Here is a 72,089-nt window from a genome sequence, read left to right on the forward strand (position 1 = left end):
CAGCGCTGCCGCGGCCCGGCCGCCGCGCTGAGACGCTGGGGTTTGGCGGGTCCTTGCCCCAGACCTCCGCTCTAGGCACGCGATGCCTCCGGCTGCAAGCTGCTCTCCCCACTCGCACTGAAGCCGTTGCAGGAGAACGTGAACAGCCACAGACATGATTGAGGCTGGAAATCCTACTGCAAGGCGGGGGGAGATAGCTTAATGATTATGCAAAGAGAATCCCATGCCTGAGAATCTCTCAAGTCCCAGGTTCAATCCTCCCGGCACCACCATAAACCAGAGCTGAGCAGGGCCCTGGTAAAAAGGGGAAAAAATTCAAGTGCAGCCATCTTTTGCAACATAATGCAACTACTATGTCAGAACTCTGGAGGAATGATACATGATTCCAATAAATAAATAAATAAATGCAATGCATGCCCCTTCACTTAGGTCTTTCATTTGAATAAATAACCCCCTAATTGTGTTTGCAGGATGTAGAAGGTGATTAACACTGAATTGCAAGCCCAGGTCCCTTGAAGGGAGTGGTTGACATTAGAGAGAAGAGCTACTTCATGCAAGTGTTTCATATTTTTGAGATAACACTTATTTACATTTTGGGGAAGTAGGTGTATGAGAGCATCATACGTGGGAAGCATGCATTCTTCCTGAGTTACATTACCAGCTCCTCTGACTTAACTTTTTTAAATGAAAGAATTATTCATTAACATAAGAGAGAACCAGAGAATCACTCTGGCACATGTATGTGCCTAACTCAGGACTCAGGACCTCATACTTTTCAGTATAGTGCTCTAGCCACTGCACTACCTAATGGGGTGCATCTCTAAATTACTTTTAAAAGCCATATCCTGAAATTCAGAAGAGGCATTGCACACTCATGCTATAAATTTACTTATAAACAAATCTATGTGAATTCAACAACTGGATCTTTTTTCAAAGAAATTGTCCACTCCTCCTGGGATTTTAAAAATAAATAAATAAATAAAATGTGGTTACACATACTTAAACAAGACACAATACAACCCATATTTAGATTGGAAAACTATAATGGTTACCTAGGAGAAAGGGAAAGGGCACAGACGAGGTGGTGGGAAAGGTGTGAAATTTTGATTTTTTGATTTATATTCTCAGAACTCACTATTAATATGACATGTCGGAGGAGAAATAGATTTAATATTTCAAGCTCTCTAACTGCCTAAACCATAACCCTAATCACAAATATTTGCTTTAGCCTCAACAATTAGTATATTAAATCTGCAAGATGGTCAAACTCTTATAATAGGATTAAATAGTTCAAGGAACTCTAAAAATGTATCTGCAAGTATAGCTCTTTCTTTTCTTTTTTTATTTATTCCCTTTTGTTGCCCTTATTATTTTATTGTTATAGTTATTGTTGTTGTTATTGATATCATTGTTGGATAGCACAGAGAGAAGTGGTGAGAGGCGGGGAAGACAGGGGCGGGGGGGGGGGGGGGGGGGAGGGAGGGACACCTCCAGACCTGCTTCACTGCTTGTGAAGCGACTCCCCTGCAGGTGGGGAGCCGGGGGCTCGAACCCGGGTCATTGCGCTTTGTGCCACGAGCGCTTAATCCGTTGCGCTACCACCAGATTCCCGCAAGTATAGCTCTTTAAACATCTAAGTCAACTACAACTTTAGGCCAGACAGATGAAGACCATTTGCCATGTAAGTACCTAAAATACAAAGAGGTTCAGATAACACGAAAAGGGTTCGAAACAGGGAGGTGGGTGATAGCACAGAGGGTTAAGCATATGTGGTTTAAAGCAAGGACCCGCATAAGGATCCTGGTTTGAGCCCCCGGCTCCCCACCTGCAAGGGAGTCTCTTCACAAGCGGTGAAGCAGGTCTGCAGATGTCTTTCTCTCCCCCTGTCTGTTTTCCCCCATCTCTCTCCATTTCTCTCTGTCCTATCCAACAATGATGACAACAACAATAATAATAACTACAACAATAAAAAACAACAAGGGCAACAAAAGGGAATAAATAAATAAATAAAATTTTTAAAAAGGGGTTTCTTGTAGTCTTAGAAAGAGTTTAGTGGGACCAGGTGGTGGCATACCTGGTTAGGTGCACACATTACAGTGCACAAGGACCTGAATTCAAGCCCCTGGTCCCCACCTGTAGAGGGTAAGCTTCACAAGTGGTGAAGCAGGGCTGCAGGTGTCTGTCTCTCTGTCTCTTTCCTTTTCTATATCTCCCTCCCCTCTCAATTTCTCTCTGTCTCTGTCCAATAATAATGTAAAAAATAAAGAGTTTTGTGGTCCAGGAGGTGGCACAGTGGATAAGGCATAGGACTCTCAAGCATAAGGCCCTGAGTTCAATCCCCGGCAGCACATATACCAGAGTGATGTCTGGCTCTTTCTCTCTCCTCCTATGTTTCTCATTAATAAATAAATAAATAAATAAATAAACAAACAAATAAATAAAATCTCTAAAAAACTTTTAAAAACCCAAAAATAAATAAATAAATGAGTTTAGAATATCAAAAGGGGGCCAGGAGGTAGTGCATCAGGTTAAGCACACATGGCACAAAGCTCAAGGACCGGCAGAAGGATCCCAGTTGGAGCCTGTGGCTCCCCTCTTGCAGGGGGTGGCTTCACAAGGGGTGAAGTGGGTCAGCAGGGGTCTTTCTCTTCTAGGTCCTGAAATGAGTGTAGCCTGCAGTGTTCCCAGCTGTGACCATGAGCTGCGAGCTCAGACCAGTAGGGACTCGGAGATTACACGGGCTCTGGTGTAAATATATATGTGCCCTCGGTCAGGTGGATGGCAGTAAAATAGTTCATTGTATCCACATAATTTTTTTCAAGAATGGGAGCTACTCACTGCCCTAATCCAACTTTTCCCTCCTCTCTCAATTGCTATCTGTCCTGTCCAACAATGATACAGCAGTAATAAGAACAAGGGCAATAAAAGTGGGAAAAGATGGCCTCCAGGAGCAGTGGATTTGTAGTGCAGGCACCAAGCACCATCGATAATCCTAAAGGCAAAATAATAATAATAATAATAAATTATTATTATAACCAGGTTAGTTGGGGGGGTTGTTTTCTATGCTAATCCAATGGTTAATATCTATATTAATATACTTAATGTCACTATGTTTTGTACCTTTTTTCTTAATATTTATTTATTCCCTTTTGTTGCTCTTGTTTTATTGTTGTAGTTATTGTTGTTATTGATGTCATCGTTGTTGGATAGGACAGAGAGAAATGGAGAGAGGAGGGGAAGACAGAGAGGGGGAGAGAAAGACAGTCATCTGCAGACCTACTTCACCGCCTGTGAATCAACTCCCCTGCAGGTGGGGAGCCGGGGGCTCGAACTGGGATCCTTACACTGGTCCTTGCACTTAGCGCCACGTGCTGTTAACCCCCTGCACTACCACCCGACTCCCTGCTATTGAATTCTTACTGTGGACGGTAACCAGAGATACCAGCCTGAGAAGTCAACCTTGCAATTCTTCAAATTTGGTGAGACCCTTCCTAACACATGGGACAATCTACATCCATGTCAGATGGCACGCCATTTAACTAAGGAACAGACACCAGATATAGGCTAGGATTTATTTTAGGGTACTGGGTACAGATGTAAATGTATCAATAAGGGGCAGTTGTATAACTCAAAATTAAAATGCTTACTAATAGTTAAAATGCCTAAAGAGTGCATCATAAATTCTCTAATTGATTAAACTTAGATCAAATTAGCTGGGCAGCCTAGCAGAAAGGTCCAAAGTGCTGGGAAATTATGCAGATGCATGTTGTGCCCTCAGGGCATTGTCTATTTCCCCGCGATATTTGGAGTGCTTTGGTCACTCCTCCCCCCTCCCATTCTCACAGAGTTATCATCCTATCCTGGAGTGCTATGGTTACTCCTCCCCCTCCCATTCTCGTGAAAGCTAGTCCTATAAAAGCCCTTCTTCATCTGCACCTCGCTCTCTTGCCAGCGCTCCACTTAGGTGCTCAGACGCAGGAAAGGTTACTGTGTGAGGTGGCCTTTTTCGCTACCTCCACATGGCCCAACCTGCTGCTCTAGCACCCAACTCTGAGGTGCCAGCGCAAATAAAGAGTTGTGTTCCCTCTTCGCTCAGGACCTCCTCTCTCTCTTCCCTGCGGCGCAAAACAACACAAAGAAGACAGACCCCAAAAATTCAATTCTGGTTGGGTTCAACAAATGACGCTCAATGCTTAAACAATTGGGAGAAAGTCTAATGTCGTCAGATAAAGAGAGGACTACAGAAGTTGGATAAGGGCAAGAGACTGGCCCACTCAATAACGGCCCTTTCGGTGAAGAACACACCACCTCATCATCTGGGGCCCTTCCTTGTTAGGGAATCCTTGGACTCCCACGTGAATATGATAGGCCTAGACCTCTAATGGACCCCTCTCTACACTGCCACTGGTCACTTCCATCAGGAACGTCATCATAAGCCCTCTTGGAGGCTCTCCAGGACCTTGCCCTCACCATAAAGCAGTGACAGTAGAGATAGCCGTAGTCTCTGAAGGGAGATTGGGGTATCCTGTCCTGCCACTTGAGGACGACTGGTCCTAAAATGAGTGTAGCCTGCAGGGTTCCCAGCTGTGACCATGAGCTGTGAGCTCAGACCAGTAGGGACTCGGAGATTACACGGGCTCTGGTGTAAATATATATAAATATATACATCTAAAAATATTATATAGATATATAAAAATATACTATAAATAAATATATATTATATAATGACATTATATAATATATGATATATAAATATATATGTGCCCTAGGTCAGGGGGATGGCAGTAAATTGTATCCACATAATTTTTTTCAAGAATGGGAGCTACTCACTGCCCTAATCCAACTTTCTAGCCCTCTTCTCTCCTGACATCATTTTCTCAGACTGTATATTCTTTTCTTTCAAGATGTTTTATTTATTTAGTAGTTTAATATTAAATTACAAAACTGTAAGGTAATAGGGGTATAATTCCATACCTTTCCTACCACCAGAGTTCCGTGTTCCCATCTCCTTCATTGGAAACTGCAATAGTTCACCTAAGGTCATGGGATGATTCTATAATTATCTCTATCATCTATCTATCTATCTATCTATCTATCTATCTATCATCTGTCTCTCTAATCTATGTATTTATATATTCACCCTCCCCATTTTTCTTTTCTTTTTTTATTTAATTTTTTATTAATTATATTTTTGAGAGAGATGCAGAGAGAGAGACACACACACAGAGAGAAACACCAGAACACTGCTCAGCTCTGGCTTATGGTGTGCAGGGGACTGAACCTGGGACTTAGGAGCCTCAGGCATGAGAGTCTGTTTGCATAACCATTATGCTGTCTCCCCTGCCCTCCCATTTTTTTCAACAGTCCTGCCTTCACTTCCTTGCGAGTTCACCCCTACATCTATTACTACTTCTGTTATGCCCAGAAGTTCGAGTCCCAATCTCACGCAGAGAAGACCACAATCACATGCAATAGCAAGAGCCTTTATTATCAAGCTTAAGCTTGGGCCACCGACACCCTTCCAAGCAAGGGGAGAGTCTATGACCCTGATCACTTCTCGTCCCACCTTTTTATAGTTAGCAGGGTGGGCACAGGTGGAAACATCCACACGAAACAAGAACAATTGGCTTTGGGCCAAAAGCTGCTCTCAATATTTGGGGCACCTCTCCAACCCCACACTTCCAGGTGCTAGACAATATTTTTATCCAACTTCAAACTTGCTATCAAATTCAAGCAAAACTATCATAATTGTGTGCCCCCAGGAACATGCCTAAGATGGACTTTCTTTTTTGTTTTTTAATTTTATTATCTTTATTGGGTAGAGAGTCAGAGATTAAGAGCGTAGGGGGAGATAGAGAGGGAGAGAGAAAGAGAGACACCTGCAGTCCTGTTTCACCACTTGCAAAGCTTTCCCCCTGCAGGTGGGGACCAGGGACTTGAACCTGGGTCATTGTGCACTGTAGCATGCGCATTCAACTAGGTGCGACACCACCTGGCTCCCTAAGATGGACTTTCTATCTTTCTTCCATCCTTCTTCTAGCGTTTGCCCTTCTTCTGTAGCCAGTCAACAGGTCAGGTTGAAAGCTGTCAGGAGCTGCTCGTTGCTGGCTTTGAAAGTGACTGGGATCCATGTGGATTCAGTCGGCTAGGAAGGATCGTCAGTTTCCCCAATGAATGGGTACTCAGGAGATGCACCACGAGAAGGTTGATCCAATGCATCCCTCTTCCACCCTAAGGTCCCTAATCTCATCTACTCTGTTCCTACTTTTTTGGTTCCTGTTCATTAACCATTTAGTCTCACTTTATGTCCTGCCACCTTCCAGACACCACGTTGCAGGTGCTGCCATGACTCCACCCTGACTTCTCTGGGCAGACACCCTCACCCATGTGTCCTGGAACCTCCCCTCTCCAGAGCTCTGGCCCACTGGGGAAAGATGGAAACAGGCTGGGGGTGTGGATCCACCTGCCAACGCCCACATCCAGTGGAGAAGCCATGACAGGAACCAGAACTCATACTCTCTGCACCCGCAAAACACCCTTGATCCATACTCCCAGCGGGGGAGAAGAGACAGGATCAAGATAAGAGGGCTCTGAGCCCCAGCTTCATCAGCACCTAGAGAGGAGGAAAAGGAGAGGGACAGATAGAGGTAGTAATGTTGTCATGAGTGGCTTGGAGGGGAAGAGAGGCTTAGGATTGGATCAGGAAGAAAAACGGGACAATTATGTATAAATGTGGACAGGTAGTTATAGAGATGATGGCTTGCTCGTGTGCTGGCTTGCAGCAGGGAGACTGAAGATTCAGAACCCTGGTGGTGGGAATGGAGTGGATTTATACTCCTTGTTAACATGTAATTTTATAAATTAATATTAAATCACTAATAAAATTTAAAAATAAATAAATAAAACGTTGGGGCCAGGCAGCAGCACACCTGGTTAAGTGCACACATGATAGTGTACAGGGACCTGGTCCCCACTATCAGGGAGAAAATTTCACAAGAGGTGAAGCAGGGCTGCAGGTGTCTTTCTGTCTTTCTCTACCTCCCCCTACCCCAGTTTCTCTGTCTCTATCCAATAATAAATAAATAAATATTTTTAAAGATCAAAATAAAAAATAAACAAACAAAAATGTTCTATTTCTTAGGCATTTGGTTTTTTACTATGAGTCTGGACTCAAAACACAGTAATGGGGCTCGGTGTTGGCACATCTTTTAAAAATTTTTTTTCAACATATATATATTTATTTTTTTCCCCTTTGTTGCCCTTGTTTTTCATTGTTGTTGTAGTTGTTATTGATGATGTTGTTGTTGTTAGGACAGAGAGAAATAGAGAGGGGGGGGACAGAGAGGAGGAGAGAAAGACAGACACTTGCAGACCTGCTTCACTGCTTGTGAAGTGACTCCCCTGCAGGTGGGGAGCTGGGGGCTCCAACTGCTGCGATACACCCCGACTCCCAGTCGGCACACCTTTTAAAGTGCACATATTGATATTGAAGCCCTCAGTCCCCACCAGTAGGGGAAAGCTTCAAGAGTGGTGAAGCAGTGCTTTTTTTTGTTTTTCCATCTTATTCCTCCCTCTCAATTTCCTTTTGTCTGTATAAAAAATAAGTAAATAATAATAATAAAGTGAGAATAACAGGTGGGATAGACGGCATAATGGTTATGCAGAGACTCTCATGCCTGAGGCTCCAAGGTCCCAGGTTCAATTCCTCCGCATCACCACGCGCCAGAGAAAAAAAAAAAAAAGTCCAGTCGGGAGTCGGTCATAGCGCAGCTGTTTGAGCGCAGGTGGCGGCGCAACGACCGACCGGCTTAAGGATCCTGGTTCGAGCCCCCGGCTCCCCACCTGCAGGGGCGTCGCTTCACAGGTGGTGAAGCAGGTCTGCAGGTGTCTGTCTTTCTCCCCCCCTTCCTTCCAGTTCTCTCTGTCCTATCTAACAACAACAATAAGAAGTACAACAGGGAGTCGGGCGGTAGCGCAGCAGGTTAAGCGCACATGGCGCAAAGCGCAAGGACCAGCTTAAGGATCCCAGTTCGAGCCCCCGGCTCTCCACCTGCCAGGTAGTCACTTCACATGCCGTGAAGCAGGTCTGCAGGTGTCTTTCTCTCTCCCTGTCTTGCCTCCTCTCTTCATTTCTCTCTGTCCTATCCAACAACGACAACAACAATAAAACAAGGGCAACAAGAGAGAATAAATATTTTTTAAAAATCTAAAAAAAAATTTCTAAAAAAAAAAAAGTTAAGGGGCTGGGTGCTGGCACACCTGGTTAAGAGCTCACATTTAAGTGCACAAGGACCCAGGTTCCTTGGTGCCCACCTGCAGGGGAAGCTTCAGGTGTAGTGAAGCAGGGCTGCAGGTGTCTCTCTCTCTCTCTCTCTTTTTATTTTTTTAAAATATTTATTTTATTTATTTATTCATTCCCTTTTGTTGCCCTTGTTGTTTTATTGTTGTAGTTATTATTGTTGTTGTCGTTGTTGGATAGGACAGAGAGAAATGGAGAGAGGAGGGGAAGACAGAGAGGAGAGAAAGACAGACACCTGCAGACCTGCTTCACCGCCTGTGAAGCGACTCCCCTGCAGGTGGGGAGCCGGGGTTCGAACCGGGATCCTTATGCTGGTCCTTGTGCTTTGCGCCACCTGTGCTTAACCCGCTGCGCTACAGCCCGACTCCCTCTCTCTCTCTTTTAATCTCCCCTATCCTCTCAGTTTCTGTCTCTATTCAATAATAAATAAGTTTTTAAAGAAGTTGTGGGGCTTCATAAAATATTACTTTAAAAGTTAAAAGTTAAAAAAAAAAAAGCTGCCATCGATCAGACGGGCGAATGATTGGAGCCACAGATGTGCAGTCCTGCTGTACAGCAGCTCTTTAAAACCCTTTTCCCTTTGCACAGACAAGTAGACTCTTGGGCATTGCTTCACCTACAGCATCCGGCAGGTAAGCCAGCTTATTTACATAGCAACTTTGGCTCCTGCCTTCACCAGGGACCAGAGCAGGAATTGGAGTAAAGCCCAGGTAATTAGTCTGCACTGGGAGTCCTTTTCTTCTGTTGAGTGTCAGAGCCGTCTTCTTTGTCTTCTTACTGTCACCAGCGTGGACACACAAGCCAACGACCAGTGCACCTTTTTTGAGATGTTTGGCACTTCGATATAAGTACTGTTCTCATTTTAAGGAGGCTTCAGACTCTGCATGTTCCACTTAAAGAATGGCTCTGAACCTATGTGAGCAAAGATTCTCTCCTCGGCATTACTGGTTTAAGCTTACCTTGATCAGCTTAATGTCCATGGACTGTAATCCCTAGGTCAACTGAAGGGAAAGGCTTGAGGGACTGCTTTGGAGTCAGATCCCTCCATAGGCTCAAAGACCTCTTTACCATTCATCCATCTGCCTAGCAAGTGGAAGAACCTTCCACTGTCCAGTTACTGCCAGTACTTGGAGACCTCAGTCATGCAGACAGAAATCTCACTCATTTTAGATACAGAGATGCTAACACCAGCTTCACCAGGATGAAAAGAGGTGGTAAGAAAGGTCTTGCACTGGGAGTCGGGCGGTAGCGCAGCGGGTTAAGCGCAGGTGGCACTAAGCACAAGGACCAGCGGAAGGATCCCGGTTTGAGCCCCCGGCTCCCCACCTGCAGAGGAGTCGCTTCACAGGCGGTGAAGCAGGTCTGCAGGTGTCTGTCTTTCTCTCCCCCCCTCTGTCTTCCCCTCCTCTCTCCATTTCTCTCGGTCCTATCCAACAATGACATCAATAATAACTACAACAATAAAACAAGGGCAACAAAAGGAATAAATAAAATAAAATAAATTAAAAAAAAAGAAAGGTCTTGCACTGTGCTTGGCACACACTGGGCAAGCAATAAGGGTTTTTAGTCTTTTATATGAGTCAGATATGTATTTATATCTGAAAAGTAATAAAATACCAATCACTAAGCTTGTGGAGAAGAGAAGTATGGTGTTTCTCTAACAGTACCTGATATTTCCCGTTTGAAAATGTAACAAGCCCTAGTGGTACACCTGGTTGAGTGAACACAACGCAGTGTCCAAAGTCCTGGGTTCAAGCTCTCAGTCCCACCTACAGGGGGTTAGCTTCATGGGCCATGTAACAGTGCTGCAGGTCTCTCTCTCTCCATCTCACCATTCTTCCTCAATTTCTCTCTATCCAAAATAAAATAACTTATTAAAAAAGAGGGAGGCCAGGCAGTGGTAAGACTACCTGGTAAGTGCACACATTACAATGTGCAAGAACTTGAGTTCAACCCCCTGCTCCCCACCTGCAGTGGGAGAACCATGTGCTGCAGGTGTCTTTCTCTCTTCCTCTCAATCTCCCTCTCCTCTCTTTCTCTTTGTCCTATAAAATAAAACAAAGGGAGAAAAATGGCTGCCAGGAGTGGATGTATTGTGCAGGCACTGAGCCCCAGTGAGGAACCCTAGTGGTCATGAGAAAAGAGAGAGAAAGAGGGAAAGGAAGGAAATCAAATACTATTTTTGGCAAATGGTTCTTTCCCTACAGTGTGAGCTTACGTTCTCTTCATTTCAGAGTCCTGAGGCAGGAGAAACCAGCAGAGAACTAAATTATATAAGGCCAACATAAAATTCATGAACTCAGGAATGTGGAAGTGAAAATCATTTCCAAAGAACTTTCATATCCAGTGAGTGAAGAGTAAGCCACCTAATTTTTCACCTTCACATTAGATAAAGTCTCAGGGAGACATTCAGGCTTTAATATGAACAGTAAAAGAGGAGACAGTCGCTTAGTACCACTATCACAGTTAAAACAAACTTCTGGAATAAGAAATCACTTTACTGTCATGCATTTTAGAAGCGGTGAAGCTTGACTAAATCATTTAATTTCTACATAGTTGATGATCACTGAAGCAAATTGCACAGAGGAGCTCAGGAACACCAACTAGCCTCCTTGATAACTAAAGGGGAAACAAAATTAGACTCAATTTACATGTGATTTGAAAAGATCTCATCCTTACCAGAATACTGCAGCTGAAACTACCCTATGCTGTTAGAATCAAATTTCTCTAGAATTTCAAATTGAAGAACACTGATATATTTTATCTACAAAGTTCAAGAGTTAGTGAAAGACTGATCTTTCTTGCCTTCTTTTTAAATTTCCTATAAAAATTAGCAGGGTTACTAGGGAAGCAACCCTGGAGTAGATTGTAGGTCTTTCACTCAGGAGGCTGAAGTTCAGTCTCCAATATCACACATGCTAGAGTGGTGTTCTAGATTCTATCATTTATGAAATAAATGTATTTTTAAAAGTTAAAAAGAATTAGTTGGAGGGGCAGGTGGTGGCACATCTGGTTGAGTGCTCACATTACAGTATTCAAGGACTCAGGTTCAAGCCCCTGGTCCCCACCTGCAGGAGAAAAACTTCACAAATGGTGAAGCAGGGTTGCAGGTGTCTGTTTCTATTCTCAACTTCTGTCTCTATGCAATAACAGATAAAAATATCGTTTAAAAATTAGTGGGCATAGAATATTCTGGTAACCTCTTATTTCTGGCTTTCTTCTTTTTAACTTTGCTATCGGGGATTTAAACAGCACTACCTCTTGTCAGAATGTAAGTGATGCCCCATGGGACAGGGAATCAATCCTGTGTTCTGTCCCTTTGTAATAGTAGAGAGCCAACAGCAGGGTGAGTGATGTAAGAAGGAAAGTGTGCTCACCAGTCCACATTCACTGTCAACCTGGGAGGTCATGAGTTGCATGCTGAGACACTTACCTCCTGGAAGCAGCCCCAGGAACAAGGCAATTGGTAAACACTTCTTTGAAATTATTGCCTTTGGGGGGTGTCGGGCGGTAGCCCAGCGGGTTAAGCAGGCGTAGCTCAAAGCACCCTGCCTGGCGTAAGGATCCTGGTTCGAGCCCCTGGATCCCCACCTGCAGGGGAATCGCTTCACAGGCGATGAAGCAAGTCCGCAGGTGTCTGTCTTTCTCTCCCCATCTTCCCCCCCCCCCTCTCTCCATTTCTCTGTTGTATCCAACAACGAACGGCATCAACAAGGCTACAAACAAGGGCAACAAAAGGGAGAAAAAAATGGCCTCTAGGAGCAGTGGATTCATGGTGCAGGCACTGAGCCCCAGCAATAACCCTGGAGGCAATATATATATATACGGCCTTTGGTCAAAGTGTGGATAGAGGGTAACTTCAGGAAAATGTTTATGGCTGGAAATACTTAGTGCCAGAAAATTGTACTTAGTTTAGATCAGGAGTGGGAAATGTCTGAACCGTGGGCTATATGCCCTGAGAAATCATTTGGTCTGGCCTTGCCAAGGCAACTGTAGGCAGGACTTGAAATTCAGTAAATCTAGTTGTTTTCTTTTCTTTTCATTTTTTTTCCAGAGCACTGCTCAGCTCTGGCTTATGGTGGTGTGGGGGGATTGAATTTGGGACTTTGGAGCCTCAGGGATGAGTCTCTTTGCATAACCATTGTGCTATCTATCCCCCCCCCCCCAGCGCCCAATCTAGTTGTTTTCTTTTCCCACTTTCATAGCAACATTATGTTCTAGTTAAGTTGATAATGTTGTATAGCCCATGAACAATCTTATAAATATACAAATGGCTCTTGCAGAAAAATGGTTCTCCACTCCTGGCTTAGATGATCAGTTTGTAAGAGTTGGAAATATACGAAGGAGAAAAACAGGGAGGTCGTTCCTGGTTTGCTCCCAGCCACCAAAACGTGACACTTCTCACCCAACTTGTAGTGTAGGATCAGACTAGGAAAAAACTGGCTTCCTAGTTCTTCTCTGCAGTCCTAGGGTATGTTTCACTAGAGCCCTTGGCTACCGTTGATAGCACAGTAAATACGAGAAAGAACACAAATCAAGTTTAGGCTTAAATTAAATAACATGATTTAATTTAGTTGTTGCTTAATCCTGAATCCTCTTAAGTTAAAAAAAAAACAAACACCACACACATGAAAGTTATAATTAACTATTAACGTTAATGAATTTAAACCTTCCAGAAAGCATGAATCCAAAAGGAAAAGTCCAACAGGCGATACAAGCCACATGTTTTATGGCCTTTTATGTTTCGGTCTCAAATATCCTAAACATCAGTGGGGGAAAAAAAAAAATCTCTGGAGTTTTCCAGTTTATTCTTCTAGAGCTTATTTCTTTCTGGGCCGTTACTGAGTATGGTCTTCAAACAGGTACACGATTAACTCGTAGGTTGACAACACAATAGCAGTATTTGGTATCTGTCGGATGAGCTGGGCAAAGAGTCCTCTATAAAAGGCAAGGTAACCTTCTTCCCGGAAGATGAGTCGAGCTGTCTGGACAAAAGACTTGTACTTGGTGCCTTCCTCCCGGAGCCGTGTCCGTATGACTTCTGCAAAGAGAAACATGTTTCATGCTACAAGTGAACTGTGTTCCAGGCAACGTCAGGCATACAGATTCGTAACTCTGGCTATCTGGGCAGGATACTCACATACATGGGCAATGCAAAGGTAAGTACTTTTCACAAACTTTCTTCTACAATTTGTTTTAATGAGACACAGAGAAACCAGCACACTGCTTCTCTCCGGTCTATGATGATGTTGGGGACTGAGCCTGGAATCTCTGAATCTTAAGCACAAGTCAGGGGAGCTACGATTTCCTGTTTCCTATATCTCCTTTATCAGTATTTTGTAACTCAGGGGCCAGGCGGTGGCACAACTGGGTAAGTGCGCACACTACAGTGCACAGGAACCGGGTTCAAGCCCCTGGTCCCCACCTGCAGGGGGGAAGCTTCATGAGTGCTGAAGCAGGGCTGCAGGTGTCTCTCTCCTCTCAATTTCTCTGTCTCTAGTCAATAAATAAATAAATAAATAAATAAATAAATAAATAAAATATAAAAACAGTATTTTTTAACTCTGCATGTGGCTGATTGTGAATATTGACATGCTTATTACTTAGAGATGACTTTTAAAAATTCAAGGGATTTTTAAAAGCTAAGTTTGCAGGGCATTTACTTGGTGCCACGAGCGCTCAACCCGCTGTGCTACTGCCGGCTCCCGAATGACACTTTACTTTAAGATAGTGCATACTTGGGTGGGGTATAGCACGATGGCCATGCAAACAGACTCTCATGCCCGAGGCTCTCAAGTCCCAGGTTCAATACCCCGCACCACCATAAGCCATAAGCTGAGCAGTGCTCTGGTAAAAAAAAAAAAAAAAAAAAAAGATATTGCATACTTTTTTTTTTTTTTTTTAAAAAAAGGCTTTTAAAACTATTTATTTATTCCCTTTTGTTGCCCTTGTTGTTTTACTGTAGTAGTGATTACTGTTGTCTTTGTTAGGACAGAGAGAAATGGAGAGAGGAGAGGAAGACAGACACCTGCAGACCTGCTTCACAGCCTGTGAAGCGAGTCCCCTGCAGGTGGGGAGCCAGGGGCTCGAACCCGGATCCTCCCACTGGTCCTTGTGTCTTGCGCCACGTGCGTTTAACCCGCTGCACTACTGCCTGACCGTCTGATTCCCGACAGTGTATACTTTTTAACTCCCAATTAAGCACAAACTGCACATTCACCAGAGGGATAATTTGAACAAAGTATGACAGTAGCTTCAACAAGACTTGGTGTGCTCCCCAGCCTTTTCTACCTGCTAAAATCTGTGTCCTGAAGCTTTTCAGCCGCCTCCCGCTTCTTCGTCCACTTGGCCCTCCCTCCCCAGGCACTCAAAGCGCAGGACACTCATCCCTGCAATGGAGCAGACTTCTGCTCAGACTTCCACCTCGGGAAGCACTGTGACCACTACTGCAGGAGTGGTGGCACCAGCGAGGCTCCCTGCGCTGACCTGCATCTGTCATCATGGCCAGAACAGGTCACTGGGCTTTTGCTAACATCTGCTTTTCATGGCACGGTAAACTATTTTTCAGTCCCAGGTTCAATCCCCAGCCCATCATAAGCCAGAGGTAAGCAGTGCTCTGGTCTTTCTCTTTCTCCCTCCTTCCCACTTCTGTATCTCTCTCACTAAAATAAATAAATAATTAAAAAAAAAAAATCAACTTATCCAAAGAAGCCACATACAGCATGCCACTCAAAGTGAAGCCAAAATAATTTTTTGAGGGTGGGGAGGAGAGTAAGGATATGCTGGTTTCCATTTTTAACAATTAAAAAAAAAAAAAGATTTGGGGTTTCTTTCAAGATGTCAGAAGTCCTGGGAGTCGGGCAGTACTGCAGCAGGTTAAGTGCAAGGACTGGTGTAAGGATCCCGGTTCGAACCCCCTGCTCCCCACCTGCAGGGAGTCACTTTCTCTCCACCCGTCTTCCCCATCTCTTTCTGTCCTATCCAACAACGACATCAATAACAACAGTAATAATTACAACAATAAACATAATTCCTTCTAGCTCCATCCAAGCTGGGTCAGAGAACGTGGGTTCATTGTTCTTAATAGCTGAGTAGTATTCCATGGTGTACATATACCACACACAGCTCTCTCAGCCACTCATCTGTTATTGGGCACCTGGGTTGCTTCCAGGTTTTAGCTATTATGAATTATGCTGCTATGAACATAGGTGTACACATATCTTTTTGGTTGGGTGTTATGTGTTAAGTGAGCTAAGTCAGAAAGATAAAGACTAGTATGAGATGATCCCACTCATAAACAGGAGTTGAGAAGAATAACAGAAAGGGAAACTCAAAGCAGGATCTGACTAAATTTGGAGTAGGGCACCAAAGTAAAAACCCTGGGTTGAGGGTGAGGGTGGATGTTCAGCTTCATGGGGTGGAGGGAAGGGGGAGGGACACAGTCTTTTGGTGGTGGGAATGGTGTTTATGTACACTCCTATCAATTTTCAGTCATTTAAATCACTAATTAATATGAGAGGGGAAAAACTGATTGAATGTCTCAAACTTTTAAAACCATAGATTGAGTCTTTTTAATACATAGGCTGAGTCTTTGATATGTTGACTCTTAATTAGTCCAGGGAGAACAGAAGCAACCGGTGGCACAGCTATATACAAATAATGTCAAAGGACATAAATTATGGTGATGTCGTGTATGATACAGCAAATCCTAACAGAGGGATTTTTCAAAGTTAACCCAATTGCCAAACAATGTGATTATAGCAGTAACTATCTATTGCCTTCTTAAACCCTAAGAAAACAGGAACCTACTGCTTCCTCTATAGAGCCTATATTTCCCCTAATCCTGGAACCTCTGGGGTGGGGCTCACTTTCCTGCATGCTTCTCTCAAGTCATACCAAGTGATATTGCATCTGCCGATCCCAACCTAATCAATGCAATGAGTACCACCTCAGCATGCTTCACTTCAGACTGTGTCCAGAGACATCAGGCGTGGAATGCCAACCCTTCAGCCTCATCACTCAAGTGAGACCTTTCCTTTCATGGTATTCTCTAATTCCATTCTAGGAGGTTCACTTCCTAACAAAGTCCCAAAGCCTAGATATAGACCAGGTCCCGTAAGACAGAGCATATGTTCACATGTGTCCATAAATTAAGGCAAAATATATACCTGAAAGCAAAAATACACAATAGTCTGTAGTGAGTCAGTATCAAGTTAGTTCCTAATGAAATAGTGTCTGCTTAGACTCAGATACCCTCCTCACCTACTTCCTATTACACTTCCTTCAGTCACTCCAAAGCTAACTTTATCAAAGCAAGGACTGCAAAAGCTGAGTAAGGGCAAGAGACTGGCATACTTTAACGATGGCTCTTTAGTCATTAACAGGCCACCCCATCTGATGGGGCCCTAACTGGGGAGTCCTGAGGTTCCCAAACATACTTGATGGGCCCAGAACTTGAATAAATCCCTCTCTCCATTGTTACCGGTCATCTCTATCAGGAACAACACAATAGACCCCTTTATGGGCCCCCCAGAGGACCTTGCCCTCAACATGGATCAACAACGGTAAAGAATGTTCCATCCTCTAAAGGGAGGCTGGACAACATACTCTATGCTACACCTGAGGAAGATGGGTCCTGATATTGGGGCAGCTTGGAACATTCCTACTCATGACCATAGAATGTGAGCTCAGATCTAGAGGGATGCAGAGGTCACACAAGCTCCTAAGCTAATTATGGGCCCCAGATCACATCAAATTGATGGGGTTTACAGTCAACAATATTTGTACCCCTTTCTCATATTAGGGAGCTACTCTCTTCCCTGATCCAGCTTTCTGGTCCTTTTCCCAGCCATGACACCATCTCCCCAGACAATAACTTGGATCTACTTGTATTAACAGATTTCAGGCTCAGGGGCAAAAAGAAAAAGGAAACAAAACAAAAACCTGGTATAGCCACAGGCCCTTTGGAATTTAACTAAAATATGCCAACTAGCTATCTACAAAATGGAGGACCCCCCCCCCCAACTCTTCATCTGCACTATTCCAGCCCTTAGGTCCATGATTGGTCAACAATTTGTTTGACTTTGTATGTTAACTCTCTTGTCAACCACCAGGTTCCAGATGCCAGCATGATGCCGACCAATCTTCCCTGGACAGACAACCACACCAGTGTGTCCTGGAGCTCCGATTCCCCACTAAAGAAAGAGAGAGGCAGGCTAGGAGTATGGATCAACCTGTCAACACCCATGTTCAGTGGGGAAGCAATTACAGAAGCCAGACCTTCCACCTTCTGCATCCCATAATGACTCCCAGAGGGATAAAGAATAGGAAAGCTATTGGGATAGGATGGGATATGGAGTTCTGGTGGTAGGAATTGCGCAAAGTTGTACCCCTCTTATCCTATGGTTTTTGTCAATGTTTCCTTTTTATAAATAAAAAGTTAAAAAAATACTGCACAATAAAAACAAGGGCAACAAAAGGAAGTAAAAATATTAAAAAAAAAAGATTTCAGAAGTCCTATTTTAATAAGCACATTTAAAAAAAATTTATTTATTTATTCCCTTTTGTTGCCCTTGTTGTTTTATTGTTGTTGTAGTTATTATTGTTGTTGTTGGATAGGACAGAGAGAAATGGAGAGAGGAGGGGAAGACAGAGAGGGGGAGAGAAAGACAGACACCTGTAGACCTGCTTCACTGCCTGTGAAGCGACTCCCCTGTAGGTGGGGAGCCGGGGCTTGAACAGGGATCCTTACTCCAGTCCTTACGCTTTGCACCACGTGCACTTAACCCGCTGTACTACCGCCCGGTGATGTGACTTCTACACGGCAAGTTCTGATCATAATTAACTTGAGTTGAGTTCCAACACAGACAACTCAAGTCATTTTCACTCATTTACCTACTACAGGCATTTCAGCTGGAACCACACAGGCCCAGAGACGCTGACAGACAAAGTGTTAAAAAGCCAACATACCATGTGGATAAGCAATACAGGAGGCACATCCCTTAGAAACAGCAGCAGCTGCCATAAGTCCAAAAAAACTTGTGGAATTTTTCTCAGTCCCATTTGTAGAAGCAGCAAATGGAGCTTCTTTTAGGTACTTCTTCAAACTCTCATAAATAGCAAAACAGATGATGGTTTCTGAAATCCCAGCATAGGAAGCTGTCAGTCCCCGGTAGAAGCCCCGGATGCCTTCTGTGCGGTAAACATAGCGCGCACACTGGAGTGTGTTCATCTGCTTGGAGCCTCGCACTCTGCACAGGGGAAACCAAAGGACGGCTATTAAAACCTGTCGATGAGGGAGTCGGGTGGTAGTGCAGTGGGTTAAGCACATGTGGCGCAAAGCACAAGGACTGGCGTAAAGATCCAGGTTTGAGCCCCCGGGCTCCCTACCTGCAGGGAAGTCGCTTCACAGGCAGTGAAGCAGGTCTGCAGGTGTCTTTCTCTCCCCCTCTCTGTCTTCCCCTCCTCTCTCCATTTCTCTCTGTCCTATCCAACGACAACAACAGCTATAACAACAACTACAACAACAATGAAAAACAACAAGGGCAACAAAAGGGAAAATAAAATAAATATAAGAGAAATCACTCGCAGGTAAATTGCTCGGTGCTTGCTGAATGGGGCCTAGTGTGAGGCCAGCCCCATCAGCAGGGCTCCTGACAACTCAGCATGCACATCTGGGTCAAGATCCACACAAACTCTGATCTGCGTCTGGAAAGAGCTATGAGCAGGACAGCGCTATTCACTGAGGACAGTATTACTGCAACACTGCAACACAGCCTCATCCAATGATCTGAAAACAGAACAGTTAACTGTGGTACAAATACTGGATTTACATAGTTGTAAAGGTGCGGGTAGGGGGACCTTTTTTTAAAATATATTTTTTCTTTCTTTTTAAATGTTTATTTATTTTCCCTTTTTGTTGCCCTTGTTGTTTACTGATGTTGTCGTTGTTGGATAGGACAGAGAGGAAGGGAAGACAGGGGGAGAGAAAGACAGACACCTGCAGACCTGCTTCACCGCTTGTGAAGTGACCCCTGCAGGTGGGGAGCTGGGAGCTCAAACTGGGATCCTTACACTGGTCTTTAGGACAGCTATAAATTCCAAGTGTAATCCCCTTAATTTTAGTGTTTGCATGGCATTGAGGGCTTTAAGCCCTTTACTACCTCTTCCTGTCTCACAGATACTGCACTGTGAATCATTACCCAGCCTTTCTCTGTGTACTAGTTTACTATAAAAGAGAAACTCGCTGAACTTCAGGGTCCAGAAATCACAGGAAACTGTCTTCCTGCAAGGCCAGGTGTCACAGTTTTGTTCAATTCCCTACTTAGAGTACGATTCTTTTTTTTTTTTCCTATTTTTTTTTATTGGGGAATTAATGTTTTACGTTCAACAGTAAGTACAATGGTTTGTACATGCATAACATTCCCCAGTTTCCCATATAACAATACAACCCCACTAGGTCCTCTGAATCCTTCATGGACCTGTATTCTCCCCACCCACCCACAAGTCTTTTACTTTGGTGCAATATGCCAATTCCATTTCAGGTTCTACTTGTGTTTTCTTTTCTGATTTTTTCAACTTCTGCCTGAGAGTGAGATCATCCCATATTCATCCTTCTGTTTCTGACTTAGTTCACTCAACATGATTTTTTTCAAGGTCCATCCAAAATCAGCTGAAAACGGTGAAGTCACCATTTTTTACAGCTGAGTAGTATTCCATTGTGCATATAGACCACAGCTTGCTCAGCCACTCATCTGTTGTTGGACACCTGGGTTGCTTCCAGGTTTTGGCTATTACAAATTGTGCTGCCAAGAACATATGTGTACATAGATCTTTTTGGATGGATATGTTGGGTTCCTTAGGATATATCCCCAGGAGAGGAATTGCAGGATCATAGGGTAGGTCCATTTCTAGCCTTCTGAGAGTTCTCCAGACTATTCTCCACAGAGGTTGGACCCATTGACATTCCCACCAGCAGTGCAGGAAGGTTCCTTTGACCCCACACCCTCTCCAGCATTTGCTGCTGTTACCTTTTCTGATGTCTGACATTCTCACAGGAGTGAAATGGTATCTCGTTGTTGTCTTTATTTGCATTTCTCTGACAATCAGAGACTTGGAGCATTTTTTCATGTGTTTCTCAGCCTTTTGGATCTCTTCTGTGGTGAATATTCTGTCCATGTCTTCCCCTCATTTTTGGATGGGGTTATTTGTTGTTTTGTTGTTGAGTTTGGCAAGCTCTTTATATATGTTGGTTACTAAACTCTTGTCTGGTTTATGGCATGTAAAGATCTTCTTCTTAAAAGGAGTTTCTGTGTGTACTCATACTCAGGGAAGAAAACCATCTAGAAAGGATGGAATGGCTGAGAACTTTTATCTCAAGCCACAGATGGAACAGGGCGGATGGGGGACCCAGAATTCTTACACTGAGAATCAGTGAGTGACTTACTTCCGTTCTAGCTGCATCCGGGTTTTCACCATCCATATAGGGTTCATTAAAGTATTTGTGACAAAAGCTGGAAGAAAAAAACAAAATGTCATCACTAAACACAGTTTAACGTACTAAAACTGTCTACCCTGGATGACAAATTTTGCAGTCAGGCTTTCAGTAGCAGGCAGGCATGTTTTTACACTGATGGAAGCTACTGTCTCCTAAAACACAGCACTTTTACTAAATATAGACCTAAAGAGACCTCTCCATTTTCTAGTCTCATCTAGTATTCCCAACCTTGAGGTGGTGCTGTTGATATTTGTTATTCTTAGGAAAAAGGAGGAAGTATGTAAAGGCAACTATAAGCTTCAGGTCCAGAAACAATATGTTTTTAAAAGTTGCGGTGAGGTAGCTGCCTCGGATAGTGTGCTGTCTGACCATTCATTCCACCCGAGTCCAACCCAGCCCCCACTGCACTAAAGAAATCGATGCTGTTATCTATCTTATCCAAGAAAATAAAAACAGGCTGGGGTGACAGCACCATGGCCATGATAATAGTTATCAAACCAGATTTTCATGCCCGAGGCACCAAAGGTCCCAGGTTCAGTCTCCAGTACTGCTGTAAACCAGAGCTGAGCACTGTTCTGGCGTCCTGGTGTGGTGCTAGGGCACAAACCCAGGCCCGCAAACATGGTAGAGTGCTCTCTACTGGCTGAGCTATCTTTTAGCCCAGACACTTTAATATCCGACTGACAATTTCAGGAAATTTGACATTAAGAATTATTTATTCATAAACCAGGGCAAATATATACCTGAAAGCAGTAGTACACTAGAGTTTGCAGTGAGTACCCCCCAACACTTTATCTCCACTATTCCATCCTTTGGGTCCATGATTCTTCAACAATTTGTTTGGCTTTGTATGTTAACTCTCTTTTCAGCCCCCAGGTTCCAGATGCCATGAGGATGCTGGTCAGGCTTCCCTGGACTGAAGACTCCACCAATGAGTCCTGGAGCTCTGCTTCCCCAGAGCCCTGCCCCACTAGGGAAAGAGAGAGGCAGACTGGGAGTATGGATCGACCAGTCAATGCCCATGTTCAGCAGGGAAGCAATTACAGAAGCCAGACCTTCCACCTTCTGCAACCCACAACGATGCTGGGTCCATTCTCCCAGAGGGATAGAGAATGGGAAAGGTAGTGGGGAGGGGACGGGATATAGAGATTGGGTGGTGGGAATTGTGTGGAGTTGTACCCCCCATCCTATGATTTTGTTAATGTCTCCTTTCTTAAATAAATAAAAAGAATTATTTATTCGTTATTTCATATTAGAGAGCAAGAGAGAGAGTGCATGCACCCAAGAGGGGCACATGCTAATGGCTTGCACTGGTAGCACAGTAAGTCTCACATTCTATCATCAAGTATCTGACTGGCTGTGAAACAGATATGGCAAGACTGATAATGCTTCTAAGAGTCTTTTAAAGCAAGCCTTCTCTGGCCTGGCTAAAGGCTTACTTGGATAGGGCCCTGCTTTACCATTTATGTGACCCAGGTACTCGCTCTCTCTCAAAAATAAAAAATGAACCACTTAACACGACAATATCATGACATCACCTAATACACCGTGGCTCTCCTCTGACACCTCATCTACTCTGTAGTCCTAAAAAGATTAGTTCCTATGTTTTCACTGGAAACACACTGTGAGAAGCAGTTCACCAAACTACTATTTGTGGTCCAGAGATTATCTGTGATGTCAAAGCTGTAAAAACAAAATGGGGCATAGTGTCTGTTATAGGATGGTAGGATGCAACATTTTTGCTTTTGTCTTTTTCTGTAAAAGGCTACTTCAAGTTCTCTAAATACCTTTTTTTTTTTTTTTTGCCTCCAGGGTTATCTTTTTTCTCACTGTTGTTGGATAGGACAGAGAGAAATGGAGAGAGGAGGGGAAGACAGAGACGGGGAGAGAAAGACACCTGCAGACCTGCTTCACCACTTGTAAAGCGACTCCCCTGCAGTTGGGGAGCCAGGATCCTTGCGTTGGTCCTTGTGCTTTGTACCATGTGTGCTACCGCCCGGCCCCCTAAAATACCTGCTTAAAAAAAAGGGGGAGGGAGTTGGGTGGTAGCACAGCAGGTTAATAAGCGCAGGTGACGCAAAGCTCAAGGACCAGCGTAAGGATCCTGGTTCGAGCCCCCAGCAGGGGAGTCGTTTCACAATTGGTGAAACAGGTCTGCAGTGTCTATCTTTCTCTCCCCCTCTCTCCATTTCTCTCTGTCCTATCCAACAATGACATCAGTAACAACAACAATAAAACAAGAAGGGCAACAAAAGCAGAATAAATAAACATTAAAAAAAAGGAAAAAAAAGGGGGAGTCAGGCAGTAGCGCAGCAGGTTAACCGCATGTGGCGCAAAGCGCAAGGACCAGTGTAAGGATTCTGGTTCGAGCCCCGGCTCCCCACCTGCAGGGGAGTCGCTTCACAGGCGGTGAAGCAGGTCTGCAGGTGTCTGTCTTTCTCTCCCCTCTGTCTTCCCCTCCTCTCTCCATTTCTCTCTGTCCTATCCAACAATGACAGTAACAACAACAATAAAAAGCAACAAGGGCAACAAAAGGAAATAAATAAATTATATATACAGAGACAAAACTCCATATAAAAATACACACTCCCTTCTCTCTACAAGTTTATTTTTTGGGCCATGTATTTCCCAGGGGGTTGGGAGAGGTAAGAGAAGAGGAGCCAGATGGCCTGTTGTGGAGGCACTGAAAGAACAGCATAGGCCCTAAACCCTCCCTGCTAAGGAGCAGCTGTACCCTGGTCATGCTGGCTGCTAGAAGGAAGGAGCTGTAAATAAAGTAACCAGAATTTAAGAAGATACTTAATGAAATAGAGAGACATGATTGACATGTTAATTTTTTTTTTTTTAAAGAAACATAACTCCAACAGTAGCATGCAGGAGAACATGTGCATCTTAGGGGAGAATGAAGCTTTAGAAAATGGAACCAAGCTACAAACTGTTCTCACTCATTTTATCAGCTCTAATCTAACATAAAGCTCTGAAAAAACATTCTTTGCTGCAAAAGTAGTGGAAAGTTGATAATCCAAGTCCTGGAAGATGCTGTTTGGCACAACACATGCTTTAGGAGCGAGACCCGTCTGCACCTGCTGGGGCAACATACCTGCAGAGCCGGCTGAGAAAGCGTGCACAGCGTTGCTATCAGGCACGAAGACGCCACTGAACTGCTCTTTGGCTTTGGAGTAGCATGCAAAGTACACAGCCCTGTCAGACCAGAGAGAGAAGGCCGTAAAGACATCGCTACAGGGTGAGCTCCCTTCTCTGTCACACGCCGAACAATAAGGAGTGTGGCACAGAGAGGAAGTCACACGTTGGAGAGCCCAGAGTCAGGCCTTTACCTGTGATTTAGAATCAAAACCTCTTGCAGATATCATCAGGACATTTCTGCTAGTCCCTCCTGAAGTCCTGGTAAAACACTTCTCCAAAGTCCATTCACATTCTTCGCTTTGGATACATGCCAATTCTGTAAGTACTATCACACACTCTAACTTAAAACATTGTGGTTATGCCAAACACACGCCACACCTGTGATGTCTCCCACCAAAACATCAGCTGTAACGTGAACATTTTCTGATGGCTCAAGATCATGTGAGTGATTACTGCAGATGACACCGAGCCAGGCTCCCCCACAGCTCTCTACTTTTCCTGTTCTGTATCTTCTCTTCTGGAAGCTAGGAAGTTAAATCTGGTTGGGATTTCCCCTGCTCCTTCTCCAACAAGGCCAGGAAAAATACCTGCCCCACCTCCTCCACCAGTGGGCCAGTAATTTAATATTCTCCAACAGGATCTCGATCATTACTGTGTTATCAAACAAATTCTCACTTTTTCTAGATTCCAAGATGTAGCTGGGAAGCTACATCAGATGAGGAGGTGTTAGCACTGTCAATAAGCAAAAACCGCTCTTAACTTCCCTTCTACACTTCTGCAGAATGCTTGCCACTAATAAAGCAGAATTATTTTCCACAGATGAGTGCTTTATATCATTATTATTAAACAGATTGCACACACAAGCTAAAATTCTAAAAAGAACAAGATTTGAGTGAGAATCTGTATCTACAGGAGCTGGCGGTAGCGCAGCGGGTTAAGTGCATGTGGTGCAAAGCACAAGGCGGTCCTTGTGAAAGGATCCCGGTTCTAGCCCCTGGCTCCCCACCTGCAGGGGAGTCGCTTCACAGGTGGTGAAGCAGGTCTGCAGGTGTCTGTCTTTCTCTCCCCCTCTGTCTTCCCTCCTCTCTCCATTTCTCTCCGTCCTATCCAACAACGACAACATCAGTAACAATAATTATAACTACAACAATAAAACAAGGGCAACAAAAGGAAATAAATATTAAAAAAAAAAAAAAGGGAGTAGGGCGGTAGCGCAGCGGGTTAAGCACACGTGGCGCAAAGCGCAAGGGCCGGCGTAAGGATCCTGGTTCTACCCCCTGGCTCCCCACCTGCAGGGGAGTCGCCTCATAGGCAGTGAAGCAGGTCTGCAGGTGTCTGTCTTTCTCTCCCCCTGTCTTCCCCTCCTCTCTCTAATCCAACAATGACATCAATAACAACAAAAACTACAATAACAATAAAATGACAAGGGTAACAAAAGAGGAGGAAAAGTAAAACAAACAAAGCATCCTTTCTATCAGTGCTTCCAAGTGCATGAGTGACCGGGACGCTGCCAGAATGAAGATTCTCGAGTAAGCCTGAGCAGGCCCGAGACGGCGTCGTTCTAACAGGCTCCCAGGTGCCGCTGGCCACATAAGGTACCTCCAATAGCAACCTCTTACTTAGAGAAGGTTCCAGATGGTAAGAGCAGGCTGGTTTTCAATAAAGAACTAAATAACAGGAACCTCTGTTACATATACTTATACCCACTCAACAGCTACCACAATTTCTGTATCAGATGTACTTGCGCTGGCACCTAGCACTACTGCCTTTTGCTAAGAAAGGACTCGTGACAGTATATACTGAATGCAACAAGCTAGCTGAAACTTTAACACTTACCTTGATGGTGCTACGCCGACCAAATTTGGACCCAAGCCTCTAAAAAGTGACTTTGGTCCCTCCTTCTCCAAGATAGACCTGAATAATAAGAAAACATATCTTTAAAGGTCTTTGTGAAACAACAAGGCTCAGACTTTCACATTAGCTCCTTGAATAAAGAACAGAATGCTTATAAGATCCATAATCTTTTTTTTAAAAAAAGTTTTCATTTATTTATTCATGAGAAAGCTAGGGGAGAGAGATGGAAGGAATTAGACATTAGTCTGGTCCATGTGCTGCTGGGGACTGAACTCAGGACCTCATGCTTGAGAGTCCAGTGCTTTATCCACTGTGCCATCTCCCAGACCATAGGATCCACATCTTATCTGATCACACAACACTGACTCAGAAGGCTGAAGAACACAGCTTTCATCACTCCAGTGAAAAAGCGTTAGTCTGGGAGTCGGGAGGCAGCGCAACAGGTTAAGCACACATGGGGCAAAGCGCAAGGACCGGCGTAAGGATCCTGGTTTGAGCCCCCGGCTCCCCACCTGCAGGGGAGTCGCTTCACAGGCGGTGAAGCAGGTCTGCAGGTGTCTGTCTTTCTCTCCCCTCTGTCTTCCCCTCCTCTCTCCATTTCTCCCTGTCCTATCTAACAACGATGACATCAATAACAACAACAACAACCATAAAACAAGGGGAACAAAAGGAAATGAATAAATATTTAAAACAAAAAAGAAAAGAAAAAGCGTTAGTCTGATAAGCTTTCGACAAAGCCATTTTCCGTGTTGACATAGAAGCAAGGTGCTTGGGGTTTCTGCTGCACACTGGGCCCCTCTGAGGCCAGTGAGCTTCTGGTGAAGGGTCTTATGTGCCAAACAGCACCGTAACAGGACCCACTGAGGAGGAGGATCAGAGATGCTTTTGGATGGAGTTTTTTCTGGGCTCAATAAAACTGTAGTCCTTATCTTTACCTATAATGGTAGCTGCCAAAATGTGCTATCAAGAACAGAAAAGCCAGCTGCAGAGGCTAGATAAATGTAATTTTTCTTTCTAATTACATTTACATAGTTCAACAATCACCACCATTCATCTCCAGAAATTTTTCATCTAGTCAAAGTGAAATTACATGTCTGTTAAACACAAACTCCTCTTCCAAACCCCTGGCAAACACTACTTTGGACTGTCTCTGTGAGCCCAGCTGTATTTCAGTGAGTGGCTGATTTTTTTTACTTTATTTTTTTTTATATTTCATTTTATTTATTTTCCCTTTTGTTGCCCTTGTTGTTTAACATTGTTGTGGTTATTGATGTTGTTATTGGATAGGACAGAGAGAAATGGAGAGAGGAGAAGACAGAGGGGGAAGAGACAGACAGACACCTGCAGACCTGCTTCACCGCCTGTGAAGTGACTTCCCTACAGGTGGGGGGCCGGGGACTTGAACTGGGATCCTTATGCCCGTCCTTGCGCTTTGTGCCACGTGTGCTTAACTTGCTGAGCCACCGCCTGACTCCCTCAGCACAGTGTTTTTAAAGTTCATTTATGTTGTAGCATTTGCTGGACTTCATTCTTTTAAAAAGCTAAATAATATTCCACTGTATGTATCCATACTACCATGTACTGTACACTCATTTCTCTATCAGAGGATATTTCAGTTACTTCTCCCTTTTCCTACCATGAATGCTGCTGCTATGAACAGGGGTGTCCTAAAATGTGTTCAAGGCCCTCCTTTAAATTGGGGGATATCTATTCAGAAATGGAACAAAGGGGGCCAGGCACACGTGGTTGAACACACATGTTACCATGAACAAGGACCCAGGTTCAAGCTCCTGGCCCCCTCATAAAAGGGAGGTGATATCATGCTGTAGGTATCATCACTTTCTCTCTACCCACCCCACCCACCCTACCATTTCACTTTGTCCTATTTAAAAAAAAGGTGTAATCACTGGCTCACATGGTGACCTTTTTTTTAAAAAAAAAATTTATTTATTACCTTTTGTTGCCCTTGCTTTTTATTGTTGTAGTTATTATTGTTGTTGTTAATGACATCGTCATTGTTGGATAGGACAGAGAGAAATGGAGAGAGGAGGGGAAGACAGAGAGGGGGAGAGAAAGACAGACACCTGCAGACCTGCTTCACCGCCTGTGAAGTGACTCCCCTGCAGGTGGGGAGCCGGGGGCTCAAACCGGGATCCTCACGCTGGTCCATGTGCTTTGTGCCACCTGCGTGTAACCCGCTGGGCTACCGCCTGACTCCCGGTGACCTTGTTTTTTTTGAGCATCCATTAAACTCTACCGTGGCAGTTGCACTGCTTCAGATCCCTGCCAGTGACACGAGGTCTGGATTTTCCATACCCATGCCAACATGCTTAATGTTCAATAGAACTTCTGATTCAAAGTGACTAAAAGAGAAACTCTGAAAGGGGGAGACGTGAGATTGTGCCCATGTATCGTCAACTGTGCTATAACTAGCTCCTCACTAAAGTTCACACACACACCCTCAAAACCAAAGCCAACCCTGAAAGGACCATACAGAATATTCTTTTATTATTATTATTTATTCCTTTATTGCTCTTTTTTTTTTTATTGTCGTAGTTATGAATGATGTTGTTGTTGTTGGATAGGACAGAGAGAAATCAAGAGAGGAGGGGAAGACAAGAGAGGAGGAGAGAAAGATAGACACCTGCAGACTTGCTTCACCTTTTGTGAAGCAACACCCCTGCAGGTGGGGAGCCGGGGCTTGAACCGGGATCCTTAGGCTGGTTCTTGCGCTTTGCGCCACCTGCGCTTAACCCACTGCACTACCACCTGACTCCCCAGAATATTCTTTACTGGCATTTTGTCCACGACTCTTCCATTTGGTTAAATGCATTCATTCTGATAGCTCAAATTTCAGAGTATGGGGGCTGGGTGGTGGAGCACCAGGTTGAGCGCACATGTTACAGTGAGCAAGGACCCGGGTTCAAGCCCCCAGTCCCCACCTGGAGGGGGAAACCTTTGTGAGTGGTGAAGCAGGGCTGCAAGTGTCTACCCCCCCCATATCTCCCTTTTCCTCTCTTGATTTCTGCCTGTCTCTATACAATAAATAAATAAAATAATAAGACAAAATATTTCAGAGTATGTAAGAGAATTTACACTGTTATATGAGGGTCTTCTCTAAGTTCCTTTCCTCACTTTTTCCTTTACTTGACAACTAGTATCTCTAATTTGACAATATTCTAAGTTGATCTAGCTCACAAATAGCATAGTTCAAGAGTTTGTGTAATATTCTGCATTCATTATGACACTGAAGGTAATGAAGAAAGGATATTCATGAATTCTTGTAGGGCTAATATTAAAGTGAATATTCCTAATGCTATTTCTACAAATTTTTACTTCCTATAGAAATAAAAACTTCCAAAAGCTTGTGAAAATTTCTGGAGCAGAAAAAGTTGAGGCTTCTGGCCTATGGTATGTTGAATAATATTCAAATGTCCATTTGTAGCTAGCTGTCTTTGAGGTCCCATTCTTCCTCAGATTTAGCATAATTATTCATAGTCTAAATTCGCTAAAAGTGAAAACTAAAACTTTGCTTTTCTCCATTTTTGGATGTTTGTAAAAAAAAAAAAAAAATTTTTTTTTTTGCCTCCAGGGTTATTGCTGGGGCTCAGTGCCTGCACCATGAATCCACTGCTTCTGGAGGCCATTTTTTCCCCTTTTGTTGCCGTTGTTGTTATAGCCTTGTTGTGGTTATTATTGTTATTGTTCTTATCATTTGTTGTTGGATAGGATAGAGAGAAATGGAGAGAGGAGGGGAAGACAGAGAGGGGGAGAGAAAGACAGACACCTGCAGACCTGCTTCACCACCTGTGAAGCAACTCCCCTGCGGGTGGGGAGCCGGGGCCTCGAACTGGGATCCTCACGCAGGTCTTTGTGCTTTGCACCACATGCCCTTAACCTGCTGCGCCACCGCCTGACCCCCATTTGTAAAATATTTTAACTGATCAGAATAATATTCTTGTCTTTAAGTTAAAAAGTCATAGGCTTTAAGTTAGAAAAGAAAAAAGGTATCTAAATGGGAAAAATAATGGTAAAACCTGTCTTTAATAGGATGCAGCATAATCTTCTGTACAAATATACTAGTGAGTCCACTAAACATTACTGTAAATAACAAGGGAGTTCCTTAAGGCTGTAGGAACAAAATCAATATACAAAGGCCAAATTTATTTCTTTTTTAATTTTTATTATCTTTATTTATTGGATAGAGACAACCAGAAACTGAGAGGGGGAGAATAAGAAAGGGAAATAGAGAGGAAGAGAGACAGAGAGATACCAGCAGCCCTACTTCACCACTCGTGAAGTTTTCCCCTTGCAGGGGACCAGGGGCTTGAACCTGGGTCCTTGCACATAATAACACGTGTGCTCAACCAGGTATGCACCACCTGGCCTCACTAAATTTATTTTTACACAGCAGAATAAACAATCTGAGAACAGAATAAAAAGCAAATCCAGGTACAAGGGCATCACAAAGAATTTCTGTACTTTTCCTCTAAGTTCAAGATTATTTTAAAATAAAAAAATCTTTTAAGGAAAAAAGAAAAAAAGAGCTATGGAGCACAGGGTATAAAAACAGCGCAGTCACGGAAGCAAGGGTTTCTGTAACCCTAACACTCAGAAGGCATGTCATGGAGAATCCATCAGTTTTCATACTTGCCAAAACCAAACCACTTGGTTTTTAACAAAGGTATGAAAACTTAATCTTTCCACCTGTGTTTACTTTTACTCTATCTCAATAGTTTTTTTTTTCCCCTTTCTGCCTCCAGGATTATTGTGGGGCTCAGTGCCAGCACTACGAATCCACTGCTCCTGGAGGCCATTTTCCCCATTTTGTTGCCCTTGTTGTCATTATTACTTTTTGTCACTGCTGTTGTTGGATAGGACAGAGAGAAACTGAGAGAGGAGGGGAAGACAGAGAGGGGAAGAGAAAGACACCTGCAGACCTGCTTCGCTGCCCATGAAGTGCCCCCCCCTACAGGTGGGGAGCAGAGGGCTTGAACTGGGATCCTTGAGCTTCATGCCGTGTGTGCTTACCCTGCTGTGTTACCACCTGACCCCCTCAATATTGTAAGAAGCAAAATTCTCTGAGCAAGCTCTCACATAACACCCTCAAGTGATCTATGCTTTTTCCCCCTGAAATTTTAAGCTTTACTCAGGAAAATTGAGAATACCCACATGGTGGAGTACACAGGAGCCATGAGAGAGAGAGAGAGAAAGAGATCCTGAGGGCCCTTAGTCACAATGATGGCAGGTTTACCTAGACAGACAGAGAGAGAGAGGATCTACGTCTTCTAATACAATACACAGTAAAGATTTCCATTCTCAGGATATTCAGTTTTTAAAGTTTCAGGTTTATTTGTGGTCCCTAGTATTGTACACAGTGATCCAAGTAATCATTTAAACACAATTACGAGTATCTCTGGTGGGAGTCGGGCAATAGCACAGCGGGGTTAAACGCACATGGTGCAAAGCGCAAGGACCAGCGTAAGGATCCTGGTTCGAGGCCCCGGCTCCCCACCCGCAGGGGAGTCGCTTCACAGGTGGTGAAGCAGGTCTGCAGGTATCTCTTTCTCTCCCCCTTCTGTCTTCCTCTCCTCTCTCCATTTCTCTCTGTTCTATCCAACACCGACAACATCAATAATAATTACTACAACAATAAAACAAGGGCAACAAAAAGGAATAAATATAATTAAAAAATTAAAAAAAAAAAAAAGAGTATCTCTGGCTCCAGGAAGCTTGAAGCCTTTTACCATAATGCAGTAGGGACGTGTGTCCTCAAGTGACTCAGGCCTTTTAAGAACTGCAGAAAGACAGTCTCCATAGTTACATGTTCTAACAGAGGGCAAAGAGTCAAGCCTGTTACATAATTCAAACCTTTAACCTATCTAGATGCTTTCACAAACAGTCAAGTGCCTTCTATAAATATAGGCTGCAGTTTCAAAATAAGTCATGTTAGGGCTCAGACTGATTTTTCCAGTTGTATACCCCCCTCCCTACCCCATAAACTTTCAATAAAGGTCTTGCTTGACTTTCTATTCTCTTCACTAGTTTTAGATCATAGCAACACAACACAGACCTCATCTGATCAAGCTGGTTTCTTTTTATATACTTTTATTTTTTTGCCTCCAGGGTTACTGCTGGACTCAGTGCCTGCACCATGAATCCACTGCTCCTGGAGACACCCCCTTTTGTTTCCCTTGTTGTGGTTATTATTGTAGTTATTGATGTTGTTGTTGTTGGATAGGACAGAGAGAAATGGAGAGAGGAGGGGAAGACAGAGAACGGGAGAGAAAGACAGACACCTGCAGACCTGCTTCACCACCTGTGAAGCGACCCCCCTGCAGGTGGGGAGCCGGGGGCTCAAACTGGGATCCTTATGCTGGTCCTTGTGCGTTGCGCCATGTGCGCTTAACCCGCTGCACTACCGTGCGACCCCCTATACTTTATTTAAAATTTTTTTTTTATTAACTTCATTTTTTTTAAAAAAAAAATTTATTTATGAGAAAGACAGGAAGAGAGAGAGAGAGAAAAGGAACCAGACATCACTCTGGCACATGTGCTGCCGGGGATCGAGCTCAGGGCCTCTTGCTTGAGAGTCCAATGCTTTATCTACTGCGCCACCTCCCGGACCACTATTATCTTCATTTTTACTTATTAGTTAGAGAAAGCCAGAAACAGAGAGGGTAGGGGGAGATAGGAAGAGACAGAGAGACTCCTGCAGCCCTGCTTAACTACTCACAAAGCTTTCCCCCTGTAGGTGGGGACCAGGGGCTAGGGCCTGGGTCCTTGTGCACTGTAACCTAAGTGCTCAACCATGTGCACCACCACCCGGCCTCACAAGCTGGTTTTTAAAAAGTAGAGGCCAGTTCACTAATACAAAATTTCAGATTAATAAGGTACTTGAAAATAAAAAATAAGGTATCTGAGTACTGTAAAGAATAGGGGTCCTGGAGCTGGTGGTAGTGCACGTTACAATGTGCCAGGACCCAGGTTCGAGCCTCCAGTCCCCACCAGCAGGGGAAAGCTTCACGAGTGGTGAAGGTGCTGCAGGTGTCTCTGTCTCTCTCCCTCCGTCACTCCCTTCCCTCTTGGTTTCTGGTTGTCTCTAATAAATAAAGATAATAAAAAATAAATAAGATTATTTCTCTCTAAAAGATTACAGGGCCAGGTGGTCTCTCACTTGGTAGAACAGAATATACATCACCATGTGTGTGGACCCAGGTTCAAGTCCCTGGCCCCACCTGCAGGGGGAAGCTTCAGGAGTGAAGGAGCATGACTGCAGGTGACAGGCATGTAATATATATATATTAGCAATATCAATTATCCAAACAAACCACAATCTACGGAGACAAGGAGAGACAAACAAGAGATAAGTGGTGAGGATAAAAGTAAATCAGGAAGGAGGTGGGGGTATTGGGGTGGGAGGTTTGGCTTTGAGACATCATGGTCACAACAAAGCCATCCTGCAAGGTGACACATTAGAAAAGCCTTGCAGACAATATTCAGCACAGAGGCTCTGAATGTTCCAGTCTCCCAGATTTCAGTGTTTCTGCAAGGTACTGGAGGAGGACCTACAGAGTATCAAGCCAAAAGAGGTATGGGACAGGAGTGGCAGCAGCAGAGAAGTCTGGCAGGCAGCAGGACAGCTTCAGCCTTTACTCAGAGGGCCCAGCGGCCCTGCACTCCCGTGAAGTCTAGTCTCCGAGCATTGCATTCCCTCTAAACCTCCAGATTCCTGTCTGAATCCAAGCAGAAGCCCCTGGCTGTTATGCTGAGAACAGGCAAGATGGAGAAGGGAATCTGGTCTCGTGTCAAATTAGTTATAAAGCTAATGCAAGGGGCAGGTGGTAGCACACCTGGTTAAGTGCTCACACTATAGTGCTCAAGGACCCAGGTTCAAGCCCCTGGTCCCCACCTGCAGGGGGAATGCTTCATGAGTGCTGAAGCAGGGCTGCAGGTGTCTCTCTGTCTTCCTATCTCACTCTCCCCTCTCAATTTCTCTGTCTCTAGCTAATAAATTAGCTAACGCAATAATACAGGGTAAACATGCTACCCTCCTTCAGGACAGCAGTGGAGGAGGGAGTGGAAAGGGATTAGATTCTGTCTGTAGTTTGCAAGAAATAAGATCCAAGAGCCTGCAATATAACAATGAAGTTTTAGACCAATGTAGAAGGAATAAGGCAGTCGTCTTGACTGAGACAAAGAAAACTCTGTGAGTCAGGTTCTGAGAGGTTCAATTTGATGTAAGATGCCCATCAGACATCCAAGGTGACAAACAGGCATCTGGAAGTTCAGAGGGAATGCAAAGCCAGGAGACCAAGTCCTCACCCGAATTGAAGGAGTGGTCCTAAGTCATGGAGAGATATTTGATCTGTGAGGCCCTCTGAATACCGCATTTGGTTGTGAGGTAAGAGAATACAGTCCTGGGAGCCTCAAGCCAGGACTGCTGTTGTAGCCACTGAATGCAGCAGCAGCAGGGCAGGGCCTTGTCGGGGCTGTTGACTCTTAGCTGACTGAGATATTAGCAGTAGGGCCAGGGGTAGATAGCATAATGGCTATGCAAATACTCTCATGCCTGACGCTCTGTCAAGTCCCAGGCTCAGTCTCCCAAACCACGATAAGCCAGAGCTGAACAGTGCTCAGGTTAAAAAAAAAAATTAGCAATAGGTAGATATACATAAAATTAGCACAAGTAAGCCATTTATCCTCTATACCGCATTTCCTTACCTGTTAAGTAGGTGTAATGTGAAGCTGGAGTGCTAATCTCTCATAAGATGTGAAGAATTAATGAAATAGTATGGTATATAGGAAAGCAATCATTAAGAATATTTTTTTAATTTATTATTGGATAGAGACAGAAATTGAGAGGGAATGGGGATAGAGAAGGAGAGAGACAGAGAGACACCTGCAGCTCTGCTTCACCATTTGTGAAGGGAAAGCAATAATTTTTAATGTTTTTTTTTAAGATTTTAAAAAATATTTATTTATTTTCCCTTTTGTTGCCCTTGTTGTTTTTCATTGTTACTGATGTCATCGTTGTTAGCTAGGGCAGAGAGAAATGGAGAGAGGAGGGGAAGACACAGAGGGGGAGAGAAAGACACCTGCAGACCTGCTTCACCACCGGTGAAGTGACTCCCCTGCAGGTGGGGAGCCGGGGGCTTGGACTGGGATCCTTAAGCTGGCCTTTGCACTTTGCGCCATGTATGCTTAACTCTGCTGACTTTCTTTTTTAAAGTGATTTTTTGTTGTTGCCACCAAGGCTACTGCTGGGACTTGGTGTCTGCACACTAATTCACTGATCCCGGGGACCACCCTGTACACTTTCCCCCTTTATTTAATAGGATAGAGAGAAACTGAGAAGATGGGGGAGACAGAGAGGAATAGAGAAAGAGACACCTGCAGGCCTGCTTTCCCACTCATGGGGCTTCCCTCCTGCAGGTGGGGACTGGGGGCTTGAACCCCAGGTCTTTGTGCTTGGTAATGTGTGTGCTCAAGTGGCTGTACCATTTCCAGCTCCTTAATCTTTTTCTTTTTTTTGTTTTGTTACCTTAAAGCTATTAAATGTCCACTGACAAACACACATACCATATATAAAGGCAGAAGAAATTTCATGGAATAGTACCTGGGTAAAAAAGTCACCTTGAAAATATTCATCTATGGGCGTAGGGTAGATAGCATAATGGTTATGCAAACAGACTCCCATGCCTGAGGCTCCAAAGTCCCAGGTTCAATCCCCGCACCACCATAAGCCAGAGCTGAACAGTGCTCTGGTAAAAAAAAAAAAAAAAAAAAAAGAAAAGAAAAAAAACAAAACCATTCATCTAAAAATACCACTATAGCATTTAAAAAAATTTTTAAAGAAATATTTATTCCCTTTTGTTGCCTATGTTGTTTTATTGTTATAGTTATGATAGCATTTTTTAAAAACTTACTAATTCTATTATTGAGCTGAGCAATAGGTGCCCTAGGAGGACGTGTGCCTTACCATGCACAAAACCCCAGCACAAATTTTACTCCCATGGGAGCACCACAAAGCTGGTGGAGCAGTGATGGGGTATCTCTTGCCCCAACCCACCCACCCCGACCATCTCTCTGTCTGAAATGAAGAGCGAAAAGGATTGGCCTGGGAGCAGTAGAATCATACATAAGCAGGGTCTCTGTGCTGCAGCAAATTAATCAAAGTTCTACTGTTCATATTTAAGTATGATCATAGAATAAGTGGCTCAAAACAGTGTGCCCGTATGTAAATGACATTTCACTACTGTGTGGGTTTGTCTGACAGAGTGGTGGGTGGTACTGCTCCTTATTTCAGAAGCTGGAGCTCTCCCTTCTGTCTAACAGGTATGGTGCCCAGACCGAGGAAGATGTGGGACCGTGGCAGGCCAGGGTTAATGCCTGTGGCACACATCCTCTCACAGGATCAACCTAGAGAAGTGCCGCTCAGGTTCACCACTCCAGGGGAGCCCCTCATGCCCACCATCGCCCGGCAAGGCCAGGTCAGTGAGCATAGTGCAGGACAGACTGCCTCTACTCCTGCTGCTAAGGCGCCTCTGGGTGTCAGCAAAGCTCTGGGAGAGAGGAGTTCTCCAGACTCTGCCCCCTATAAGGCTGATTCTTTTTTTTTTTCTTTAAATATTTTATTTATTTATTCCCTTTTTGTTGCCCTTGTTGTTTTATTGTTGTAGTTATTATTGTTGTCATTGTTGTTGGATAGGACAGAGAGAAATGGAGAGAGGAGGGGAAGACAGAGAGAGGGAGAGAAAGACAGACACCTGCAGACCTGCTTCACCACTTGTGAGGTGACTCCCCTGCAGGTGGGGAGCCAGGGCTCGAACCAGGATCCTTGCTCCGGTCCTTGTTCTTAGCGCCACCTGCGCTTAACCCTCTGCGCTACAGCCCGACTCCCCTATAAGGCTGATTCTTCAGCAAAGAGCTAGGAGAGAGGAGTTCTCCAGGCTCTGCCGTCTATAAGGCTGATTTTTCAGCAAAGAACTGGGGAGAAGCAGGGGTGGCAGGGTGTGTGTGTATCTGTCTGTTGTTCTGGTAGAAACCTATGTCTCGGAGCTAAAAGTACACAAAGAGAGGGTCATTCGATACTAGCAAGTGTTTCCCAAACAAACTTGAGTTCATTTGATTTCCATTTTAATAAATAACCGTCCTGAATGGGAGGAAAGTATAGAGGCAGGCACACACACACACACACACACACCCCTGGATGCAGAACTGCATAAAACCCTGAACTAGAGGAAAGTATAGAGGCAGGCACACACACACACACACACCCCTGGATGCAGAACTGCATAAAACCCTGAACTAGAGGAAAGTATAGAGGCAGGCACACACACACACCCCTGGATGCAGAACTGCATAAACCCTGAACTAGAGAACATTTCCTTTATTGTTTGTGTTTGCCCCCAGGGTTACTGCTGGGGCTCGTTGCCTGCACCATGAACCCACTGAATGGGAGGAAAGTATAGAGGCAGGTACACACACACCCCTGGATGCAGAACTGCATAAACCTGAACTAGAGAACATTTCCTTTATTGTTTGTGTTTGCCCCCAGGGTTACTGCTGGGGCTCGGTGCCTGCACCATGAACCCACTGAATGGGAGGAAAGTATAGAGGCAGGTACACACACACACCCCTGGATGCAGAATTGCATAAACCCTGAACTAAAGGACATTTCCTTTATTGTTTGTGTTTGCCCCCAGGGTTACTGCTGGGACTCGGTGCCTGCACCATGAACCCACTGCTCCTGGGGGCCATTTTCCCCTTTGTTGTAGCCTTGTTGTGGTTATTATTGTTGTTCATCGTTGGACAGGACAGAGAGAAATGGAGAGAGGAGGGGAAGACAGAGAGGGAGAGAAAGACAGACACCTGTAGACCTGCTTCTCCGCCTGTGAAGCGACTCCCCTGCAGGTGGGGAGCCGGGGGCTTGAGCCCCCTACCCCCTTTTTTACTCTTCTGAATTTGACTGACCCTTTTTACAACCACAACTTTTGGTAATAGTCAGTATAAATCCACCAGTCATGGGTTATTCGGCAAGCACATAAGGGGAAGTTCACTTTGGACATGAATTGAGCCGGAAGGCTACCTGTCTCAATTTAAGTATGTCCAAACACACTTCATGCTCCTCAGTGAAGCTGTTATTTGAGACACCGCCACAGCCTACCATCTATTTAATTGTTTTTTTGTTGCCAGGGTGTCTGCTGAAGCTTCACACCTGCACCACTCTACTGCTCTGTGAGAGAGGGAGAGGAGAGACACTGCTTGTGGTGACTGGAGACTCAAACCGGGTCTGTCTGATGAGCTATCTCCCAGTCCCGTGGCATCTGAAAAGGCACATAGTTTCCCACAAGAATGGCTTTTGGAGAAGGTGGCCTGTTTCTAGGTATGTTGCTTTATCTGTTTCTCTCCCACTCTACCCTACCTGTCTGTTGTGGCTCCACTCCTCTTTGTTTAGTGCAAAGAACTGGTTCTCTGACTGGAGAGTCATAGTAGTTCAGCAGGAAAAGTGCAGGACTTGCCTGCAAGAGGCTCAGGTTTGATCCTTGGCATCTCATACGCTAGAGTGGGGTGCAGGTGTGCTCTGGCTTTGCTCAAGTAGGAAGGGAAGGAGAGATATGAATCTCAGAAGAGTGACTTTGCGGGGCACCTGGGCACTAGCCTCGTCTCTTTCCCTAGCTGTCCTCTGACCTGCTGGGTTTTGCTCAGTAGCACCTTCATCTACAGATGACTGAAAAGTAGGCCTTACAAACAGAGTATTCCTAAAAACAAACCCCACACTTTTCAATTCATTCTGTAGTATCTCAAATGTGACTAAACTGTTCAAAGTAATGACTGCTGCAGTTACTGAGGCAGAGTATTCTATTTTATTGCATCTGTTTCCTATTATCCAACTGAATATCTACACTGGTTGTTGCATTGAACATATAATTTTCCAATGATGAATTTTAGAGGTCTGATTATTATGTCTTAATATTATTCAACTTTTTATTGAACATCTTTTTTTTAAGTGTGGGGGGGATCTTGTCAAGAGCTCTTCTGAATTTCTGATTTTGTCTTCAACATACACAAATGTAACTTATGTATAGTTATGTGATGTTCTGAATGCAGTAAAAATAAGCAGGTTGCCTAGGTCTGAAACAGAAAGTATTTCCAGATAAAATATAAGAGTTGGACAGATGGCTCAGTGGTAAAGCAAATTCCTTTTGCACATAACTAGGTTTGATCCCTGGCACCACACTGAAAAAAGGAAAAGAAAAATCTAAGAAAAAATAAAAACATTTTACAGCCAAGGAGGAGGCACAGTGGTCAAAGTGTAGGGCATGCATTTGTAAGTCCCAAGTTTGATCTCTCGCACCACACTGATGCTCTGATCTTTCCTCCCTCCCTCCCCCTCTCTCTGTACTCACATGCTAATAAATTACAGCCGGGGAAGTTGCTCAGCTGGTAGAAGGCAGGAGTTGCATGCAAGGGAGTGGTGCTTGACACAACTCACTCAGAACTATATATAGTTCATATGAAACAAAGAAGAATAAACATTTTAAAATCTTAACAACAAAACACTGTTTCTAGGGAATGAGGAAACTTTTAGTTTCCATATCACTAACTTCTAAAAATATCTACAATATTAATAGTTTAAAAACCATTTACTTCCACTCCACTATCCATTAGTCTTCAAAAGATTTTAGGTAACAACAATCTGAAGCAACAGTTTAGACACGGCTTTCGGGTTTGCCTGCTGGGTTACTTTGACTGTCCCTGGACGGTGTTTGCATGCACACTGGAAGCAGTGCAGCCAGGAGCAAGGTTCAGAAAGCCAGTTCCTAAGTCTGAACAAAAGCTGTGCAGCTAGAACATGCCGTCTAATGAACTGAGAAACACCGTGTAGACAGCAGGTGTATGGGGCCAGAGGGGAGGGCACTTACTTCAGCACCTGTAGGAGCCCAGGGGTCACTGATGCTGGTCTCACCACTCCAGCTCCACTAATGGTCCCCAGATGAACCTGAGGATAGTAGACTGTCCCGAGAGCCAATCTTGAAGACTGCAGTCTTGTCTTGATGACTTCTAGTGGACAAGTGAAAATAGCACCCACAGTGCCCCCGCACCTGTAGGAAGTCACAGCAGAATCAGAGAGGCAACACTAGCCACTACACAAATGAAGAATGTAACTTCTCTCTCTCTCTCAAGTTCCTGTATGAGTCTCATAACCAGAGCACACAGGGAGGTAAAAAAAAAAAATATATATATATATATATATATATAAGCTGAAACTCCAACAGCTAGACAACCACTGTTGACAAGCAAGTATATTCTTTGGGAGCTCCCCCCACCACAAACACACTTAAAAAAAACTTAAACAGTGAAAAATGGGAGGGTGGGGGAGATAGAATGGGAGAAACATAGGAATCTGGTGGTAGCGCAGCAGGTTAAGCACATGTGACGCAAAGCATAAGGATCCCGGTTTGAGCCCCCGGCTCCCCACCTGCAGGGGAGTCGCTTCACAGGCGGTGAAGCAGGTCTGCAGGTGTCTGTCTTTCTCTCCCCCTCTCTATCTTCCCCATCTCTCTCCATTTCTCTCTGTCCTATCCAACAATGACATCAATAACAATAATAGCTACAATAATAAAACAAGGGCAACAAAAGGAAATAAAAAAAAGAACGGGAGAGACACCTGCAGTAGTGCTCCACCCTTGTCAAGTTTCTCCTCTACAGGTGGGAGCCAGGAGGTTGAACCTGGGTCCTCGCACATGATGACGTGTGCTGACCTGGGTGTGTCAACACCTGCTCCTCCTTAGGGTTTTTCAATCTCACTTTTCCCCCATTTATCTCAATATTGTGACTGTCCTTCCATGTTGATACACCCAGCTAAGCTATACTATTCCTGATTGATAAATATTTTATCTAAGTTCCTCTTGTCAGACAGTCATGTCATTTTCAATATAACTACCACATTGTAATTACTATTACTAGGAAATACATGTTTTTACAGCTAAACAATAACCAAAAAGTCAGGCAGTGCTACTATTCTGAAAATCAATGCTCACTGTGACATTGATGTTGACTAAAATCTGAGTAACCAGATTCCAGTGAAAATAAAAAAAAAGCTCACAGTTGATTACAAAGTTCTGCCTTTCTTTCACTCACTGGGTTTTCATTAGCCGCACTGAGTCAGTGACTGTAACTACCCTTTATAATGTACTCATTTCAGGAACACCTGGATTAGAATTTAAGTGGGTAGGGCAGATACTCTGAGATATCTGTTATCCTAAAATACTTAACTCCACTTTAAAATATATATATATTCCCTTTTGTTGCCCTTGTTTTACTGTTGTTGTTATTGTTAGATAGGAAAGAGAGAAATGGAGAGAGATGGGGAAGACAGAGAGGGAAAGAGAAAGACAGACACTTGCAGACCTGCTTCACCACCTGTGAAGCGACCCTGCTGCAGGTGAGGAGCCGGGGACTTGAACTGGGATTCTTATGCTGGTCGTTGTGCTTTGTACCACCTGCGCTTAACCCGTTGCACTACTGCCTGACTTCCACCTCCACTTTTTTTTTTTGCCTCCAGGGTTATTTCTGGGGCTCAGTGCCTGCACCATGAACCCACTGCTCCTGGAGGCCATTTTTTCCCCCATTTGTTGCCCTTGTTGTTGTGGTCATTATTTTTGTTATTGATGTCATTGTTGTTGAATAGAACAGAGAGAAATGGAGAGAGGAGGGGAAGACAGAAAGGGGGAGAGAAAGACAGACACCTGCAGACCTGTGAAGTGACTCCCCTGCAGGTGGGGAGCCGGGGGCTCGAACCAGGATCCATATGCTGGTCCTTGCGCTTCGTGCCACATGCACTTAACTCACTGTGCTACCATCCACCCCCCCCTTAAAGCAATAATATCCATATAATAACATGTATGGAGACCTGGTAATTAACAGTAGCACATGGCACCTAAACCCACCCATAAGCCTGTGGTACAACGTCTATTTGGGGGAATGTTGACAAACAGGACCTGTATTATACTCATCATGGTCTTCTCTTGTATCAAGGTAGCAAGTTCACAATCTGATAAGCAAAGGAATTCCTAAGTTGAGATTTTAAGGAGTGTCTTATAATGGGTCTAAACATTTGAAAACTGCACTTCCTCTCTACCTTCTGTCTCTGGCTTCTCTTGCAGTCTTTCCTTACAGAGAGGATGTGTTCAGATGCTTTTACACTCCTTGGAATGTAGCACCTGGCACACAGCAGGTGGCTCAAGAAAATGATATAACACCAGCCCCATGACTCAGAAAGCAATAGCAGGAAGGCTGACAGCTTCTCTCTTCCGCCAGATGTAGGTGCTAGAAACCCCAAAGCAACCCTAGTGCCTAACATATAGACTCTAGGGTAAGGAATGTGCAGTAAAATCCCCACGGAGCCCTTTAGATCAGGGGCCTGTAGTTTCACAGAACCAAGTCCCTGTAACTAAGAGCTAGAAGCTATCTGTTACTGATTGACAACTAAAGCATTCAACCCTTCCACAGTCCTTGTAATTTAGCTCTCATGAAGAACCTGAACACCGTGGTCCGGGAGATGGCGCAGTGGATAAAGCATTAGGTTCTCAAGTACATGGTCTCGAGTTCAATTCCCGGCAGCACATGTGCCAGAGTGATATCTGGTTCTTTCTCTCTCTTTGCCTATCTCTCTTATGAATAAATAAATTCTTAAAAAAAAAAAACAGAAAAAAGAAGAAAAAAACATATGTGGGAACAGCAGCAGATCGCTTTCTCTTCTCTCCTCTCCTCTCCCAGATCAACTAGGAATACCAAAGGAGACCACCCGGGACCGAAACAAGACAGGACTAGAATGACCACGGGAACCCACTAAACCACCGGTGAGTACAAACACGTGTGGCTGGTGACAGAGAGGAGAGAGGAGCCTAAGGAGAGATTAAGTGGCTGCTAACAGTTCAGCAGTTTATCAGTGGAGACACCACCTCCAGTCTGCTCCACCAACAAGGGGACATCTCAAGGGAGGAGAGGACTCCCCAGAGACTCACCAAGTGCAACTCTGAGTCTCCATTGCTACTGCCCTCAGAATCTGGAGCAGCGACAGGGAGGGACACCAGGGGACAGAGATCTAACCAGGAAACTCAGGAGAAAACCTATACCTCGGTGGCATAGCTGAGGGGCTGTGAAAGTCAGAGGATTAAGAGCAGTTTATGTTGCAACATTTTCTAAACTGTGGACCAAACCCATCTACTATAAAAGCAGTTGAGAGGATCAGTCGGTCTGGAAGAGGGTGGCAGAAAGGACTTCACATCATCACTGTGGCATGTGCAGTGCTGGATCCAACCTGGGACCTTACACCCTCAAGTCCTGTACTCTGCTGCACCACATCCCCAGTACAGATGTGTGTCTAAAATCCAAACCCTGGTCTTTTTTTTCTTTTAACCAGATCACTGTTCAACTCTGGCTTATGGTGATGCGGGGGATTGAACCTGGGACTTTGGAGCCTCAGGCATGAGAATCTATTTGCATAACCATTATGCTATCTACCCTCTGCCCCAAACCCTGGTCTTTTGCCTCCTTCCTGAAGTATGCATGGCATCGTATCCTCTTTGGGAGAATTATGGAAAGACAGGGATTAGAGCAATTCTGTGGTGTTCTTCCCTCTCTAAAATATAGAAAATGGTCCGTGGTATCACACATATATGAGGTCCTGGGTTCACTTCTCAGCATTAAAAAAATATTAATACATGATCACATGTGGAAATGAACTTCTGGGTAAATTCTTTCACAAGAAAGTCAACAAGTTCAAACACAACATAGGTCAACCACCTTTGCTTTGTCCCCAGATCAGTCATACCCTTTACTTTGGTCAACTGTCATCAGAATCCATACCACTGATCAAAGAGGTTGACAGTAGTTAGAGTTTGTCCAACAAAGCAGATGTCTTACTGACAAGTCAGTGGCCTCTGTGATGGTGTCAGGTCAGACTCACTACTGCTACTGCAGCCACTTTTTAAAATGCTTCAAATGTGGTGGTTACGGCAAGAGGAGGTGGTGGTGGTTAAAGGGCCCAGACTTTCTTAGACTGCTTGCCAGAGAGCCAAATGAGGCACTTTGTATATGTGCCAATGCCCACATTGGTGGGCACATGAATTTGCTATGACTGGCTAGTAAGACAAATTTATAACTGAGCTTCTCAAGAGAACACTACAAAGTATTTTCGTATTTTCAGTGATCTTCCAGAAAGTGTTAGAACTTGTGTTTATGCTGAACAGCTCCAAGGAGACTTCCTGGTGCTAATCTAATTTCACTAGTAAAATAACCCTGCCCCAGTCACTGACACCAAAGTGCAGAGAGAATTCACACAGGACATTCCATTCAGAGCAGGTCAACCAGAGGGTGTGAACTGAGCAGAAAAAGGCAACAAAGTGTGACTGGCTTCTATGTCTCAGAGTTGTCATGAGCCGATCATTCTCTGAAATACACCTGCCTATAGGGCTGGTACTTCACAGGACAGAGTGCATGCATTTCCAAGATCAGAGGTCTGGGTTCCAGCCCTAGCACTGTATGGGAGCACCATGGTCCTGGGACAGTGCAATGGTGTGCCCCCGTCTCTCTCTCTCCAGTCTGCTTATTATAGAAAGACAGATGTAACCTTTTCTTTTTACCCACCCAGGTTTGCTTGCCTTTGCTCCACATGCAGATGGGGCTCTCCTCCAGTTTAAAGCAGAACAAAGCTGGGCTTGGATACAATAAACTGCAATCCCCCCGCTATCTTAATATAGGCATACAATTTTTAATTATGCAAACCAACTTTAACCTTTTAACCCAGAACGTCAGATAACAAATGCAATTTTATAAAAGTTTATTTATTTATTATTATTATTATTTTTTTTTTTTTTTTTACCATAGCACTGCTCAGCTCTGACTTATGGCAGTGCAAGGAATTTAACCTGGTACCTCAGAGTCTCAGGCATGGCAGTCTTTTGCGTCTTCCCTCCCACACCCCAAGCTAGATGTTTTCAACAAGAACCTGTGTATATAGAAAACACGCATTTTGGGGAGTCGGGCGGTAGCGCAGCGGGTTAAGCGCACATGATGCAAAGTGCAAGGGCCGGTATACAGATCCCAGTTCGAGCCCCCGGCTCCCCACCTGCAGGGGAGTCGCTTCACAGGCGGTGAAACAGGTCTGCAGGTGTCTGTCTTTCAACTTCTCTGTCTTCCCCATCTCTCTCCATTTCTCTTTGTCCTATCCAACAACAACAACAACAGCTATGACAACAGTAACAACTACAACAAACAAAATAAGGGCAACAAAATGGGAAAAATAGCGTCCAGGAGCAGTGGATTTGTTGTGCAGGCACCGAGCCCCAGCAATCACCCTGGAGGCAAAACAAACAAACAAAAAACACTCATTTTAGGCACTAATGTCAAGACCATGTGTTCTATTTAAAAGATGTATTTTATTTATTCATCTTTGGATAAAGACAGAGAAATTGAGAGGGAAAGGAGACAGACATGTGCAGCACCATTTCTCAGCTTATGAAACTTCCTCCTACAGGTGAAGACCTGGAGCTTGAACCTGGTCCTTGTGCACCCTGACCTGTGCTCTACCAAACACAACACTGCCCAGCCCCTCGACCATGTGTTCTTTTGCTTTTTTAATTTTTATTTATAAAAGGGAAACTGACAAAAACCATAGGATAAGAGGGGTACAACTCCACACAACTCCCCCCACCAGAACTCCGTATCCTATCCCCTCCTGATAGCTTTCCTATTTTTTTAAAAAAATATTTATTCCCTTTTGTTGCCCCTTTTTGTTGTTATAGTTGTAGTTATTATTGTTGTTACTGATGTTGTTGTTGGATTGGACAGAGGGGGAGAGAAAGACAGACACTGCAGACCTGTTTCTCTGCCTGTGAAGCGACTCCCTGCAGGTGGGAAGTCAGGGGCTCGAACAGAGATCCTTCTGCAGGTCCTTGTGCTTTGTGCCACCTGCACTTAACCTGCTGCGTTACCGTCTGGCTCCCATCTGTGCATTTTTTTTTTTTTGAAAATTTTATTTGAATGCCTGGCATATGGTGTTGATTATGCAGATTCTATATTCCTTCAGTTGAAGAAAAATGCAGCCTCTGATGCAGCTAATTCTCTTTTAGATGTTATCTCCTCTATCTTCCAGCTCACCAAGAATTTTTTTATTATTATTATTTAAGAAAGGATAAATTAACAAAACCATAGGGTAGGAGGGGTACAACTCCACACAATTCCCACCACCCAATCTCCATATCCCACCCCCTCCCCTGATAGATTCCCCACTCTCTATCCCTCTGGGAGCATGGACCCAGGGTCATTGTGGGTTTTAGAAGGTGGAAGGTCTGGTTTCTGTTATTGCTTCCCTGCTTAACATGGATGTTGACTGGTCAGTCCATACTCCCAGTCTGCCTCTCTCTTTCCCTAGTAGGGTGGGTCTCTGGGGAAGCGGAGCTCCAGGACACATTGGTGGGGTCTTCAGTCCAGGGAAGCCTGGCCGGCATCCTGATGACATCTGGAACCTGCTCAACAGGAAATTTAAATAATATGTTGAATGAAGATTCTTGAGAACTTTTTGAACATGAAAAGAATCATTACCTTTCAGAAATTCACAAGCCTCAAAGCCCATATATCATTTTGTGCTAATACAGCAGCTCTTAATCAAAGCACCACTTCTCTTTATTTATTCTTTTTATCATTTCTGGGGCTTCAGTTTTTCATTTTTAAAAAACATTTATTTGCGCAAAGCACAAGGACCGGCATAAGGATCCCGGTTCGAACCCCGGCTCCCCACCTGCAGGGGAGTCGCTTCACAGGCGGTGAAGCAGGTCTGCAGGTGTCTATCTTTCTCTCCTCTTCTCTGTCTTCCCCTCCTCTCTCCATTTCTCTCTGTCCTATCCAACAACGACAACAACAATAACTACAACAATAAAACACCAAGGGCAACAAAAGGGAATAAATACAATAAATATTAAAAAAAATATTTATTTATTCCCTTTTGTAGCCCTTGCTTTATTGTTGTAATTATTATGTCGTTGTTGTTGGATAGGACAGAGAGAAATAGAGAGGAGGGGAAGACAGAGAGGGGGAGAGAAAGACACCTGCAGACCTGCTTCACTGCTTGTGAAGCGACTACCTTTGCAGGTGGGGAGCCGGGGGCTTGAACCAGGATCCTTACGCAGGTCCTTGCTTTGTGTCACCTGTGCTTAACCTGCTGCATTACCGCCCGACTCCCAGGTTGACTTTTTCAAACGGAAGGAGAGGGAGGGTGAGGGAGAGAGACAGAGACTGCAGTACCAAAGCTTCCCTCTTTATGGGGACAATTTACAGACCACAATAGTCTCTACCCCCAGGTTAAGACACAATACACAATACTTTTCACTTGCTTAGTCAATCCTTGAGCAAACTGATGAAGCCACTGCAATGTTCCCGGTACTGTGAGGAGATGCTCTAGTGAAGAAAACAGACATGGCTGCAATCCTCCTGCAGTGTGAACTCTAGCAAATACATTAACATGTGCCTATACTTCCAAAGTCACCATTAATAGCTAAAGGTTAAATCTCTAGGAAGGTGTGTGTGTAGTAGGGCACTGCTCAGCTCTGGTTTATGGTGGTGCCAGTAATTGAACCTGGGACCTCAGAGCCTCAGGCACAAAATCTTTGCATCACCACTGTGTTGTCTCAGCAGATCCTGTAGAGACATTTTAATTATAGGGACAATTAAATTTGTTGGACACAGTACATGGGTATACCTGAAGATAGCTGTCCACAACAGGGGTTAAAACTCTGAGCTCTCTTCCCCAATAAAGAAATAAATTAAAAACAAACAAACAAAACTCTGAACTCTCAAATTATTATGGGTTAGACTTTAAAATCCATTTTAAAAGGCTATAAATAAAACTATGAAAAAAACAAGACCTGGGCAGGGGTAGATAGCATAATGGTTATGCAAAGAGACTCTCATGCCTGAGGCTCCAATGTCCCAGGTTCAACCCCCCACACCAACATAAGCCAGAGCTGAGCAATGCTCTGGTAAAAACAAAACAAAACAAACTAAAGCATATAATACAGGCCAACTACCGAACCTGGAGAGCTTAGTGTGGATCTTTCAGGTCCCGTGTAACCCTGATCCACCCACCTCACCCCCATGTTACTGCTTATTCAGTAGGCCAAGGACATCATCATAACCACATGGACAGCCAGACCCAAAAAGTCATTCAATATGGAAAGTTTATAGGCTTGTTTTCCTCATCAGACATAAGACCTAGACACAAAAGGGCCAAGTAAAGAGGATCTCAGCATTTGTCTTTTTCTTGGTGCAGTGTGAGTGAACCCAGTGCCTTGGGCATGCACAATAATGCTGAGTGGTCTCCCAGCCCAATTCTCTTTTCTTTTGAGAGAGGAAGAGACAGAGAAGATAGCACAGCATTGCTATATCTATCATCCATGGATGTGATGCTAGGGCTTGAACTCAGGACCTTCCACAGGGTAAAGTGTGTTCTCTACTAGGGGAGCAACCTTCTAGTGCCTCAGACACGAAAAAGTCTCTTTGCATAACCATTTTTCTATCTCCCCTAACCCCTAGCATTTCTCTTAATGACAGAGATTAAAGGCAGAAAATGAGTAAGTTTTACATAGGTAACAAAGTCTGAGTGATGTTGTTCTTATGACCAGAGACTCCATCACTAATTATTGATAACATCCACTTGTTTTGATAGTTATTCCCAGTGGCTATTCAACAGAAACACCACAAATTTGCTTATTTATTTTAAAGTATAGAATAAAAATGTATCTGAATACTGAACAACAGGAAGGGGGTGTCTGAGCCCTGTTGTGACACTGAGCATAGAGCACAGGCCTCATACAAGTTAAGTCCTGTTTTCCACCTCCTGAACTACTCCCAGGGCTCGTCCTATACTATGGTGGTTTAAAAAGCAAAAGCTCTGACTTCTTTTCAAAGGAAGCAAATTTTCTTTTCAAAGGAATCTTTGCATAAATGCCAGCTTAAGTAATTACCGCAAAACAATATACCTTTCTCTGGATTAGTCAGAATCACTGGGGGTAATTAATTTGAGCATTATGAGTTATCCATTCACCCATTTAATGTCTGTTTCTAAAGAAAAGGAGGGAGTCTGGCAGGGGAGTTGCTTCACAGGCATTGAAGCAGGTCTGTCTTTCTCTCCCCCTCTTTGTCTCCCCTCCTCTATGTCCTATCCAACAACATCAATAACAACAATAGTAAGTACAATAATAAAAAAAAATGGCAGTAAAAGAAAAGGAAGTAACATTTTTGGCTAAAGGGAGTGAATCAAAATCCAACTAGTTACTTCTGAAAAGCATACTTTTCAAAGGCCTGCTTGCTTTCTTGGGTATCTGAAAGTAATCCTGAACTACTGCTAAAGAAAAACTGAGGGAGTCGGGCTGTAGTACAGCAGGCTAAGCGCAGGTGGCGCAAAGCACAAAGACCGGCATAAGGATCCCGGTTCGAACCCCGGCTCCCCACATGCAGGGGATTCGCTTCACAGGCGGTGAAGCAGGTCTGCATGTGTTTATCTTTCTCTCCTCCTCTCTGTCTTCCCCTCCCTCTCTCCATTTCTCTCTGTCCTATCCAACAACAACAACAACAATAATAACTACAACAATAAAACAAGGGCAACAAAAGGGAAAAAATAAATTAAAAAAAAAAACAAAAAAAACTGAGAGCTGGGAAATATAGTGGTTTGAGGCACTGTCCTAATAAACTCTGCATTTAATCAGTCCCAGTGGCTGGAGGCAGCTACTGCAGTTTTTCTTGGACACAAGGCAAGAGTTTAGAGCTCTGGCAGGAGAATCAGTAGCCAGAGGGCACAGTGAAGGGCAGGCTGAGTAATTCATGAAGACACGGTCATCAATTACACAGCAAGGTTCATGGAGGCTGCTCCAGAGTGTGGAGTTCTAGAACTAGTTAGTAATTAAAAATAAATAAATAAATAAAAGACCACCTCACTGAGATAAATCAGAATCACAGAATGAACAAAATCCACTGAATGAGGTTGAGGGATGGCTCATATGGGAGGGCTTGTATTTGCCAAGTAATGAGGACCTAGGTTCAAGTTGCTGCCTCCAGGTGGAGAATTTGCATGAGGGAGGTTTCACAGGTAGTGGGGGTGGTGTCTGTCTCCACCCTCCCACCCGCCTCACTCCCATCTCTGTCTCTTGCCCTCTATCTGAAGGAAAAAAGGAAAAAAGAAAGGAGTCCATTGGGAGTTCCAGAGATGAACCCTGGCAGAAACAAAACAAAACATACAAAGAAATATCCCTCTAAAAATGGCATGGATTTTTTAAAAAATAAGAGTGACCTGGGAGAACACAGGCCTTGCACATGAGGCCCTGAGTCCGATCCCCACACTACGTATACGACGGGTTTGTTCTCACTCTCACATAAATAAATATTCACACAATCAGACAAAAATGGGAGCTGGTGAAACAGTTCTCTTTGCTACTTGGCCACATGGTCAAGCCATGTTTGAGCTCGTCCCCCACCACACTGAAGGAAGTTTTGGTGTTGTGGTCTCCTGCTCTTTCTGCCTCTAAATTATAGAAATAATGATGCTGATGAAGCAATCTTATGATTCTGCAACACCACTCCTAGGCTTATATCCAAAGAACATAAAAACACTCATTTAAGGGGGGAGGTAGCTAGCATAATGGTTATGCAAACAGACTCATGCCTGAGGCTCCAAAATCCCAGGTTCAATCCCCCCCATACCACCACAAGCCTGAGCTGAGCAGTGCTCTGGGGGGAAAAAAAAAAAAAAAAAAACTCGTTTAAAAGGGCACATGCATCCCCATGTTCACAGTGGTATTATTTCAATAATCAAAATAAGGAATCCACCCAAATGCACATCAACATATGACTGAGTAAAAAAAAAAAAAGGGCTATATACTCAATGGGGCCCCACTCAGCTATTAAAAAAAGATGACAGGGCTGGAAGACAGCTCAGCAGACTAAAGCATGGAGCTTGCCAGCTTCAGGCCAGAGAGATCCCAGGTTTAACCCTCGGAGGGCCTGCCTGGCTCTATGCGGGGTTACGCAGAGCTCTGGGTCTTTCTCTCAAACCAGTGAGACAGTATAATGGTTATGCAAAAAGGCTTTCATTGCCTGAGGCTCCAAGGTCCTAGCCAAAGTTGAGCAGTTCTCTGGTTTCTCTTTCTTGTATCCTTCTCTCATTAAAATAAGTCAAATATTTTTTAAATCTTAAAAAAAAAAAGTATGTTTCTCAGAACAAAAATGATGGGACTGGAGGTGAAATAAGTAGTGAAAAACAATTATTGGATGGTTTTACTCATATGTGGAATGCAGATAACTAATAAGAATTCACAAAAACAATAAAATGATTCTTACACTAAGAAAACGGGCGGCTATTGGAGGGAGGGAGAGGCAGACTGTTCTCTCTGGAACTAGCAACTTGCTGTAGTAAGTGGAGACAGCCTCATGGTTATACAAAAGGCTGTCCCGCCTGAGGCTCCGGTGCAACCACCAGAAGCCAGAGCTGAGCCGTGCTCTGATAAAACAAACAGTAACAAACCAACCCCACCACCTTTTTAAATATTTATTTAGTCCCTTTTGCTGCCCTTGTTTTTATTGTTGTAGTTGTTGTTATTGATGCCGTTGTTTTTGGATAGGACAGAGGTTGCCCTTGTTGTTTTTCGTTATTGCAGTAGTTATTATTGATGTTGTTGGCTAGGACAGAGAGAAATGGAGAGAGGAGGGAAGACAGAGAGGGAGAGACAGACGCCTGCAGACCTGCTGCACCGCCTGGGAAGCGACCCCCCTGCAGGCGGGGAGCCGGGGGCTCGAACCGGGGTCCTCACGCGCGACCGGCGCCCTCCTTTTCTTTAAGCAAAGCCCCAGCCGTCGGCAGACAGAAGGACGCCGGGGGAGGCGGGCCCCAGGATGGCCGGGCGCCTCGGGCAGGGGGAGGAGAGCCGAGCAGCTCTGTCTGTCTGTCTGTCTGTCCGTCCGTCCGTCCGTCCGTCTAACCCAGTTCCGCCCGGTTCCCAGAGGTGCTGCTGCCGTCAAGCCGGCGGCCCCGGCCCAGGAGGTGCAGGCAGCCCGGCCACACGGCGCCCGGCGGGCAGGGGCAGCGGGGCTGAGGGACACCCCCGCCCGAGATGCGGGAGCGCGGCCCTAACCCTCCCCACCCCGGCCCTCGGCTCAGACCCCACCGGGAGGGCCCGCACCCACACCGCCCAGAGGCCGGGGCTGGCGCCCGGGGGAGGGGTGAGGGGCCGGGAAGGGGTGAGGAGTGAGGGCCGGGGGAGGGGTGAAGGGTGAGAGGTGAGGGGCCAGGGAGGGGTGAGGAGAGAGGGGCCGGGGAGGGGTGAGAGGTGAGGGGCCGGGGCTGGCACCCGGAGAGGGGTGAGGGGTGAGGGCCGGGGAGGGGTGAAGGGTGAGAGGTGAGGGGTGAAGGGTGAGAGGTGAGGGGCCGGGGCTGGCGCCCGCGGAGGGATAACCGGTGAGGAGTGAGGAGTGAGGGCCGGGGAGGGGCGGGCGCGGGGAGGGCCGAGGGCCGGGGCTGGCTCCCCCCAGGCGCCGGCGGGGCCGGTCGGGCGGCTGCGGCGCAGAGGCCAGGCCGCCCCTGTGCGGGCGACTCACCCGCCTGCGAAGAGGTGGAGCAGCGTGCTCTCCTTCTGCTGAGATGCCGTCGCCATGGCCGCGCCGGCTCCGCCGCCCGCCGCCGCCGGGTGCCCAGGGCCGCGAGGAGGCTCCCGGCCTCGGGCCCCGCACCGTCCCCCGTGCGCGCCGTCCGCGGCGCGTCCGACTGCCCTCAGCCGCCTCGCGGCGTCCGCCCGGAGCCCCCGGAGCCTGGCGCGCGGCAGTCACGTGGCGGGGGCCGGGCAGTGACGTCAGGCGCGCCCGGGGCGGGGCTCTGGGGGGTGTGGGCCCGAGTCCCGCGCGGCCATTGGTCTGCCGGCGGGAGTGGGCGGGGCGCTCGGGTCACCGGGGCGGGGTCTGCGGGAAGCTCGGTGGCGCGGGGTGGGGCTTCCGCTCCCCGGCAGGGAGCCTGCGTGCAGCCTTTCCTCCCGGAACACCTGCTTTGGTGTGCCGGGCGGTAACGTGGGCCAGAAGTGTGCGGGTGGCATGTGACGCTCGCAGCTCTGTCCTCGCTGCCCCGTTTAGGGAAAACACATCAAAATGGCCCGGCCCCTCCCCCCCCCCCATGCGCACGCACCGTGTGACCTAGTATCATTTTAGGTACTTGAACATAAAATGCTCAATAGCATTGTGAATAGCATTATATGCTGCGTTACGGTTTTTGGTCTATTTTTTCCCATCAGAGTTATGAGCTCCAAAGCACCTTTTTTGGTTTTGTTTTGTTTTTGCTACCGTGGGGTTATCCGTAGCGCTCAGTGCCAGCACAGAATCCACAGCTCCTTGTGGCCATTGCCCCCCCCCCCTTTCTTTTTATTTAGTAGGACAGAGAGAAATTGAGAGGGAAAAGGCGATGGAGAGGGCGAGAGATGGACACCTGCAGTACTGCTTCATTGCTTGTAAAGCTTTTCCCCCACAGGTGGGGGCTGGGAGCTCACTGGAATACATGCGGTCAACTAGGGGCACCACCACCCAGCCCTCTCTATACAGATTCTAAACAAATCATTTCATTAGTAGTATTTATTTTATTTTATTTTTTTATCAGAGCATTGCTTATCTCTGGCTTATGGTCTTGCTGGGGATTGAACCTGGAACCCTTGGTGACACAGGCATGAAAGTCTTTTTGGGGAACCATCATGCAGCCTCCCAGCACTCCAAGCAGATTCTAAATAGGCACTGTTTTTCTATTTGTATATCTCTGGGTTGCTGCCAAACTCAGCCTGGTATCTCCTTACCTCTGGAACTAGACAAGCAGACTTCCCCAAGTGTTCTGTCACATGACTCCTCTAATGTCTACATATAGGCTTCTACAGTTACTTTCTCGGTGTTATTTTGTTTAAATAGTCTCCTGTCCCTGAAAAGTAAGCCATAGGACAGCAGAGACCTTGTTCGTTTTGTCCATAGTTGTCCCTAAACAAGGTATTTGCCACTAGGAATGTCCCAGAAATTAATGAATTAATAACCCAAATTGAACTCATTATTCCTCCTTCTCCAAACCTATTCTGGCTAGTTTGTTTATTGCCTTAGTGTTGACACCATCATCTGCATAGTCACCAATCAGAAACTTCCAGTTACCTTCCCTCTACTCCCTCCCCTCTCCCTTTCAGAAGCCCACCCATCAGCTGACATAATCTGAAAAATTCCCTACATCCTCTCCTTATCCCCTAACTGCTACTATCAGTTTTAAATCCTCATATCCCTCACCAGTATGCAGTAAAGATCTGCTACTTGTTCTCACAGGACCCCCTACTCCTCCCTTTAGTCTAATATACCCCTTCACGCCCACCCCTTTCAGAGATACTAGACTGAGAACATGCCAACCCAATGTTTTCAGTTTCCCAGAGCTGTTAAATGTAGTAGCTTGATCAGACCAAGCTAGATGTTCTTTGTGTAAATATGCAGAGAGCTTAAGCAGATTGGAAATCATGGGCAAACATAGGAGCTGGATATTTTATTGCTGAGACTCTTCAAAAACAACTTGTAGGAGCAGTCATCCAAAGTATAAATACAGCAAATACCCTATACTAAAACCATTACACCCAACCGTAGAAAGCTGTACTAATGCTGTGTGTATGTGGGTGGGGGGGGGTTAGAAAGAAGGACAATAAATAAACAAATAAAAGGCAAGCAGAAAGGGAAACAAACAAACAAAAAAATGAGTCTCTTCAGGCTGGAGTGTGGATAGACCTGCCCAATGCCCATTTTCAGTGGAGAAGCAATTATAGAAGCCAGATCTCTCATCTTCTGGACCTCATAATGACCCTGGGTCCATGATCCCAGAGGGATAAAGAATAGCGAAGATATCAAGGGAGGGGATTGAATATGGAGTTCTGGTGGTGAGAATTGTGTGGCAATGTACCCCTCTTATCCTATAGTCTTGTCAATATTGCCATTTTATAAATAAAAATTAAAATAAAAGGAGAAGATTGACATCTGTAGCACTGCTTCATCACTTGAGAAGCTTCTCCCCACAGAGGAGGATGGGGAGCTTTGCCGGGCTAGCTTCGCTGGAGAGAGAGAGAGGAGGAACTCATGGCGGTTTGGTAATACAAAAATCTTTATTGATGAGGATGCCCCAGAGTTGAGTGTGAGCATAGTGGGTTTAGGTCATGTGGAGCTAGCAAAATGGCCGCCTCCCGCTATGCACACCAGCCCTTCTCCAGGTCTTCTCCAGGTTGGGACATGGAAGAGAAAAAGAGAGTGAAACCAGGAAGAGAAGCAGGATTTATAGGGTAAAAACAGAAGTGGCAAGTCAGGAATGGGATTGGCTAGGAAAGGGGGTGGAGAAAACAAGGCACTCTGGGCAGGTAGAAGGCTGGTGGGAATTAATGTACCCTGAAGGCATGGGCGGGGATCTTTCAGGGAAGACAATGATTATGTAAATAGGCCATAGTTTCAAGCAAGGCAGGGGAGCTGGCATAATGCCCAACAGAGCTTGAACTCATGTACTTACTCATGGTAATGTGTACATTCAACTTGGTGTGCCACCATCAGGCCTCCCTAAATGCTCATCAACAGATAACTGGATAGAGAAATTATGGAGCATATATTCAATGGAGCAATTTAAAAGAGACTATATTGTAGCCTTCAGGACAAAATGGAACCTCTTTCTAAGGCTTTGGGAGAACTATGGTGACGGTGTTGGAGAACTTCTGTGGTGGGTGAGATGCGGAATTATACCCCTGTTATCATTTTGTAAATCACTATTAAATAACCAATAATAAATAGCATTTTATATGGCAAAAAAATGAGTCTCTCATCCTTGCTGGACCTCTCAAATCCAAATCCATTCTTTTTTTTATATTTATTTATTCCCTTTTGTTGCCCTTGTTGTTTTATTATTGTAGTTATTATTGTTGTTGTTATCGATGTCGTCATTGTTGGATAGGACAGAGAGAAATGGAGAAAGGAGAGGAAGACAGAGAGGGGAAGAGAAAGACAGACACCTGCAGACCTGCTTCACCACCTGTGAAGCGACTCCCCTGCAGGTGGGGAGCCGGGGGCTCCAACCGGGATCCTTACACCAGTCCTTGCGCTCTGTGCCACGTGTGCTTAATCTGCTGCTACTGCCCGACTCCCTCCAAATCCATTCTTTAATTGCTTAGAAAGTCAGCCTTGGTCTTAGCTGAAGACCATCTGTGAGGCATGAGTAGAACAGAGGAGAGACTAATAGGACTTTATTAACCAGAAGAGAACTGTGCCTATCTAGATTATTTTCTTTCTGATAATTATTAGAGCACTGATCAGCTTTGGTTTATGATGATAAGAGGAGCTGAACCTAAGATCTCAGAGCCTCAAGCAGGAAATTTTATGACCCCTAACGCCCCCCCCCCCCCCCCCCCCGCACACACACATACACACAACCCTCTGTCCTTCCCCCAAATTGTCAGTCTAGAAGAGTTCTGGACACATATACAGGCCTCTCCACTTCCTGGTTCATAGTAATGCTGCTTTCAAATTAAGGCTTTCTTACTGTCTTTTGTTCTATTATCTCACTAGATGCTCATAGTGTTTGACACCCCCTGTTGCTTTTGTTCCCTTTTTCTGGATAAGCAGGATAGATTTGTCCAAGCTCACACAACTAGTTGGTGGCTTATGCAATCTTCTTTCATCCTTCCATGTGCCTTGAAACATGACCTAGAATGACCCCTTCCATTTGCAAACCAAATTCCCTCTGGACTTCCTTTGAGACCAACTTGGAAATCAGCTTCTTTTTGACATAACCCTTGTTTGCTAGGGGGAGATTGAGTGCACCTCTCCCATGCTCTACTGCTCAGCTGAAGGACTGTGGCCACAGTTACAAGGCCACCTGGCTGTAGGCACTACCATGAGCTGCCCTCATTGTACATGTAAGTGGAGATAGAGCAAAGCCTGCACAAACTGTCGAAAGCTTGCAAGCCATATATCCTTTGACTAAATGTTGAAGAAGAGGTGCGAGCTGCTCATGCATTCAACACATATTTGCTCTGTTTGAATTCATGTCTTATTCTCTGGTGGTATAGCAAGGATTAAGAATGGTAAAAGGGGCAGGGGAGATAGCATAAAGGTTATGCAAACAGACTCTCATGCCTGAGGCTCCTAAATCCCAGGTTCAATGCCCTGCACCACCATATAAGCCAGAGCTGAGCAGTGCTCTGGTGTTTCTCTCTGTCTCTCTCCCTCTGTTTCTCTCTCTCTGCATGTCTCTCAAAAATAAATAAAATATTAAAAAAAAAAAGAATGGTAAAAGGAGCTGGTGAAGCAACTCAGTGGCCAAGTTCATGCCTTGCATGTGTGAGGTCCTGGATTCTATGCCTGGCACCACTTAAAAAACAAGGGAGACAAGAACTAGTGGAAGTCCACAGATGGTGGAACAATATTTTGGTCTCCCACCAATCAATAAGTCAATGGGTAGAAACCTTAGAAAAACACTAATAATCAAACCCAGCAGCAACAACAAAAAAGGCAGTACATTATGAAGGGGGAACAGCACAGGTGGTGGAGTGAAGTACTTGCATACCTGAGGCTCCAGGTTCAGTCCCTGGCCCTGTATGTGATGGAGTGGCACTGTGGCTTCTCTTTCTCTCATTCATGTGAAGCTCTCACACATGATTTAAATAAAAAAATTAATCATATATGCACTTGTATGGTTTGTTTCATTTTAATGAGAGACATACATACAGAGGGAAAGATACAGAGAGAGACAAAAGTACTGCTCAGCTCTGGTTTATGCTGGTGCAGGGTGTTTAACCTGGGACCTTGGAGCCTCAGACATGAAAGTCTTTTGCATAATTATTATACTAGCTTCCTGTTAATCTTTTTTGTTTGTTTGTTTTTAGGGTGATAATCCATCATGATGAAATGAGGACCAGGTATGATATGAGACCGTGGATTAACATTTAGAAATCAATCAATATAATTCAGAGTGTGTGCCCCGACCAGCAGGGCGGTGAACAGGGGCTAGGAACCTGAAAGATCTGGAATGAAAGGGACACGAGACACGAAAGAACGACAGCAAGACAAGTTTCTGATCAAGCTGCAAAATTTTATTGTGTTCACAGGCATTATAAGGCTTTGGGGAAGGAGAGGGAATGCTGGAGTAGGGGGAAGGGGAGCAAACTTCAAAGCGGAATGTTCCTTGCAACAAATGGCCGAAACCAAACTGTGTGTTGACTCACTTGATTACTGATAAATGGTTTACCTGAGGGGAAATGGCCTGCCCAGGGGGGAATTAACACTTGTCTTGAGGGGTTCCATTGTCTCAAAGCTTATCATCTATCAAGCAGAGAAATGGCTCCTGGCAAGTGTGCACAGAATAAAGGAATGAAACCTCATGATCATGTTAATGGATGCAGGAAGAGCTTTCAAAAAGACTGAATACCCATTCCTGGGGGGTGGGGGAATCTCTCAGCAGAGACTGGGGAAATGGCTTGACTTGTAGACCACAGGACTCTGATGCCTGAGGTTCTGGTTCAGTCCCCAGTACCACATGTACCAGGTTGGTTGTGGGGCTATGTGTAAGCTTGATAGAGCTTAGGGAAAACTCCCCCCATTCTTGGATGGAGGTCTGGGAAAGACCCCCTTGTTAGTCTCTCTCATGGAGATGAGCAAAGGGGGAAAGACAGTCTCTCAGACTTAGTTCTCCCTTTTCAGACTCTCAAGCCCACAGAGACCTCACTGCCTCTCCCCACTAACTGCAGGCCACATGGCTGCCTGCCTTAAGGTTCATTCAAGGTTCACATAGTCACCCAGAGTTCACACAATCACCTCACTTTTGATCACTAGAGAAAGCATACTCCATCAAATACCTCCCTGACATCAGTCAGTGAAACCAAACTTTATTTCCTTATAGCTTTGATAACTATCATGCTCTGTTTATCTTCTATCTCACCTTGTTGGTTTAAACCATATGTTTCTCTCAAATAACTTTGGATAATTAAGTTGCTTGCATCATGAAGAATAATTGTCTTGACCTTTATGTATCTCATCAATTCCTGTCATACCAGCCCCCTACCATAGAGGCAAGCTGACATTTAAGAAACCTGTAATTTCTGACATATTTGAAAAATGTTCTTTATTTTGTTCTCTATTTAAACCTATGTCCATCTGCCATTAATTGAGAGTGTTCCAATTCTCCCTAGTGTCTCTTTGCCTGTATCACATTGTCTCGTGAACAAGTGAGGGAGATATGGTTGTTTGCCTTCCTTGCTGGAAATCACCCTCATGTAAGTGCCAAGCAGTTGGTGTTCTGACTTCCCTCTCCCTCCCACCCTCCCTTCATGTCTCTCTTCTCTGCCTCATAGTAAATTTGCTCTTCAGGGGGCAGGGTAGTGGTGTATCTGGTAGAGCTCATAAATTACCATGCACAAGGACCAGGATTCAAGCCTCCAGTCCCCAACTTCAGAGGAGGGAGCTTCTCAAGTGGTGAAGCAGTGCTGAGGTGTCTCTTTCTCTCTCTCACCCCCTCCTATGTGTTTCCCTTCTCAATTTCACTGTCTCTATAAAAAATAAGTAAATAACCCCCACACCTATGGACATCTAATCTTTGACAAAGGGGCTCAGACTATTAAATGGGGAAAGCAGAGTCTCCTCAACAAATGATGTTGGAAACAATGGGTTGAAACATGCAGAAGAATGAAACTGAACCACTGTATTTCACCAAATACAAAAGTAAATTCCAAGTGGAACAAGGACTTGGATGTTAGACCACAAACTATCAGATACTTAGAAGAAAATATTGGCAGAACTCTTTTCCGCATACATTTTAAAGACATCTTCAATGAAACGAATCCAATTACAAAGAAGACTAAGGCAAGTATAAAGCTATGGGACTACATCAAATTAAAAAGCTTCTTCACAGCAAAAGAAACCACTACCCAAACCAAGAGACCCCTCACAGAATGGGAGAAGATCTTTACATGCCATACATCAGATAAGAGTTTAATAACCAACATATATAAAGAGCTTGCCAGACTCAACAACAGGACAACAAATAACCCCATCCAAAAATGGGGGGAGGACACGGACAGAATATTCACCACAGAAGAGAACCAAAAGGCTGAGAAACACATGAAAAAAATGCTCCAAGTCTCTGATGGTCAGAGAAATGCAAATCAAGACAACAATGAGATATCACTTCACTCCTGTGAGAATGTCATACATCAGAAAAGGGAACAACAGCAAATGCTGGAGAGGGTGTGGGGTCAAAGGAACCCTCCTGCACTGCTGGTGGGAATGTCAATTGGTCCAACCTCTGTGGAGAGCAGTCTGGAGAACTCTCAGAAGGCTAGAAATGGACCTACCCTATGATCCTGCAATTCCTCTCCTGGGAATATATCCTAAGGAACCCAGCACATTCATCCAAAAAGATCTGTGTACACATATGTTCTTGGCAGCACAATTTGTAATAGCCAAAACCTGGAAGCAACCCAGGTGTCCAACAACAGATGAGTGGCTGAGCAAGTTGTGGTCTATATGCACAATGGAATACTACTCAGCTGTAAAAAAAATGGTGACTTCACCGTTTTCAGCCGATCTTGGATGGACCCTGAAAAAATCATGTTGAGTGAACTAAGTCAGAAACAGAAGGATGAACATGGGATGATCTCACTCTCAGGCCGAAGTTGAAAAACAAGATTAGAAAAGAAAACACAAGTAGAACCTGAAATGGAATTGGCGTATTGCACCAAAGTAAAAGACTCTGGGGTGGGTGGGTGGGTGCGGAGAATACAGGTCCATGAAAGATGATGAATGGCATAGTGGGGGTTGTATTGTTAAATGGGAATCTGGGGAATGTTATGCATGTACAAACTATTGTATTTACTGTTAAAGGTCAAACATTAATTCCCCAATAAAGAAATAAATTATAAAAAAAAGAAAAAAAAACAAGATCAGGAAAGAAAACACAAGTCCAACCTGAAATGGAATTGGCGTATTGCACCAAAGTAAAAGACTCTGGGGTGGGTGGGTGGGTGGGGAGAATACAGGTCCAAGAAGGATTCAGAGGACCTAGTGGGGGTTGTATTGTTATATGGGAAACTGGGGAATGTTATGCATGTACAAACTATTGTATTTACTATAGAATGTAAAACATTAATTCCCCAATGAAAAAAAAGTAAAATAAAACTATCATTAGTAATTATAGAAAAAAAGTAAATAAATCTTTAATATATGTATATATATATGAACTTGCAATTCATATGCAGTAAGTAAAAATGTAAAAAATTAATATTTAAAAAAATATTTTATTTATTTTATTTTTGAGAGAGATGCAGGGAGAGAGAGAGCAAAGCACTGCTTAGCTCTGGCTTACGGTGGTGTGGGGGATTTAACCTGGGACATTGGAGCCTCAGGCATGAGAGTCTGTTTGCATAATCATTATGCTATCACCCCCCAAAATAATCTTAAAGGAGTCGGGTGGTAGCGCAGCGGGTTAAGTGCAGGTGGCGCAAAACTCAAGGATCAGCTTAAGGATCCTGGTTCGAGCCCCCAGCTCCCCACCTGCAGGGGAGTCGCTGCACAGGCGGTGAAGCAGGTCTGCAGGTGTCTGTCTTTCTCTCCCCTCTCTGTATTCCCCTCCTTTCTCCATTTCTCTCTGTCTTATCCAACAATGACAGCATCAATAATAACTACAACAATAAAACAAGGGCAACAAAAGGGAAAAAAAAATAAATAATAAGTATTATAAAAAATAATCTTAAAAAAATCTGTTAGCAAACTTGAAACAGGAAGTTATTCTACTTGAGAGATGGCTTTGTAAGGAAGGAGAAGCATCAAGATTCTTTGACTGGCCTAATAATGAAGATGACAGGAGGTGTGGGAGGTGACTTAATGGGTAGAGTAAGATAAGACCCAGACCTCACTGCACACCGGGTCCTGGGCTTGATCAGCTGTACCACATGGGAGCACCATCTACAGGACCACTTAGGAATGGCAAAATAGAGCTTTGGTGTCTCCCTTATTTACCCCTCTATCTCTAAAAAAGGAGTGGTGGGGCAGATGGTGGTGCACTTGGTTGAGTGCAGGCATTACCATATGCAGGGACCTAGCTTCATCCAAGCCCCCAATCTCCACCTGCCAGGGGAAAGCTTGTGAGTCTCACTGTTTGCTCCTTTTCTATCTCTCCCTTCCCTCTCAAGATTTCTCTGTCTCTATACAATACATAAGTAAATGAACAAGGATTAAAAATAAAAACTGGGAGTCGGGTGGTAGCACAGTGGTTAAGCGCATGCGGTGCAAAGCACAAGGACTGGTGTAAGGATTTTGGTTCAAGCCCCCGGCTCCCCACCTGCAGGGGAGTCACTTCACAAGCCGTGAAGCAGGTCTGCAGGTGTCTGTCTTTCTCTCCCTCTCTGTCTTCTCCTCCTCTCTCCATGTCTCTCTGTCCTATCCAACAATGACAATATCATTAACAACAATAATAATAACTACAATAATAAAACAACAAGGGCAAGAAAAAGGGAAAATGAATAAATATTTTTAAAAAAATTAAAAACTAAAAAACAAAAAAGAAAAAAATTAAAAACTAACATACAGTCAAATTAAAAAAGGTAAACAGGAGAAAAGCAAATGAAATTTTGTACCTTGGAAACCCTATGGAAACATGGGGTTCCTTGACAGCCGAGCAATTGTGGCTTTTAGGACATCCTAAGTCAAGGAGAAGTAGCAGGGCTTTGAGGCCTCAAAGCAGAGGACAATGTGCAGGCAAGGTGAATACAAATGTTTGCCAGAAACAAAGGGACAGAGGGAAGAATTTGCGCAAACAGGTCTTGCTAATTTCCCTCTAATCTACCACATTTAGCTCATATTCTTTGTACTAAAAACAAATTTCTCATAAAATTACTTTAGACAGTTAAAGGAGAGGCAAAGGAAGTCTTCCCAAGTCTGGTGGGCCTTGATTACACTCAGCTCAAAACAAACTTAATGCCAGTGTCATGTTTGCTGGACATCCTATTTGTTTTCCCCAAGTATCTACAAGAAACCAACAGCTAGTATAATGCTTATTTATACATGACTACCTATTTTGCCCTTCAATTATCAGCACAGAAACGTTGCCTGGTCTTCTCACATACTCAGTATGATACTATGATATAGTTAAAGAAAGGCCAGGCTAGTGATCTGGGAGGTGGCACAGTGGATAAAGCACTGGACTCTCAAGCATGAGTTCCTGAGTTTGAACCCCAGCAGCACATGTACCAGAGTGATGTCTGGTTCTCTCTCTCCTACCCCTCATTGATAAATAAGCAAAAATATATATACATATAAAGAAAGGCCAGGCTAAATGTGGACAAAGGGAATGTGACTGCCTTTCCTCATATTTTCTTTAATCCATTTTTTTTTTTTTTTTTTGCAAAAGCCTTGGAGGGTGGGGGTAGATAGCATAATGGTTATGCAAAGAGACTCTCATACCTGAGGTTTCAGTGTCCCAGGTTCAATCCCCTTGCACCACCATAAGCCAGAGGTGAATAGTGCTCGGGTAAGGGAAAAAAAAATGCCACCCTCGTGGTGCTTACCACAGGCTGTGTTCTTGTCACTGACTGCATAGAAAAAGGGGGCAAGGTGAAACACCCCAAATAAACCTCAGCCCAGGGGGTCGGGCGGTAGCGCAGTGGGTTAAGCGCAGGTGGCGGAAAGCACAAAGACCATTGTAAGGATCCCGGTTCAAGGCCCCAGCTCCCCACCTGCAGGGGAGTCGCTTCACAGGTGGTGAAGCAGGTCTGCAGGTGTCTGTCTTTCTCTCCCCCTCTCTGTCTTCCCCTCTTGTTGGTATGCTCCTGGATTCTGTTTGTGAAGCCTTCTGTTTTGATCATCACATTGGGTTGGCTTTGTATTGCTTGCGACGTGTTCTGTTTGCATATCCACTGTTGGCCCTCACTCCCCCTGCCTCTGGGACATTGGTTTAGTCCTCACGGGTTCACGCTTTTTCCTTCTCCCCGCCCTCTATCGTATGTACTTCCTTGTTCCTGACTCTTCCGCCTGAGGAGAGAGATGCAGGACAGAACTGTGATTAGAGATGAGATTGTTGTTGAACTGCATCCCTGCTCGTGAATAAAGATTGAACTGCGTTCTCAGCTAAGCCATGAGTCCTTGGTCATCTCTGTCTCCTGCCCGTGAAGCTAATCCGGCATCCTGTTCTCTCCATTTCTCTCTGTCCTATCCAACAATGATGACATCAATAACAACAATAATAACTATAATAACAATAAAAATAACAAGGGCAACAAAAGGGGGGAAAAAAGCAAATTAAATAAAAAAGTAATTAAAAAAAAAACACACAAAACAAACTTTAGCCCAGGTCACTTGCCCCATCTGCATTGTGAATGGGGGGAACATGTAAAGGAAAAAAAAAAAAAGACTTGGACCAGTGGAACCCTCCCCCTCCACCTATTTCTTATCTTCATAGGGAATGTGTTAGAAACACTTCTATTTTGGCTAGAGTGTGACATCACAGCAGGACTGTTTTTTGTCCCTAGAGTCCCATCTTGAAGACCTTTATCTGCCCAAGGACTGGAGGGCAGGGGACTAGGTAGTTGTGGTTGGGGGCACAGGATAAACAAATGTCCAGCTGCTTCTACTTTATTCTCCTCGGATGATGAAGCCCAGTCCCAGAGTCTAGCTCCAGTCCAGTCCTCAAGCAATTCTGCAAGCTGTTATGCCCAGAGGTTCAAGTCCCGATCTCACGCAAAGAAGACCAGAAACACATGCAACAGCAAGAGCCTTTATTAGCAAGCTTAAGCTTGGGCCGTCGACACCCCTCTATGCAAGGGGAGAAGGGAGAGTCTGTGACCCCGATCATTTTTCATCCCACCTTTAAAAAATTTATTTTATTTTATTTTAATTTAATTTTTATTTAAGAAAGGATAAATTAACAAAACCATAGGGGGTAAGAAGGGTACAACTCCACACAATTCCCACCACCCAATCTCCATATCCCATCCCCTCCCCTGATAGCTTTCCCATTCTTTTTTTTAATTTTTTTAAATATTTATTTTATTTATTTATTCCCTTTTGTTGCCCTTGTTGTTTTATTGTTGTAGTTATTATTGTTGTTGTCGTTGTTGGATAGGACAGAGAGAAATGGAGAGAGGGAGGGGAAGACAGAGAGGAGGAGAGAAAGACAGACACCTGCAGACCTGCTTCACCGCCTGTGAAGCGACTCCCCCTGCAGGTGGGGAGCCGGGGTTCGAACAGGGATCCTTATGCCGGTCCTTGTGCTTTGTGCCACCTGCGCTTAGCCTGCTGCGCTACCGCCAGCTTTCCCATTCTCTATAACTCCCAGCTTTCCCATTCTCTATAACTCTGGGAGCATGGACCCAGGGTCGTTGTGGGTTGCAGAAGGTGGAAGGTCTGGCTTCTGTAATTGCTTCCCCGCTGAACATGGGCGTTAACTGGTCGGTCCATACTCCCAGTCTGCCTCTCTCTTTCCCCAGTAGGGTGTGTCTCTGGGGAAGCGGAGCTCCAGGACATAGTGGTGGGCTCTTCAGTCCAGGGAAGCCTGGCCGGCATCCTGATGGCATCTGGAACCTGGTGACTGAAAAGAGAGTTAACATACAAAACCAAACAAATTGTTGAGCAATCATGGACCCAAAGGTTGGAATAGTGGAGAGGAAGTGTTAGGGGGATACTCACTGCAAACTCTAGTGTACTTCTGCTTTCAGGTATATATTTGCCCTAGTTTATGGATATGTGTGAACATATGCTCCCTCTCACAGAACCTGGTCTATATCTAGGTTTTGGGACTTTGTTAGAAAGTGATCCACCTGGGATGGGGTTAGAGAATACTATGAAAGGAAAGGTCTCACCCGAGTAATGAAGCTGAAGGGTTGTCATTCCACACCTGAAGTCTCTGGACACAGTCTGAGGTGAAGCATGTTGAGGTGGCAATTGTGTTGATTAGGTTGAGATCAGCAGATGCAATATTATTTGATATGGATTGGGAGAGGCATGGGGGAAAGTGGGCCCTATCCTAAGGTTCCAGGACTGGGGGAAATATAAGCTCTCTAGTGGAGATGTGAGGTTCCTGCTGTCTTAGGGTTCAAAAAGACAATGGATAGTTAATGTTATCATCACATTATTTGGTAATTGGGTTAACTTTGAAAAGTCCTTTTGTTAGGGTTTGCTGTATAGTACCTAGTATCTTATATAGCTGTGCCACTGGTTGCTTCTGATCTACTTGGTCCAGGCTTTTGAGAGAGTCAGCATATCAAATACACAGCCTATATATTAAAAAGACTCAGTCTGTTTTAAAAACTTTGAGACATACAATTAATTTCCCCCCTCTCATATTCATTAACTAGTGATTTATATGACTACACTTTACTAGGAGTGTACATAAACACCATTCCCACCACCAAAATACTGTGTCTCATGCTACCCACCCCCAACCTCCACCAGCCCAGGAAGCTGCATGTCCACCCTCCCCCTCACCACAGGGTTTTTACTTTGGTGCCCTACTTTCAATTTAATCAGATCCTGCTCTTAGTTTTCCTTTCAGATCTTCTTTCTCAACTTCTGTTGATGAGTAGGATCATCCCATACTCATCTTTATCTTTCTGACTTAGCTCACTTAACATTCCTTCTAGCTCTGTCCAAGATGGGTCAGAGAAGGTGGGTTCATTGTTGTTGATAGCTGTATAGTATTCCATTGTGTATATATACCACAGCTTTCTCAGCCACTCATCTGTTGTTGGGCACCTGGGTTGCTTCCAGGTTTTAGCTATTATGAAGTGTACTGCTCTGAACATAGGAGTACACACCTCTTTTTGATTGGGTGTTATGGAGACATTGGGGTATAACCCCAGAAGAGGAATTACTGGATCATATGGAAGGTCCATGTCTAGCCTTGTGAGAGTTTTCCAGACTGCTCTCCATAGAGGCTGGACCAATTTACATTCCCACCAGCAATGCAAAAGGGTTCCTCTGTCCCCACAGCCTCTCCAGCATTTGTTGCTGCTGTCCTTTTTGATGTATGCCATTCTCACAGGAGTGAAGTGGTATCTTAGTGTTGTCTTAATTTGCATTTCTCTGACAATCAGTGAACTGGAGCAGTTTTTCATATGTTTGTTAGCCTTTTGAATCTCCTCTGAGGTGAATGTTTTGTTCATATCCTCTGCCCATTTTTGGGTGGGGTCATTTGCTTTTTTGGTGTTAAGTTTGCTGAGCTCTTTATATATTTTGGTGATTAGTTTCTTGTCTGATGTATGGCATGTGAAGATCTTCTCCCATTCTGTGAGGGGTCTCTTTGTTTGTTTAATAGTTTCTTTGGATGTGCAGAAGCTTTTCAATTTGATGTAGTCCCATTGGTTTGTTTCTGCTTTAGTCTTTCTTGCAATTGGGTTTATTTCATCAAAGATGTCCTTGAGGTGTAGGTGGGAAAGTGTTTTACCAATGTTTTCCTCTAAGTATTTGATTCTTTCTGGTCTAACATCCAGGTCTTTGATCCATTTGGAGTTGATTTTTGTTTCTGGTGAGATAAAGTGGTTCAATTTCATTCTTCTGCATGTTTCAACCCAGTTTTCCCAGCACCATTTATTGAAGAGAGCCTCCTTCTTCCATTTAATGCTTTGGGCCCCCTTATCAAAGATTAGATGTCCATAGGTGTGGGTCATCCCACCTTTTTATAGTTATCACAGGGTGGGTACAGGTGGAAATATTTACACGGAACAAGAACAGTTGGTTTCAGGTTAACAGCTGTTCTCAGTATTCGGGGTTTTTCTTTAACCTCACATTCCCCCCTTGTCTTTTGTAACCTCTGGGACCCAATCTTGGGCCCATCTCTGTTTCTGACTACTGTCCCGGTATCCAGGTGAGGTTCAATGGAGCGTGAGGAGCAGTAGTAGCAGGAACGAAGATTAAAGTCTTGAACTCTCTGCTGCATGTCTCACCAAGACTGAGTCTCTGGGCTAGAAGGGATGAGGGTCTGGAGGGGGTGCAGCTTCATATATTGCTCTCAGTCTTGGCCACACATGCTTTTGTGCTCGAGCTATTGTCTGTAAAGAGGCAAGTAGGTCCTGATCATTAATATCAGCGAGCAAGTCTGGTCTCAAGGCTGGGATTATGGGAGGGGGAAGACCAAACATGATTTTGAATGGGGTCAGCTTTGCAGTATAGGGGGTATTCCTTACTCTTTAAAGGGCAAAGGGAAGAAGAGTTACCCAGTCTACACCAGTCTCCATAGTTAATTTTGTTAAGGTCTCCTTTAGAGTTCTATTCATCCTTTCTACCTGTCCTGAACATTAGGGCCTGTAGGTACAATGTAGTTTCCATTTTGCCCCAAGAACACCTCCCAAGTTCTGGGTTACCTGAGAAGTGAAGGCTGGACCATTATCTGAGCTTATTTGAAGGGGCATTCCAAACCTGGGAAAAATCTCTTCCAGTAGTTTCTTCACCATTGTCTGGGGCCTCTCCCTCTTGGTCAGGAATGCCTCAGTCCATCCTGAAAAGGTATCTACAAACACTAACATATTTATACCCATATTTTCCAGGTTTTACCTCAGTGAAGTCTATCTCCCAGTAGGTGCCTGGTCTGGTTCCTTTCTCATGCACCCCGGGAGTTCTAGGCTGGCTGCTAGCTTTTGTAAATCTGCAGGCTTTGCATTTTGCAACTATTTCCTCAATCAGTTGGCTCTTGTGGATTCTCAGCTCAGGCTGGCTTTTTGTAAAAGTTTGGCCATTTTTCTTCGCCCCAGGTGGGTAGTTCTGTGTATATGCTGTAACAGGTGTTTGGCCACAGCTTGAGGTAAGATGAGTTTGCCATCAGCTGTTACCCACCAGTTACCGCGCTTGTCGGCGAGAGGTAACTTTTTTATCTGGAGCTCATCATCTGATGTATATTCCGGCTTATCAGGCAGGGTGGGCTTTCCAGGGTCTGGAAGACAAAGATTCAATTCATCAGTTCTTTTTAATGTGTCCGATATTTTTTGTTGGTTTTTTATAGCTTTACCTTCAGCTGTGAGCAGTCCCCTTTCTCAATATATGGCCCCATGGATGCGGGCTATGGCAAAGGCATAGTGGCTATTGGTGTAGATGTTAAGTCTTTTCTTTTTTCCTAGGATAAGGGCTTTTGTGAGGGCAATTCAGCTTTTTGGGCCGAAGTCCCTGCGGGCAGGGCAGCTGCCCACACAGCCTCGTGTTCAGTAGTTACCTCGGCCCCAGCACACCTTACCCCATCTCTGATGAAGCTGTTCCCACCAGAACACCAGTTCACCCCTGCTCCCTACAAAGGCTGGTCCTTCAGATCTTCCTGGAGGCCAGACGCGCAGCCCAGAATCTAGGAGCAGTCATGCAAGGGAGCCTCCAACTCGGCTTCAGGGAGCAAGGCAGCTTCATCAGCCAAATTCTTTTTCTTTTTTTTTAAATTTATTTATTTATTGGGGAATTAATGTTTTACATTCAACAGTAAATACAATAGTTTGTACATGCATAACATCCCCCAGTTTCCCATTTAACAATACAACCCCCACTATGTCATTTATCATCCTTCATGGACCTGTATTCTCCCCATCAGCCAAATTCAAGGCAAGGATAGGAACTGGCATGGAGCTGGTGATAACAACTACTTGTCCTCAGGGTTGGAAAGTAATGGTTGCTCCCATCTTAGAAAGCAGGTCTCTCCCAAGAAGAGGCTAGGGGCATTTGGGAATAAGCATAAAAGAATGAGATACCTGTCCCTTCCCCAAGTCCACAGTCCTCCAAGTGGTCCAGGAATATTGCTTCATGTTAGTCGCTCCTTGTACCCAGGTCTTTTGTTTGGATAGTTTTCCCATGTATTGGGTTAACACTGATTGTTGAGTCCCAGTATCTACTAAAAAGCTAACAGGTTTCTCCTCTATTGTTAAAGTTACCCTGGGTTCAGGGAGGGGACCTGAACCCTGTCGTCCCTAGTCACCCAGTTCTAGGATTTTTGTCCCAGTGTCTTTTTGTCTCCCCTTTCTTCTCGGACACTCTCTGGCCCAGTGACCCATTTCCCTGCAATATGCACACTGATCTTCAAGGAGCTTCTTTTTTCCCTCCCCGTATGGACCTCTGCGTTTTTCAAACCTTTGGGGAGGATGGGCCTTCTGCAGTAGCTACCAACAATACCTTAGTGAGGTTGTTAGTCTGTCGCTCGTTAGCTGCTGTCATTGTCCGTAATTGGCGTTCTTCAGGGGTTTCTCGATTGTTCAAGACTTTCTCCGCTACTTCCCATAGTTCCTGTAAAGACTTATCTGCTATATCAGGGGCAGCTTGGTTTACAAAGGCCATAATTACTACTGACTTATTTTCTGGAGCTTCTGGATCTAGGGGAGTGAATATTCAATATGCCTCCATAATTCTTTCTAAGAAAGCAGCTGGGGTTTCTATCTTTTCCTTGGCCAAATTAGTGGGCCGGCATGCAGCTGCCCAAAGACCACCCATCAGAGCCTTATGATAGACCCGAAGCTTCTCCTTACCTTCAGGTGAGTTAAAATCCCAGGTGGGTCTTATCAGAGGGAAACTGGCATCTCTCAGGGCTGGGTTTAAGGTGGGGTCCTGTCCTCCCCAGGCACAAGTTTTCAGACTTCTGAGAGGATCCTTCCTCTTTCCTCTGTGGTAAAAAGAATCTGTAAAAGCTGCTGGCAGTCGTCCCAGGCCGGCCAATGGGTAAAAATAACAGAATCTAACAGGTCAATGAGTGATGCTGGTTGTTCTGAAAATTTAGAGTTCTGCATTTTCCAATTATAAAGGTCACTAGTGGAAAACAGCCAATATTTCATCGTTTGCCATTCTCGTTTGGGGGTCCTAGAGCCCGAAGGGGCAGGGCCACCGAATCAGGGGTCCTCTGGGCTGTACGGGCTCTCATATGGGGAGGGCTCCGGAAGTCCTGGCCTGCTGCCGGGGGTTCCTGTGGGACTGGGGGAGGTTGAGGTTGGTAGGGAGGAGGGTACTCTTTGGGACCACCTTGGAGAATAGGGTAGGAGGGGGAATTGAGAGGGGGCGTGGAGGGGGCAATAGGTTGATGATGAGAATCCTTTAAAGCAAGAACGGTGGGTGGTGAACCCTGTGGAGGAAGAAAAGGTTTTAGCCAAGGAGGGGGGATTTCCCTACCAGATCCTGCCAAGTGAGGATATAAGAGATAAGGTCCAGGTGTCCTGGGTGTCCGAAGATGACATCTTTGGTGGCATAGATCTGCTTCACCTACTGTGAAGTGACCCCCCTCCCCCACAGGTGGAGAGCCAGGTGCTTGAACCAGGATCCTTATGTCCATCCTTACTCTTTGCACTATGTGTGCTTAACCCAGTGTGCTACTGTCCTGTCCTCTAAAGAACCTAATTGTCTGGGGCCCTAGGGTCTGCAGGTCCCTATTTTTCTTTTCCCCTGTCTGTCTTCCCCTCCTTTCTGGATTTGTCTTTTTCCTATCCAACAACAATAGCTATGGCAACAATAACAAGGAGGGGAAAAATGTCTTCCAGGAGCAGTGGATTCATAGTATAGGCATGGAGCCCCAGCAATAACCCTGGAGGCAGAAAAAAAAGAACCTAATAGTCCTTGTGGTTTCTTCTTCTCCTTCTCCTGCTCCTCCTCCTTCTCATCTTTATTTACCGGATAGAGATAGCTAGCACCTGAGAGGGAATGGAGAGATTGGACGAGAGAGAGACACCTATAGCCCTGCTTCACCAGCTTCCCCTGCAGGTGGGGACTGGGGGTTTGAACCCTGGTCCTACCACACTGTACTGGTAGAACACTACAGGTGTAGTGTACAGGTAGTACACTACTACCTGGCCCATTTTTTGTTTTTAAATAGATTGTTGTTGCCTTTTTCATTCTTTTAAAAAATATCTTATTTCTTCATTTTTGGGGTACAATTTTAAAAGACGTATTTATGTATTTTTATTAGTGATTTAATACTGATTCACAGAATTACGAGATGACAGGAGTGTGATTCAATAGTGTCCCATCACCAGGACTCGGCGTCCTCACTCCCCCCACTGGAAACTGTAGTGGCTCTCCCAACGTCACAGATATTGTTGACTATTATTTATGTAACTCTACACCTATATATATCTGCCCTTTTTTCTCTATAGTCCTGCCTTCTCTTCCTTTCTGAGTCACACCTATAGCTATTACCACTTCAGAATGACCTTCCTTTTTTTCCTTTTCTCTCTCTGGGTCCTGATGGAATTGGAGTTCAGAACCCTCTAGTCATCTACC

General features: G+C 44.6%; 1 protein-coding gene across 1 annotated transcript; it reads right to left on the reverse strand.

Annotated features, from left to right (window-relative positions):
- Positions 1-12,845: 12,845 nt before the first annotated feature.
- On the reverse strand, positions 12,846-52,674 carry SLC25A33 (solute carrier family 25 member 33). The gene is made up of 7 exons (XM_060170942.1): positions 52,446-52,674; positions 39,722-39,901; positions 25,776-25,853; positions 23,896-23,996; positions 20,745-20,811; positions 18,269-18,549; positions 12,846-13,340 (listed from the first exon to the last, which is right to left on the reverse strand). Exons 1-7 carry the CDS (start codon positions 52,499-52,501, stop codon positions 13,138-13,140), a joined length of 966 nt encoding a protein of 321 aa, XP_060026925.1. The 5' UTR covers positions 52,502-52,674; the 3' UTR covers positions 12,846-13,137.
- Between the last annotated feature and the right edge of the window lie 19,415 nt (positions 52,675-72,089).

This window comes from Erinaceus europaeus, chromosome 13 (genome assembly GCF_950295315.1).
Source record: "Erinaceus europaeus chromosome 13, mEriEur2.1, whole genome shotgun sequence".
Taxonomy (NCBI): domain Eukaryota; kingdom Metazoa; phylum Chordata; class Mammalia; order Eulipotyphla; family Erinaceidae; genus Erinaceus; species Erinaceus europaeus.

Excerpts from the sequence above, each read along its gene's own strand:
- SLC25A33 (XM_060170942.1), bottom strand. The coding sequence starts at position 52,501 with ATGGCGACGGCATCTCAGCAGAAGGAGAGCACGCTGCTCCACCTCTTC. Across the intron at positions 39,902-52,445 it reads CTCCACCTCTTCGCAGGCGG|GTGCGGGGGCACTGTGGGTG; the intron begins GTGAGTCGCCCG and ends GACTTCCTACAG. Across the intron at positions 25,854-39,721 it reads GGGCTCCTACAGGTGCTGAA|GTCTATCTTGGAGAAGGAGG; the intron begins GTAAGTGCCCTC and ends CTTATTATTCAG.